The following is a 72,089-nucleotide window of genomic DNA, read 5'->3' on the forward strand; positions in this document are numbered from 1 at the left end:
GGGGAGAGAGAGAAGAGGGAAGGGAGGGGATTAGAAGAAGGGAGAATTCCGGTACAAGCAGTCAGTCTCTTAATTATTCCAATGCACAACAAAGTCACTTCATTTCTGCCTGATAGGATGATGCCCAGAGGGACGCAACAAATATTTTCTGAATATGTTAAAGAGTAATAAGTAATATCAGCAAAATATTTACATGCTGAAGAGAGAGGGAGGTGGTGACTATTGCTTAAGAAACAGAACTTTAGGTTCTTTAATAAACCTAAAGTAAGGAACAAAATTACAACTTCTATCCCTGCCAAATAACCCCCAGGTGATGTTATGAGGACATTTTAAACTGCAGTCATATCAGGGAAAGGCAAGTTGTAGGTAGACATAACCACCGTCATGTTTTGAAAAACAACAGCTCAACTCAGCATTGAATGGAGACAGATGAATTGTAAGAGACATGGGGGTTGACTACAAAATTGAAACTCTCCCATAAAACCTCACCAAAATTATGACCTGAGTTTACAAAACATGTGCACATTTCACAGCACACAGAAACCAGTCTAGGCAGTGGGCAGGGTAAGGAGATGCTGTTTCTTTTTTCCGCCTGAGCTGAGGGTCTGCACATTCCATTGCTGCAAAGGGTGGTGTCTGGTCATCCACACCCTGCTGTTAAACTCAGAGGATGTAGGCCCTGTCCTGTGCCATAAGGGTTATTCCTAAACGTGAGTAGGCTGCTGGCCAGCTGGAACTAATGGGCTCTTTGTTACCAGGAAATAGTGATTCTGTGAGTATCAACACTGCAAGTCACGCCACACGTGGACGGGTGTGAGTGAGTGAAAGCAAGCACCTAAGGCATGGCACATTTCTATGAAGAAAAACTAAATTTCTGGCATCTTTTCTCCCTCTGAGATCAGGGAGATACTTTACTCTTTAAGGCTGGCTTAGGACTATGTTTTAGGAAGACACAATTTGGGGACCACTGTCTTCACACCCCAACACTGACCCCACAGATGGGGATTCTAGTCTGTGGCTAAGGAAGGCAGTGTGGTATCCACTGAGGGACAGTGTTGCTACTGTACCTATCTCTGTGCTTGCACTGAGATCACGTCTGTCATGTTTTCCTAGGGTACACGCTAACTCCTCCAACCATCCCTTTCAGCCCCGGTTCCAATCCCCCTCTCACCCTGAGCACTTCTGGTGCAGCTCCAATGTCAGGTTCACAGCTGACACTTCTTTGTGGAGATCTGCCTGTGGAATAGGCTGGTCAGTATCTGCAACAGTCACCATCCATTTCTTCCTATGATAAGCCTCAGAAAGGGCTACTGTGGTCACTGTTGGTTACCAAAAAGAATACACAGGACTCAGTCACACCGACACACACAAGAAATGCATCCTGGATTTCTCCTCTACACATTGGCAAAATGGTGAAAAGAGCAATTTTTACCCCCTCCCCCATGTGAGACTTGGAGGAGTTATCGTCCTCCTTAAGCCCAGAAGGAATCTCTCTCCTCAACCCTTCTTGATGTTTCTATGCTCTTCCTTCAGCTCTCACTTTCAAATCAAAACTTCCAACTCTAGAGGCTTTAAAACTCACCAATTTGATGGAACTCCAAGCTATGGTTTTAGCTATTTGATCTTTGAGAAATTCAAATTAAATATGTGGACATTTTCCTCAGGGAAAAAAAATGTGCTTATGTATACAATTTGGAGGGCTGGAGATCAATTCAGCCTCGTTAGCTATGTTTACAATGGGACAAGAGAATGCAGCAAGATACTTAAGAGGGAAAAGGCTGTTGCTTCTTAGGAGTGGGGACATGGACAGTATCATTGGTTGAGCCAGACACCAAGTCCAGAATCATACAGCACTAAGTTTGGAATGTGCCCTGGTGTGTAGCAATCTGTGGGAATTAAAAATGAACTTCTCCCAAAGATTCCACAAAAATTCCTTGTACAAAATATAGGGTTGATAGGTAGTACTGAACTTCTCCAAGCTTCTTGGAGATAAATCTGATGGTTTTAGGGATTTGGTTCCCCCTTATCCTCTCCCTGTCCCCTGCCAGAATCCTGGATGCTCCAGCTGCCTTCAAGACAGTTACTTTGAAAGAAAGAAGGTGTCTCTGCTAACCCTTGTGTGCAGCGTGTAAAACCCCAGTTCAAAGTAGACGTGACCTGGCCCCAGCAGCAATATTGGCAATAGCCAGGTGCAGTACATGGCATATACATGTGATGTTATGTGTTTTGGACTTAAAAAAACAAAGAACTGGCACACTACAGCGTGGATGAAAATTAGCTAGTCATGAAACGGCAGCTACTGCCTAGTTCTACTGTTCCAGGCACCCTAGAGTTCACACGCATAGAGGTGGACAGTGAAGAGGTGGCTGCCTGTGGCTGGGACTATTTCAGCTGCTTTACCAAACAATGATGCACTGTAAGCCGGTAATGATGCACTGTAAGCCGGTAATGATGCACTGTAAGCCGGTAATGATGCACTGTAAGCCGGTACTCGAAGCCGGCCCCTCAACAGAACCATCACTGTAAGCTACTTGCCAGTGATTGTCAAGGATTTTTAAAAAATAAAATCCTTGAATGTTTACAAATATTACTTCTTACTATAACTCAAACTTCCAAATTGCTTTGCAGGGAAAAAGAATTAACACAAATTGAAAGAGAAAAATGCTATTTCTATATCTTAAAAAAAAAAACACCATTTACAAAACCATGTTACTCTTTTAGACTATATAGAGAGCTTAAGACTGAAGGATCAACGTGAAGGATTTATGTGATGTAGACTCCAACTCCTATTTAAAATTGGTCTCTTGCTCTGATTTGGAGTGCACGCTGGTCTTAACATGAACCCCCCCAGTGGTACAGGATTCCAGCACTTACCCGCACAGTCACGTAGAAGCCCAGGTGTCTGTCACCCGTCATGCGCCTCAATCGCTCATTTGAAGTAGGTCACAGGCTTATATCTCCATGACGATCAATAGGCTCCAACCTCTCTAATGAGAGAGCAAGGGCACCGTCGTGTCCTCTGTTCCCCAAACTGCAGAAAAGGCAAAGTTAAGTAACCTTCTCTCAAGGGTCATTAATTATCACTCTGGGCTTGGTGTGGGAAGAACAGAGACTAATTCATGAGAAGTAGTCTCAGCTTTTATTCAGTTTGGTGAAGAGAAGGTGGTTGTAAGGCTAAGTGCAGGGATCCTGCACCACTGGGGTTCATTTTAAGACGAGAGTCAACTCTAAATCAAGGCAAGAGACCAGTTTCAAAGACTGGAGTCTACACTCACGTAAATCCTCCAGGCTAGTCATGTGGACTGTTCGGCTTGTCTGTCCTTTAGTTGTTACTACACAACTTTTATGTGACCTTCAAACACATTTCCAGCATTCCAACTGTGCCTGGCCATTTGTGATCTTGCTTTGTGTTTATGTAGCCTTTGCTGTGTTTGATTAAGAAGAAATACTCTCAGGAGATGATTTGCCGTGATCTAAAGAAAATGATTAGCATTTATCAACATCTTTATAGTGGATGCTAAGTGAAAATGTACTGATTAAAAATTTAAGTTTTTTTCAATCTGCAGCCCAGCATACCAGGGAATGAGTTTACCCTTTGTGATGGCTTCCAGATTCCTATGATATTTCTTTAATTAGAATGGAGAAATGAGAAGATAAGACCTGATTTTAGGTGGGAAAGCTGTTCAACTTCTTGAGGAGATTATTCTCTGCTCAAACATTCTTGACTCCATCTAGGAAAGCCAATGGTTGGACAAGTCATTCTCTATAATAATTGCTTTTGGTGTGCTGAGATAAATTCTGTGAGCAACACACTTACAGAATGAAGGGTTTATATGGTTCCTACGGTTCCTACGGTTCCCGGGGGGTGGTTATAGTCTGTGATAGGAGCAAAGGAATCAGGTAGAAGGCAAGGACAGCCAGCTGCGTGTTCAAGGCCCACATCTGGAGACACACTGGGATGCCTGGAGGATTTTGAATTCTCAATTCCACCCACTGTGACATATTTCTGCTAATAAAACTGTACTTGAGACTTATGGGGGCCATCTCACTTAAACCACCACGCTCTCAGAAGGCAATTCCAGGTGAAATGGATCTTAGATGTCAGAGTCTAACAGGCGGTGAATGATTTGTGTCTTAGGCAAGTAGGTCGCTGTTGCTGTGCTTGTGACTCACTTCCTACGGTTGTCTGTCAGGTTCATTTGCTGATATTTAAATGCATCTGATCTGATGCATTTTTGTAGATGCTTCTTAATTATAGAAAAGGGGTTCCTACAGACAACTCTGGAGAATGCTGGGAGAGGACTCTATTAAACTGTACGCTTCTGGATCAGGGAGAGAAGGGAGAAGGGAAAGGTACATGAAAAGGGTTGTGGAGGACTGGAATGGCCTGTGAGAACTTCTGTGCACGAACTCTTGGCACACATTTCTTGGTTTCAGTAGATTTCCATATCATTGGGGAAGATTCTACAATCCCTTCATGGCCCCAAAGCCAGAACCAAGTGGCCAGTTCAGCTGCTCACTTGGGATGGACCCTGAGTCCCCCTGAGTCTCCCTTGAGTCGTGTTTACATCAGCTTTGATGTGTTGTTGCCTTAAAAGGGACAGAAAATTCCTCAGGTCTTTTCCCTTTTCCCCCTAGTGCAGAAAGGAAATTGCGGCAGACGTGTGTAGGTATATAGAGAGAAGCAAGCAAAACAGCGGGGAGTTCTTCAGGGAACTGAGCCCTTTGCCCTCTCCAGCACCTGTTCTGTTTGGGTGGTCCTTTCTTTCCGGCTCGAGGAACATCTTTCCTTAAACTTCAATAAAACACAATATGTTTTCCCAGAAGCCCCTTTTCCTCTTCCAAATAGTTAATTTGCTTGAAATCTGTGCCAAAAAATGTAGCATTTATTTAGTTTTAAACTTTTTAATCATTCTAAACACAAAAATAATTTTATGAACTTAAGGCTTGCCCATTAAGCAAGATTGAGAAGGCCCTTCATAGTTTCTTCCTGGTGTATTGTGCAGCATCTCAAATAGGATGGCATGAGCTGTACAGCAGCACCCCTCATCTCTACAGATTAGACTGTTCATGCAAAAAGGGAGAGAGAGAGAGAGAGACAGAGAGAGAGACAGAGAGAGAGACAGAGAGAGAGAGAGACAGAGAGAGAGAGAGAGAGAGAGAGAGAGAGAGAGAGAGATGACCACAGCTGGGCTTGCCAGATTGTTGATATTCCCTCACAGAAGGAGAGGCAGGGTGTCGCTGGACTCTTGCCTGAGTGTCCAGCCACTCCTCACGGTCATTCTTAACTGATTTTGCTCTAATTGAACATGGCCTTTGGGTCTCTAGGAGAAGGTAGACTACATAGGCTGGAGAGGTCAAAGAACGTGGGAACTCCATCTGCCCGGCTGTGGGAAAGCCACCGTGAGTGCCGGATGCAGACTTTCTAATGGTCACCCACTCTCTGTAAGTAAATCCAATAATCTCATTGGTTCCCCAGGGGGAACTTTGGTTGATAGCAAACGTAAGATGTTTTTATTGGGACCTTAGGAGTGGGTAGACATTGCCCAGAGAGAAAATATTTACAAAAGCATTCAACAACAATCATCGTTTGTTATTAGGAAATAACTAGAATTCTTTCTTTGTCTTTCACAGAAAACTCTTCAGATGTTAGTTATTGATTGACACCACACTGCTTCTTCTGCCCTATGCCCAGTAAGTGAGCAGCTGAAAAGAACATATTGGAAGAAATTGGAAACCACTTAATATGGCTTAATAATTATACTTTTTAAAAAGATTACTTTGCTCAATAAAAGAAATTTAGCAGGTATAGTGGTGCATGCCTTTAATCCCAGCACTAAGGAGGCAGGGGCAAGTGGATCTCTATAAAGTCAAGGCCAGTCTGGTCTTCAAAGTGAGTTCCAGGGAGGCCAGACTGTTTCACAAAGAAACCCTGTCTTGAAAAAAATCAAAATAAAATAAATATAAAAGAAATTTAACAAAATAAAAATGAAATTGGATACTGGAGATCTAGCTCAATAGTAGGCAACTTGCCTCAGACGTACTGGGCATTCAGCTCACTTTGAGTCTGAGAAAGCAAGAAAAACTGGGGGAGACAGGAAGGTGAACAGAAAGAGAAAGCAGAGGGAAAATGAAGGGGAGAAGGAAGGGAGGAAGGGGTGAGGGAGGAAAAAAGGAGGAAAGAAACATTAAATTGACACATTCAATTCAAATGATGAAGAACTCATGTGTTATAAGCTGAAGCCAGTTTCTGAAATGAGTTGAATGAAGAGTAAAATGGGAAGCTACAAATTGTTGGGAAAGATGAAGTAAGTAAAAAATTTTGTTTACGGCCAACATGCTTAAAAGAAACAAGTTCCTTAACTCTTCCCTCTGAGTAGAAGAAACTAAGTGTTATTCTATAGAGAGGGCAATCAAAAGGCTCATGGAGGCAGGAAGACTGAAGAGGGTCGGTTAAAAGATGAAGTAAGAGAAGTGTGACTCCTGGAATCAGAAGCTGTGTCCAAATCCTGACAAACACCCCTGCAGGCTCCATTCTAGCCCCTCTAACTCTCATAGTCACCATGAAACATGGGTGTTCTACCCCTGCCTTAGACACAAGTGAAGCTTCCTAGCGTGTAGATCGCATTGGACATCACCAGGTCAAGAGCAAAGCAGAAAGGGGAGAGTTTATACTTTGAGACGGGAGAGGAAGAAGAGGGCAGTCTCCAAGAAGGGAGGTGATTCCATTTCAGAGATGCTTTGTCCTCAGAATATCAGTATTAGAACGAGCTGAGAAGTTTTAGAAATACCAAATGATTGGAAAATAACAAATGCTTGGATCCCTGCAGAGATCCATTGATCAAAACCTTTGAAGGTGGGCGTGGTCTAAATACTTGTTACCAGTCAACCAGCTATCACAACTGACAGTTTGAGTTGAAAAAAAAAAAAAATGATCAAATGAACTGCGCATTATAGATTTACACATTTTAGAGACTAATGATACCAAATATTGACAAATGTTAAAAACATAATTATGAGCATAAGAAGCCAGAAGCAAAGAAGCTCATATAGTGCGATTCCATCTCAATTCTGTCTCGACGTGGGGTGACACTCAGGGGGGATGATCTGGGATGTTAAAAATGAGCATGTTGATTGTTTCTGGGAAAGGATAGAAGTTGACCAGAAGAAAACTTTCCAGGTTGATATAAATGTCTTATGGCTTGATTATGGTATGAATTACTAGAAAAAGAAGTACAGTTGTCAGTACTCATTGAACCAGGTGCTTAATCTGTGTACTTACTGTATATAATTATACAATGATTAAAAATTAATTAACTCCAAGGAAGACTTGAATTAATTGGTATGGGAAGTGGATGATGAACTGGGATCTCTATAAGCCTTCCAGGCAGGTATATGGAGGTGTAAGAACTGCCAGACTAAATCATCTGCTGAGACTGAGTGAGAAAGGAAACTTGCAAAAACTGATAAAGGTTTGGAAGCAGAAAGTGAGGCTAAATAGGTAGAACTTTGTCTCTTGAGGCATAATTGTGGATTGTAGGCCTCAGAGAACACTATGGTGCTTGCAATAAAAGTCAATTCTTACACTGTCTGCAGACCCACAGAATAAAGTCTAGGGATCTGCATATCAATGATTCTGTCTGTTAGAGAAAATGGCTCGCCTGAGGGTCAAACCCTAGCCTCTCAGCAGAGGGCAGGGGCTCAGTGGTGGGAAATTCACAGACTATGAGGGCAACTATAATTTTGAGCAAAAACAGAAGTTGGGAAATCAGTCACTCACGTGACAACCAGACAGACAAGTGTCCACATCAAGCTGAGGAGAGGATGTACAGCTATAATGTGTAAACAAGTCATCTAGAGAAGTCAAGAGGAAGAGGAAGAAGCCTGGAGTATGAGGCCAATGATGGGTGGATGTGTGCCTTGTGAACAGCCTCCAGTGCTTTTCAAAGGTGATTTTTTGAAGTGGACCAAAAATAGATGGGCAGATTGACAGTTTCCATGGGAAAAATTACCAAACGGTTACACGTCCAAGTGAAACTCAACATGTACTGGAGATGGGCCTTGAGGAGGCTTTAAACAAGGGAAAGTGCATTTAAGGAAGAAATTTTAGTACCAGGTGTGGTGGTACACACCTTTAATCCCAGCACTCAGGAGGCAGAGGCAAGGAAGTGGATCTCTGTGAGTCTGAGGTCATTTTGGCCTATATAATATGTTCCAGGATAGTCAGTGCTATGTAGATAGATAGATAGATAGATAGATAGATAGACAGACAGACAGACAGACAGACAGACAGACAGACAGACAGACAGACAGATTTTGGTACAACATTGGTTTATTCAAATACAAAGAACCTTAAAATTAAGGAAATGCTTTCCTGAAATATTTCAAAATAAAATCTATTTAGGAGACAAGTAAGGATTGGCAAGTTGTAAAAGTACAATGAAAACTTGAAGAGAGACTAATTCTCTTTGATGTCATCCTGGCACTAAGAACCAAACTGTCATGAAACTGACGAGAACTCCCTTCATCCTATCAACAGCTTCGCTGTAGCCTGGTATAACCCAGAGGAGAAGGAAAGTCAGCATGGGGCCCTAGCCCTGGATTCACAGAAACTATGACATCATCAATGTGGCTCTAAAGCCACCAAGATGCTGGTGGCCTGTTCTTTAGCAACAGGAAGTGATTGGCCAGGCATCTGGATCTAGTTACAGAGGCCCTCAAGAGCCCCTGGAAGTGAAGGAGTGGAGAAGTGTAACAGGGCCACTTCAAATGTGCTTAGCACATCACTATTTACTGTAATGTATGTTGAGCGTGTTCTAATTCAAATATTTTATGGGCAATTTCCACTGAGGAACAAGAATGTCCTAGGAAATTACTAAGATCTGCTGTCATCATGAAGATGACTTTTCCATACTTAACACTCTTGCACTTTGAGTCATATAAATTATATGTTGCATTTGGTTATCTGTTAAGTTTATCATTTTTCTGGTGTTCTAGTTAAGTTTTATTCTACTTATTTTCTTTTCAGATGTTTGGAAACATAACACTTTAGACACGAATGATCTGGGTTACTTAAACCTAGTTTAATGGAAAAGGAATGAATTCAAAAGCCAAAATTAATTCAGTCTCCTACCTAGGAAGCTTGGCAAACACTAGCATCTCAGTCGCCCTTTGCCTCTAGACTCCTCCTTTCCACCCATCTACACACCAGACATTGGCCAATGTTCATCTGCCTCTATGTTCTTTCCTTTGCCAAGATACACAGCAAGTAATGTGTGGCTTTTGTGAGCTCGGAAAGACTTCACAAGATGGCGAAGGTGAATCAGAGAAGGCAGTTGTAGCCACTCGCTAGCTTCTGTAGCCCCATTTGTCCTGTCACTATAGCAACGGACCATCAGATACGTTTCTGCTCTGTGTGAAGCTCGAAGCTGCAGATTCTCCGCTTGTAGAATATTATCAGTGTTTGTTTTATTTTCTCAGTAGTCAGTGCCTACTACACAATCTTCACCTAACCCTGAAATAAGAATTGTTGACAGAGATTCCACCTCTGTTTCTACTGCATTGGCCTCTTTGCAGAACGTGGAGTCAATATAGGCTGTTGACATGTACTTATCTGCCCTGCATTCAGTCTCCTTCAGTGACCAATCTGGCATCACCAGTATCACCACCATCACTTACTTTGTTTCCTCACTGTTGGGAGCCATACACCTTGGCATGAACCTTTAGGCCAAACTTGGCAAGCCACAGGGTTATAGAAGTGTCTTTTGATTATAAATGGCTTCTAGAAGCATGAACACCCAGAAGGAACAACATGACCCAGTCGTCAATCCTTTGTTCCAACCACAGACCCACTTACCTAGGCAACCCTCCCTCTCCCCATCACCCATGAACTTTTTACCCTGCCAACATCCTCTTTCCATAGTTTTCTAACATCCTGCTTAAACTAACACCTGGCTCTTGGCCTCTTCTCCCCCTCCCCTTTACCCCATACTACTGACTATATAAGCTAGCTTGGGAAAAATAAAATTCGCCACTTGATCAGAATCTTGTCTTGTGATCATTCTCTTGGGTCTCTCGTCTCCATTCCCCTCCCTGGACTTCTTGCTCTAGGTTGCTGTCCTGCGGGTCGGGACAACTACACCTCATTTCTACATTTGAATTTTTACAAAATGCCTTAGGAACATACAGAACCTGCTTTGTGATTTCTGTGTTACAGAATTTTCACTCTCTTGCCTTTGACCTTCTGTAAGGTTTCCATGATTAATTTTTTTCCCCAGGGCTGTGTTGACATAACAGGATACTATACCAACCTATTAACCTTTGTAAAATCAAAGTTGAAATCTGATTTGAGTAAGAAACCCAAAATAGTTTTCAAATAGCCTGGAGATTATGAAATTAAACTGGGTAGGTCCATCTCCGTGATGGACAGGCTTTGAATGTAGAGGAGCAGATGTAAAAATGAGAAGACTGAACCAGGAAGTCATGTAACTCATATGTAAAGATAACACTGTGTTCAATCTCCAAGCAGTTTTCTGGGGTGTCTTCTTGTAGTAAAAAAATAAAATAAAAGCACAAGTAATTTAATTACAGTAGTTATTCATTGCTTTCCCTGACTTCTCACAGAGTTCTCCAGAGCCTGCCCCTTTCCTGCTTTTTATACTGACATATGATTGTTAATTATAATCGTTAAGCTGTTTATTGCTCCTCCCTCCCTCATTGTATCTGATTGGTATTTCATTAAATCTGAAATTTTTAAAGACATTCTTTTTAATTGTAAATCCTGCTTCGATCCAATTAACCGAATCCAGACATTTGCTAAATTCTCATGACTACGTAGTGATAATTGAAGACACAGTGTATGCTCCATTTGGTTAATCTATGCTCTGAGAACACTGACTCACTCCAATATGCCCCATTTCCAAAGGTGGTTTATTTCTGGCCACTGCAAGCCTTCTTCCCTCACGATTTCTTCCATGTCAGAGCGGACTGGTGACCTGTGGTCTCAGAAGTCCTTCCAGCTTTGGTATCTAGGCTTTCAGTCCTACTTTATTTTTAACTAAGGGCAAATGGATTGCCAAATCTCCAAGTGTTATTCTTTGAAGAAGCAAATCCCTATTTGCTACTGTATTATATACTTCTTTGGAAAAGATTACACTGACACCCTGTTCCCTCTGAGTTGCTTTCAAGCCTGATTCTCTGTAGCCTGAATAGTTATGTCACTGTGATTCTCAGTTGGGAGGCCTGCAGTGGCGTGAGAGTGTGTGGAGGGGGTGTGGCGAGAGTGCCCTCCTGAACACCAACCTCCCAGACCAATTATGAGGAAAGAGAAGCTCCAGGGAAACCATGGGCTTGTGATGTTAGGCACCCTGGGTTTTCAGTCACTCTCCCTTCAAAAGAGCTGAGCTCTGGACAGTGTTCTCTTCTGACATTAAACCTGGAGTGCACGGGGTCTCTTTTTCACCATGGGCTTGCACGCTTACTTAGGCCTTGAGCAAGGTCAGCTCAGTAGATGACTACTGCAAAATGAAATGGTGAGCTCTTAGATTTAAAGATATCAAGAGAGATATGCCTCCACAGAATTAAAACATAAAGCTTCCCCCTCCTTCACAGTCTGTCTCGGTGCTTATCATTGTCTCTCTCCCCCACTTTAGTTTACTTTATGCCATTCTAAATTAAAGAAAAATTAACATTCTAAATTATTAACATTCAATTTACCATCCAGCTTGCTATTGTGCCGTGCTGTCTTTAAATGCAAATATAAGAGCATTTGTTTAATTTACAGGAAGTATTCTCAAAGTTTTATATAAGCCATGCGTCTTTTTGTCTGTGTGTGTGTGTGTGTGTGTGTGTGTCTGTGTGTGTGTGTCTGTGTGTGTGCATGTGTCTGTCTGTGTGTGTGTGTGTGTCTGTGTGTGTCTGTGTCTGTGTGTGTCTGCGTCTGTGTGTGTGTCTGTGTGTGTCTGTGTGTGTGTCTGTGTGTCTGTGTGTGTCTGTGTCTGTGTGTGTCTGTGTCTGTGTGTGTGTGTGTGCGTCTGTGTGTGTGTGTGTGTGTGTGTGTGTGTGTGTGTGTGTTGCATTCCTAAGGGCATCTGCACGTATACATTTATTAGCAGTTGCACATAAATATATGGCTACATATGTGCACACATATGGAAGCCTGACCTCAGACATTGACCCTCATCTGTGCTATGAGCCTCCTTTGACACAGAGTTTCTTGTTGGCCTAATGCTCACCAGTTAGGCTGGACTGCCATTCTAGAGAGCTCCAGGGATCCTCCTGTCTCTACCTCTCCCAGTTCTAGGGAATCTAACTCAGGTCCCTGTGCTTGTCAAGCAAGCATTTAACCAATGGGGCCACCCTGATCCCCGTCACAAGTCTCATTCCAAATCCTATGCATGAAGGTTTCTTTTGTTTTCACCAAAATAATGGGAAAGCTATGCAAAATTAACCCAGACATTTTTCTTTTTTACTTTCCAAATCTGCACCCCCTACTAACGCTATCTTTGGCTTATTGAAGAGAGAAGAAAATCTGAACGCGACATGAGCTGCGGATTGCTCTGCCGTCTCCTTTCCTTTGGCACCACCACTGCCACTGTAACTCAATGGCCCGTCCTGAGAGGCAGCACACGAAGAAGACAGGCTACAGTATGGATCCTTGCTCACAGAGATTTCTTAGAATGACATGAGCATCTTTCTTTATTAGAAGAAAGCCCTGGACCACACAGAAAGCAGAGCTTGTAGGGACCATCAGTATTCCTCTTACCTCATGCATTTACCTAGGAACTTCTTTGGGTCTCCTTGTCCTCCAAAGCATTGTGGCTTCAGAATGCTTAGCTCACTGGGTGCAGTAGCTGCCCCTTGAGAACAGGGCTGCCAAGAAAGGGCACACTGCATATTCGTGGTCTCTCCACCCATGCCACTGCCCCATAGCATCTCACTCACAAACCTAAGATGATGTCATCTAGAATTTCCAGACAACAGTATCAGAACATTAAATCAAGCAAAGAACACTTTCAACAGTAGTGCTATGGGCTCAGGTTGCCCAACCAATAAATTGGCCCTGAGCTTGAGTTAAGAAATCATATGTTTGACTGATTCAGGTTCAATCTGAGTGAATCTATCAAAATAAGCACGTTTTCACAGTGTCAATTAAGGAAAGTATTTATTTCAGTTTCCAAAGTTGTAGACCATAAAAGACATCAAAACTGGTTATCTTTGAGACTGTCTGGATGGCTCTGTCACCTCTGGTTCCCTGACTTATGTGACAGAATGACCCAAAGAACTTTGACCTATTTGGGTGACCACTGGCTTCCAGTACACCTGTATCTCTCAGAGATGATGCACAAACGCTTCAAAAGCCGTCTTATTTCTAACTATGAAGCTGACAGACTATTGTCTACTTCACTGTAGGCCAAAGTCTTGCATGGCTGAAGACTGTTTAGGGGTTATGGCAAATACTTATGCACAAAGCTAAACTTCATTGTAACCGGTGGCTCTCCACTCAAAGAGAGTTAACATAGCTAATTATGACCTGACATATAAAAGCATAACAACTGAGACCTTGAAAAGCCTCCACTGCTGAAGTGGGGTGAGTCTCTGGCAAAGGAGTCTCACAGTCTGTCCATCGCCCCATGTGCATACTTACAGAGACAGGGTCTCACATGATCCAGCCTGCCATTGAGCCCCTCTGTATCAGTGACAGATACGCTGGAGTTCTGAGGCTGCAGGCATGAACCGTCAAGCCCAGCTAGGATTCAAGATTTCTAAAATCTAGACGCCTCAAAACAAGGATGACACATGACTTAACAAATAATTGGTCCTCAGACATAACCAGACAGTCACCAAAGACTCAGCACTTACTGAGTCATTCCATATAAGGTCCCCATGGCATATCAATAGAAATATTCAGGAATAATGTGTGCATGCTTACCCAGCTGCATCTTTCTCCCCAAGTACCACGGACAGCTGGGGGACACAAAACCTCACCCCTGGAAACACCTGTTGCACTTCTCAGAGGCACGGGACAGTAGGGTCCCAAGGTGGAAGTCCTGATGACTGCTTCCTCTCTCGCCCTTGTGCACTGACCCCAACTATGTTTACATGCAAGGTTAAACAGACCAGTTTGGACCTGCTTGCTACCTCTGGCAAGTCTCTCTTTCTGTGAACTATACTTTGCATGTGGCAGGGTACCAAAGGCTCCAGGCCTGAAGCAGAGTGAGTTTGTTCAGTAGGCAGGGCCAAGTCTGTGACAGGATAGAAAGGCACTGTCACAGCACTCTGTCTCCTGAACCCACCTGGGAGAAACTTCCCAGTGTCTCGTCAGATAAAGCGGGTCTCTGATGCTGAAGAGACCCGCTAAAGAGTAGCTGAGAGCAGAGAGCATAGTGACTACAGCCCTGCTGAGTTTGGTTCTGTGTTTTCCTAATGGGATGACCTGATTCCGTCCTGCAAGTTTCTATTTTCTTAAGGAAAATATTTCCTTTCTGCTGTGTAGAGAGATGGAAAAGTTTAACAACCATGACACAGTTTAACACTATGTTAAACACTATGGTCAACACAATGGCACAGCATAAAGACCACTGTAATTGTAATACAAGGTTCTGCCACCACGTGCCCATAACCATGCCAGGCTATAGTGAATCAAAGGATCCTAGATTCCATGCCTACCTAAAATAAACTCACAATTTAGTTGTCCAGACAGACCTAATACCTGACCAAATTTTATTTCTTATCAATATAGCATCTATTGCTAACAACAAGTGCACTTTATACTGTGAAATCGGTATTTCCTCACTCTCGTCTTACATGTGAGGTAATAAGGCACAAAGAACTTGAATAAACATCACACTGGGAAAGAAAAGGGCAGATTCAACCTAGGAAACCCATGAAGACTGAGTCCAGAGCTCAGGCTTCACCTTGGCATCGAGACTTGTCACTAAATGTATGCTCCAGATGACCACCCTCAGACTTACTTCTGAAAAGATCAATATGGAAGTTGATCCTGGCTTCTGTCTGAGTGTGCTCCTCTCAGAGCCTTATTATAGCTGTAGGCTAAGGCACTGTGATAGCCAAACATAGCCTCACTAACACGCTTTAACACGTTCCTCTCTGCATGTTCTCTGCCTCTGTCAGCTTGGTTGCAGTGTGCAGCTCCTTGGCTTGGCCTTCCTTCCTGTAACACTGAAGACAGGGTACCCTGACATCTACTGTAGATGACATCTCTAAGGATGTCCCAAAAGATGTGATATGAACAACAGCAGCTCAGCTATTCTATTCAGGGCTGGTTCTTTCAACTCAGAGTATTAGTAGAATATCTTATAGGGACACTGCTTTATCCTGTGTTCTTACTCAAGCCTTGGTCCATTGCATGGATCCTGTGAAATATAAGATGGACTCACGTGTGAAATAGAAACCAGCAGCCAGGCCTGGAGCAGAGGACTTGATGAGACAATAGGAAAGTCTGAACACAACAGTCACATGATTGGTAACAGATGGCCTGGGACTGGAGAGATGGCTAAGTGTTTCAGAGCGCTTGCTTGCTCATGCAGAGACCAAATCCAGGTCCCCAGCACACACATGGTGTCTCACAACCTCTGCAACTCCAGTGCCACGCAATCCAACACCCTCTTCTAGCCTCTGAGAATGCCAGATACGCATGTCGTGCATATACCTGCTTACAAACAAGTCATTCACACACACAAAATAAAATAAACCTTTAAAAGCAAAGAGAAAGTGCCAGTTGACCTAGTAAGAACACACTTCTGGAGCAGGCTGTGACAAAACTTGTTGTCTTTTGGCGACTTCTCCTAAAATGGACACGATCTTGACATGAGTGCCCCATTTCAGACTCCTCTGATGACTATCTTTATCCCAGCTCAGTCACACTTCGGAATGAATCACCGAGGCAATGTTCTAAGAACTTGCACAGCAATGCTGAAACCCCATAAAACTCCTGATATCAGAAAATAGGACACTTTTCTCCAAATGTCTTCATGAGGTTTGTTGTGAGTTTTCATTTACTGTTGAGATGCTGAAGACAGGCCTGTTCAATCAGGCTCTCAGAACACTTTAATGGGCCCTAACTCATGGGACTTCCCTATACTTGGGTCAATGCCATTCCCTTTCCTCTTAAAGTAGCTTGCCTTTTGGCCAAGTGTTACTTAGAACTGAACATCACAGGCGGGTAACCAAAATCCATCCCTTTCAGAGCATTTAGGTGACTCTCTAAGAGATAGGCAGCAGATGGGTGTTTGGCATCACAGAGGCCAGCATAGGTCAGATATCTTTCTGGAGAATGGTATAGATGCCAGATAGGCTGCGTGCTGGGATTTGGGGTGTTTGTGCCCTGAAAGAATAAGTATGAACTAAAACAGCACCCCCCTTTTTTGTCCCTTACTCTACACCTTACCTCTCCAGTTATATGGGTTGTAGCCTGTTTTTATCAAAGACCTAAATGCTAATATTCACATGTAAGTGAATGAATACCACATGGATCTCCTAGGGCCAGGGCTACCTCACTCAGGATGATTTTTATCCTATAACCTGTGAATTTCATTTTGCTATTTTTTTTATTTTTAATTCTTTAATTACTACTCATATTTACGTATCCATTCCCCCATTGCCTTGCGCTCCCATCCTCCCACGTTCCCCACCAACCCTCCAAACCCATCCCCCAACTCCTCCCCAGAGATAGCAAGGCCTTCCGCCAGGGACCTTCAAAGTCTGTCATATCGTTTGGGGAAGGGCCTAGGCCCTCCTTGCTGTATCTGGGCTGCAATAGGATCCCTCCATGGGGAATGGGCTCCCAAAGTCCATTTGTGCTCTAGGGATAAAGACTGGCTCCACTGTTAGAGGTCCCATAGACTGTCTTGGCCTCCTAACTGGCACCCACATTCAGAGGGCTTGGTTTGGTCCAATGCTGTTTCCCCAGCTTTATGACTAGGGTCTCCATGCTATCAGTAGGTCAGGTCAACTGTTTCTGTGGGTTTCTCCAGCATGGTCTTGGCTCCTTTGTTCATCCCTCCTCCCTCTCCACAACTGGATTCCAGTAGTGTGGTTCAGTGCTTAGCTGTGGGTGCCAGTTTCTGCTTAGAACAGCTACTGGATGAAGGCTCTAGGAACAGTAACCAAGATAGACACCAATCTTATTATTAAAACAGGCCCTTTTTTAGGATCTAGCAAAGAACAAGTGTGGTCCTGGGCGACAAGAAGACCAGCACTTCCATGAATCTCTAAACAAATTAAGATGCAGAAGGAGGGCAAGGAAGACACCCAGGACATAAAGCGCCACACAAGAACAAGGACTCTAGTGTGATCCCCTGAATTCAGGGGATCACAAAGCCAGGCAGGTGGTGATAGCTTGCAATCGCAGACCTTAAGAAGCAGCAAATCACAGATCCCTGGGACTCTCCGCCAAGCCAGTTCAACCTAATCAGGCATCCCAAGGTTCAGGTGATAAACACGTCTCAAAAAAATAGATGGGGGAATCTCCTAAGGAATAACAGCTGAGATAAACTCCTGACCTCTACACACATGCATGACGCATGCACAGCCACACATATGTGCATTTACCCACATAAACATGGAGAGAGAGAGAGAGAGAGAGAGAGAGAGAGAGAGAGAGAGAGAGAGAGAAGGCTGAAAATAGATTTGAATAGGGTGATCTCCTGATATGACCAGTGAGGACTTGTTTGACACACTAGCCTGTGTGTCTTTTCCCAGTGCCCGTTCTAATACTTGACATTCATTAGCCATACAAGGTGGGGTAGTTAACGCAGGGAGTCCAGTGGCACCTTTGGGGCTCAGGCCAGCTGAAGCCTCAACAGAACTCACCCATTGCCTTATAATTTGAGCAGTACCTTGGCAGACTTCTGGCTTTTCCTGCCACCGCTCCTCTCCTTCCGATCAGTTCTTGTGAATTCTGAAGACTTGTGTGCTTAAAGAGAGGTGGCCGCCCTGCAGGTCCACAGCCTCCCAAGGAATGTTTCCTGGAGCAGTGGGCTCCAGTTTACTCTGGCTGTCTCTTAAAATGGGTCCTGGTTTATATTCACTTTCTTATTTTCATTTTAAAACCTACCCTGTTACCATAAATAGCATAAGTTGCCCCGGACAACCCTTAACTTTGTGTGGCTGGAAAGCAATAAAAATTTCCCACACAGACAGGTTAGAGGCAGCAGAAAGTGCTTGCTTGCAGCACTGGAATCCAGTGTTTTGGTATCGGTGCTGTTGATGCTTGTTAGAAAACACTGTGGTATCATATTCCTCTTTATTGAGCGTTCTGTTTTCCCTCCTCAAACTTGATATGTTTCTAAGGATTCAGAAAAGATTAAAGCATTTATGTTCATTTGAATTTCAGTTGGGGGAGTATTAAAAGTGGAACCTCTCATCTGGGTGCATTTATGGGGGTTACACGTTCTCTTTCTCATCTCCAGAAGGAGAATTCCTAAAGAAAGGCAGACATCCGATTTTAGCCCCTTCGGTTTCAACTCTGTGGGAACAGTCAGCATCTGAAGGGACAGCATGCTCCATGCTGTCTTCTGGTGGGTACAGGATGAGCAAAGCACCTGCACTTTCTGATTTAGACTCAGAAGGCCCCCGGGGAGGCACCAGAGCTTAACAGGACATGGAACACAGTGGGAAGGCCCGCACCAAGGAAGCACACCCAGTTGGTCATGCAGGTGACATCAGTTATTTTATCCCCGAGTGCCACATTCCACTCTGGTTTTTACCTCGTTCTGGCCTCTGGCCTCCCTGCCTGCAGCCAGGTATCCCTGCTAATAGTCTTCCATTTTCGCTTTGTGGTATTTAACCATGTGTGACACTCCCAACCTCCCAACAATTCTTACCATGACATTCCCTGCACCTAAAGACTTCTAGAAAATTCCCAACAGACCCACAATCTGGGGGCTTTTCTGGGTGGTGTTCATTACACATTACTTCCTGTGGTTTATAACAAATGAAATATAGCATATTCAAACTCGAGACTTCTCTGGTCTATACCCATTTTAAGAGAGAATTCTATTCACTGTATACTTGCAGTTTATGATATCTGCATGTAGTATGTTTCTTTAAATTAAATTTTAGGAAGGAAAAACTTAAAGACAAACAAACACTGAATAGTACTCAAGAGTCGTGGACTGGGAATTCATTCCTATGCACCTGGGGAAAGTCTCTGCACTGTGTCATGGGACAAAGCACACTGGGAAATGACATGAAGGAAGTCTGCCCTGGTAACTCAGAAGTGCAAAGAGTCAGGTAAATTTAAATGCCTCTTTAGAGCAGTATCCAATTGCTGTGTACAATTTGGCTAATGAAGCAGGAATACTAAGCCCTTTCCAGATGGAGCTTGATCTTCTGAGGGGTGACTACGTGTATTCCCCTGTCTTGTCAATATTAAAGCAATGTCCAAAGAGAACCTGACCACATTCACCAGACAGGCTACAGGGAGGAGGACACTCAGACTGCCTGCATTGTACATGTAAATGGAGACGAGACACACCCAGCTGTCAGCTTGTCCTGGTCAGTACACACAGGGCCTGTGCCTCTGACAATGCCCAAGCTCCCATCCTTCCTATAGATTACTCTTATGTCTTCTGACATAGTGTGGTTGCCTCACCGACTTCTCTTTGCAACTGTGGCTCCTTCTGGGGTCTTTAACTGATGAGAGGGCTCAGTCTTCAGCCCGCTTCTTTGTCAGTGCTCTGCCCCTTTGGCATCTCCCTGTGTGTGAATGCTCATTTCTGCAGAAACTTCCTTAATTGCTGAATGCATAGGGTTAATATATATCATCTCCATTCCATGCGTCAGCATTCACGTCTAACTTCAGATATCTAGAAAGAATATTTTCTACTTTTTCTCCATACCTGTAGAATTTCCTCCAATTCATTGGGAGCATCCATTCAATAGCTCAAAGCCCAAACATAGAAGTTTTTTTATTTTTCCAATCTTTGAACTGCTGCCCGATGCCCATCCAATCCTTCCTAAAACTCCATTGCCTCCAGGTTCACTGTGTTATACAAATCTAATGTCTTGTCCACCTCTACCTCCCTCCTAGGAGCCACCCCACCTGTCTTCTGATAATCTTCCAGAACCTCTTGCCAGTCCTCCCTGCCTTCACCTGGAGGCTGTGAATAACCATTTTACAGATAGCAGCTGGTATTCTCTTAAATAGTGACGGTATCGAGTCACATTTCAGTCACTCTCTGTCACTCAGGATCAAACCAGACATCTGTAGAGAGGCTGGACTGTAGGTAGAGCTCGTTTGTTAACACCAAAAATGGAGCTGACATTGCAACCATTGAACTACTTTCAGAGTTTAAAAAGGAATCTTGGAATATTGGAGGAGTGTTGTTGTGGATACTTGAGAAATTAACAACTCAACTAATATTTCCAGTTGTTAGGAAAATACATCAATAGTTACATATTAGATTACCCAGAAATACAAGTGAGACCTCTGCTTTCGTGTCTGTTAAGTGAATTCCAGGTCTTTATAGAAGAGCAATTTGACCTCAATGGTGTTTAAATGGTTTTTAAATTTATTTTTAAGTTACAGAGACTATTGATATATATCACTGAGACAAAAGATGTCTTCTAGAGAAAATCATATTAATATGATTTGTTATATGGATAAAGCATTTGTTCACCTAACATCATTAACTAAATGTACTGTGGGGGATTAAGGATTTTCCCAGCAATCTTGTGATAATTGTTTCATGTTGACCTTCCCATTTATTTTCTTTTTAAAATAATGTTTTTATTCTTAGGCAGTTTCATACATTGACAGAATGTGACTTGACTTGATCATATCTACAGTACTACACTATTTCACTCCAGCTCCCTTAGCTCCCTCAGTCCCAGCCCCCTCACAACTTCATGTCCTCTCTTTAGTTTTGCTTTCATTATTAATAACTATCTGAGTCCAATTAATGCTGCTCATAAGCACATGACCATCCAATGGGGTGTAATTTGCCTATCAGTGGCCACACCCTCTCACTCAGTACAGCCAGGATTGTGAATAAGTCCTCTGAGGCCCCGCCCCATCCATGCTAGAATTTTAATTGGCTTCATCTTTGTTCCTCATCTAATTTTAATGAGACTAACCCAAGTGAAAGGACTCTTCAGATAGATTACCCAGTTCCAAGTGGTAAGCCCTAAACACATCTACATAAGAACAATAGTAAATGGGCTCAGTAGGTGAGGTGTGTGTGTGTGTGTGTGTGTGTGTGTGTGTGTGTGTGTGTGTGTGCACTTACACAACAATAATTATAGTAGAAGACATCATGACTTGAGATGGAATTTAGGGATGATAAATGAAGAGTTGGAGTGGGAAAAGGAGGAATAGAAATGATATAAAAATAGTGCCCATCCATAAAATGTTCAAAAAAGTAAAATATCCAGTTTTTAAGAACTAGGAATAAATATTGGAACCTTGTATTCTTTGTAACTTTTGACAGACAATACATCATTTTAGAAATACATCAGTGTATTTCTAAATATATGTGGCTGAGGTTGGAGCAGTTGCTTCCCAAGCCTTCAGCTCTAGATTTGGTCCCAGAAACACAGACACAGATGGGCACACATACACACAGTGAAGAGTGCAGTCTCTCACAGCATTGCTTGTGACAATGCCTGTGCCATTGATCCACCCTCCACCTCTGAAATGCTTTGCTCTTGCTCCTTTCCTCTCCGCTCACTTTCTGATCGCTGCATCTAGCTCTCACTAAATCACTCTCTTGCTGCCCTCTGTCTTTTCTCCACCTTAAGCATTATCTGAAGTTGTGTTACTGGTGGCTGTGCTCACGTCCCTTCTTCCATTAAGATGTAAACGTCTGAGGTAAAAGGACCTTTCCCAAGTTGTCCATCCATTTCTCCCTGTCTTCTTGAACTCTCCTTTCTAGTCTAAGACTGGTGATGTAAAAGATTATGGATGGAATGAGTAAATGTTTATAACTTCAAAAACACCTTAATGGATAGTAATAACACACATTATCTTCTATATCAGAAGAATCAGGTCCAAGGACAATCCTATAATAAGAAAATTGTCTGAAGCAGGCAAGGGAGAGCATCTTTTGTGGCCATAGATAGTTTAGGTAGTGTGCCTCTTTCATATCAAAGACCACTTGAAAATTGCCTGTATTGATCCACAAGGGAATTAATAAGAATTCAGTCCAGAAGCCTGCCAAGTATACCTGCTGCTATATATTTGGAAAGGCTGGCTGTGCTAGCACAGTCAGCAAGAGAAGCCTATTGCATATAAGTGAAGTCTTCCAGCTGGGAACTCTCCTGACATCTGCATCTACAGTTCAGTAAGGCACCAGGATAAAACCCGGCTGTGGGCTCAGCGACTGGCTTTGATGGAGTGTTGTAGCTGGCCAGCCCAGTATGAACCAGGCCATCTCCTTCACCTGGATGTATAGGTACAGAATGACGTCAGGCTTTTCCATGTAGTAGCCTTCTATGTGGGTTATAATTTGTATCATTTGTAATTTCTAGCAGAGACTCAAAAGTGTCCATGTGGCACTCTGGAAGGCATACCAATTGTCATTTATAAAAGACGGTGATTATGAGTTCCTTAAAAACTTTCTGAGATACAGCTCTGTATGTTTTGGCCGGAGGCTTCTGGTTATTACAACATCAATTTTCCAGGTGGCTTTTGACTCATTTGTGCTTTCCATTTCAGGTTTTTATTATCAGGTTTGCTGGTAATGTATCTTTGACGTCTAATTTTTCAATTTATGATGATTTAAAACATGCACATATAAAACTTTAGGATCTTGTTACTATTATGGCTATTCTTTTTTAAGTAATCCATCAACATATTTGCATCTACTGCCAGTATCTTATATCTTTTAAATATATTACTAGCATTACTATTACCATTTGTGTGTAGCAGTAGTAGGTAAATGCAGTACCCATGGAGGCCACTAGAAGGTGTCAGATCCCCTAGGGCTGGAGTTGCAACTGCCTGTGAGTTGCCCAAAGTGGGTGGTAGCAATTCAAAAGGAGCAGACATTCTGAACCCTGAAGGCTGCTTCCAGCACCCAGTCTCTCATCTCTCTGTAGGTGTCTTGAGGGCTAGCCAGATGGACAGAGGAACTAGAAGCCTGCATACAGCTAAATATTTTATTCAGTTTTTTAAAAGTTTTCATAAATTAATCTACCTTTATCAGTCATTTAATGTTCTACAAAATTGAGAGGTTTTCTGCTGGATAGAGAAATGATCAGTTTTCAAGGCAGAATTTGCTGCTGATCTCTCTGCAGATATCTGCTTCCTTCTTTGATGGGGAATGTCCTTCTGTGTTTATGTTTCTCTTATTGGTTGATGAATAAAACACTGATTGGCCAGTAGTCAGGCAGACAGCATAGGTAGGCTACCAAACCAGGAGAAGGCGGGGAAGAGGAAGGCAGAGAGAGAGGCCAGGAAGAGATGCCATGTTGCCCAAGGAGTAACATGCATCATGGTAATACACAGATTAATAAAATGGGGTAATAATTAAGACAGAGCTAGCCAATAAGAAGCTTAAGCCATTGGCCAAACATTTTATACTTAGTATAAGTCTTAGTGTGTTTATTTGGGGCAAAGAGGCTGTGGAACCAGGCGTGACAGTAACCTGCATCTTCACTTCTTCCCATTAGAAACAAATGGCAAACTAACAGACTTCAGTATGTTACCACGAAATACTTTGCAAATGAAATCACAACACTTTGTTTTGAAAGTAGACAAAGCAACAAAATCCCTCACAAAACAAAGTCAGTAAAGAACTTAATTCTTTGTTTCCATGGTCTGAAACATTGTAAAGACTGAATTAACTTCAATGTATCAGTTAGTCATTCCGGCATGTCCTCGGAGCTCATTCAGATGTATTGAGTTCTTTTGACAGGGCAAGCATTTTTTGGTAGGCTGCTTCTTTCTGTCCTGAAATCAATTTGATGGCAGGAAGGTACAAAATTGTGTCACTTTCTTCCTTCTTCCATAGCACTTTAATATTTCAGTCTGGTTCTCACCAATGGCCTGAACCATTGCACTCAGCCACAGCAGTGAGTTCTTATAGGCAAAAGCCATGTCATATCCAGAAGACAGTGAGTCACATGACCCTCCAGCTCCCTCCTTCCTCCCATCCTCCCCTCTGTGATGTCCCTGAGGTGTAATGGGCAGGGAGCTGATGAAGACGGTCCATCCACACTGAGCATACAGTTACTATTCACAGCACTTTGACTGGTTATGGGTCTCTGCACCAACCACCACTCTGTATTCAAAAGCTTTTCTAATTGAAGTTGAGAGCAGCACCAACCTATGAATACAAACATAAATATTTATAAGGCAGTTTGACAACATGACCACTTAGCAAAACATCGATAGGTTCTCCCACGGGGTCTATAGCTTCCCTAGAGATGTATTTTGACCATGTTACAATATCAACCATGTGGAGCAGGTCTCTCACCCCACCCTCTTCCCTGTCTTCTTACATAAGCCGTAATATACTCCTCTAAGTTGGTCTTGTCATTCTGGAAGTTCATTTGTCAAAATCACAGGAGCTTCATTCCCTGAAAACTCAGTTTGATTTAAATCTCTGCCCATGAGCAAATTTCCGGGGATTTAGTATGGCCAGCCCACTTAATATGCTTTATCACAATGTCTGCTTGTCATTGGGGATAAATTAAAAAGCTTATCCCTTCCTATTAAATTCCTCAGTGGAAATAATCACATTTATCTCATTGCGTCTATGCTGTTCTTACGGGCTATCCAGGGAGCCTGACACGTGGAAAACCATGTTCATGTCTTTAGCATGCATACGAATGTCCCTGGGCGGCACTGTCAGCTAGCCCCACAGACAGTTCAGCTGGAGTCCATCAAAGCCCATTCCTCTTCTCCACACTCCACACCATGACCGCTGTCACTTCTCCGTTTGCTCCTCGGGGGTCACCTGTCTCAGTGAGGACAGTTTCTTCATGTCCTGCTCCGGGCAGACATCTCGGAGGCCTTGCTCTTTCTTCATCACCACGGCTGCTTGTCTCCAATCATCACACTCAGTAATCTAAACAATCTATTCATTTGCCTACAGCTGTGACTCTGCACTTGTCCTCCTCCCCTGTCTCAGGGACAGCATGTCAGCGTCTTCCGGCCTGCTCCTACTCGGATTTTCTATACTCGGCTCCTCAGTTTCTATTTGTAGGCAAAGTGATCTGTTTTGTCTTGGGATTTTTTTTTCTGCATGTGTATTTATGTGATACGTGCATGCATGTGTATAGGAATGTTTGTATGTGTGTGTGTGTGTGTGTGTGTGTGTGTGTGTGTGTGTTTATATGTGTTTGGTTTGTACATGTGGCATATTCGTGTGTGTGTGTATGCATGTTGTGTGTGTAGTATATGCATGTGTGCATATGTGATGTGTACATGAATGTGTGAATGCATGCTTTGTGTGTGTGTGTGTGAATGTGTGTGAATGAGTGTGAATGTGTGTGAATGAGTGTGAATGTGTGTGAATGAGTGTGAATGTGTGTGTGAATGAGTGTGAATGTGTGTGTGAATGAGTGTGAATGTGTGTGAATGAGTGTGAATGTGTGTGTGAATGAGTGTGAATGTGTGTGGATGTGTGTGAATGAGTGTGTGAATGAGTGTGTGTGTGTGTGTGTGTGTGTGTGTGTGTGTGTGTGTAAGTCAAGGTTGATGCTGGGAATCACCTTTATCACTCTTAGAACTTCTGGATGCCAGAGCTCTCATATATGGCCAGTCTTGCTAGACATCATGCTCTGGGAATCCAAGCCATGCCCATCCAACATTTATGTGTGTTATGAGGGTCCAGACTCTGGACCAAATGCCTACACTGCAACCACTTTAACCACTGAGCAATCTCCCCAGTTCCCAAGGTGAACATTTTGAAAATGGCTTCTGGCCTGGTTAACTCTCTATCTCTTACTGCCTTCCTCTCCCTCTGAACTCTCTCCAGGAAGCCTTCCCTGATGGTTTAGAACTGTATGGTCTGCTTCCATGGTACATTGTATCTACCCTAAATATTCACTAAGAAAGCAACCCTGGAATTCCCTGGCGTGTTGGATTCTTTCCTGTAGGTTACTGCTCTGATGACAGACTTTGCATCTGAACACTGCATGCCCACACTGGGCATCAATATATGTTTGCAGGATGTCAATGCATGGTTCTTTGATATAGTATACACACAGCTTATCAATGAATTATTTACATAAATGCTATGGGGGGAAGCAGAACAAATATTATGATCTATCATATTGCTTAGCACTATCAAGCCTATTATTTGGATTCAAGTGGAAATAGGATTAGCCAGTCGATACTCACTTACATACACAGATAAATGCGCAACATGGCATACATTTGTTCTTAACTCTTTGAATTCTTCTTTATATTGTATGACTTAAAAGGAAACTATATAAATCAACAATTGTATACCCGTTACAATGGGAATACCACATACAAAGATGTAATTTTTCACAACACAGTATCAATGGGAGTAGAGCAATATGGGAGCAAGTTTTGGTACAACACTGAAATTAATTTTGTCTGTGTTCCAGGTGGATCGCCTAGCCTCTGCTCCACTCAGAACTGTGGTTATAAATGTGTGTGACTGTGTGACACCCATCTGGCTATGTATGTAGGTGCTGGGATCCAAACTCTAGTCTTCGTGATTAAATAGTAAACACCTGTAAGTACTGAATCACCTCTCCAGCCTTCATAGAAGAAACTTTCAGTACAAGAAACCATCATATCCAAAGCTGCACTCTCATAGCCAAGATAGCTGGTGTTATAATCCTAATTTCCATCTAAGCACTAAATTGCCCTCAAATATATGAAGTTCTTGTTATCCATGTTTTTCCAATAGATACAGTTTCACTGTGTATCTTTCAGACTTTATATCCAAGATTTCAAAAGCAAAGTCATGTTATATTGGTAACCAGTCACTTTCTATTTCAATTTCAGGCCTGCTTGACAAGACGGAATTCATGCCCAGTACTGTAGACCTGGTGCAAAGCCCATGGATGAGGAGGTCACGATGTACTTAGGGAACCCACTATTGTTACTTTTCTTAAAAACCACGTTGTTAAGCTGCCTTCTTCATATTTATGCCTAAACCAATGGATGATGTTGCTCTCAACCTGTGGGGGAGGAGCTTTTCTTCTTCAGTGGGCAGCCACTCAGCCCTAATGGGCATGTATGCCAGCCCCTACCCTCAAAGCTTGAGAGATATCTCTGGAGAGGAAACAGAAAGACTTAAGAGCCAGCAGATGGGCAGGACTGCTGGGAAACGCTGCAGTGTAGACATGGCATAACTGATACCCTCAGGAACTCAACTGTCTCAATCACTGCTCTACTGCAGTGAAGAGACACCATAGCATCTCACAAAAGAAGGCACTTGATTGACAGCTTGTTCTAGTCCCTCCGTTGTTGATGGTTCCCTTTGCTGCTTAGGCTTCCCTTTAGCTCCTTTTCACAAGTTGAAAACCTAGCTGAGTGGGGTCTTGCTCTGAAGACACTATTCCCTCCATTCCATTTTGAACCAGGTCTCTTTTTAAACTTTTCATATCACTGAGCAGAGGAGTCAGCTCCAACATTAGATTTCCTGGTGCTCTGTTTCTCCTCAAACTGAACATTTTGTGTTTCTCTTTGCCCTGCTTACTCCGTTTTATTGCAGATCTACATAAGAGCAACCACTAGTAACCAGAGCACACCGTCAACGCCAGGCTGCCATGAAATCTCCTCTGTCAATGTCATTAATCTAAACCTCTTCAATTTGGTCTCTGGAAGATTTTTAGAACAAGGGCAAAAAGCAGCCACCTTCTTTGCCAAAATATCACAAAAGCATTCTCTGCACCAGCTGCTAATATTCTCTACCCCTGAAGCCTCTTGAGCCAAGCCTGCATTGTCCACATGGCCCTACATCATCCATGCTGCTACTAGGATGGCCTATCAGGTCCCTCTCGGACTTCAGGTGTTCAATCACTTTTGTATTTTAAAATCCCAAAGTCTTCCAAATTCCTCAAAACAAAAATAAAATAAAATAAAATAAACCAGCATAGTCAGGCCTATCGCAGCAATACCCCAGTTCCTGACACCAACTTCTGTCTTAATTGTTGTTATTCTATTGAGAGGGAACATTACTATGACCGTGGCAACTCTTACAAAGGAAGCATTTAATTGGGGACTTGCTTATGGTTTTAGAGAGTCGGTCCATCATCGTCATCATGGTGGGAAATGGGCAGGCATGGCACTGGAACACACTGATCTGAAGGTGGCAGGCAGAGAGAGAGAGAGAGAGAGAGAGAGAGAGAGAGAGAGAGACAGACAGACAGACAGACAGAGAGAGACAGACAGACAGACAGACAGAGACAGAGACAGACAGACAGACAGACAGACAGACAGACAGACAGAGACACACACACACACAGAGAGAGAGAGAGAGAGAGAGAGAGAGAGAGAGAGAGAGAGAGAGAGTTCCATGCCTGGCATGGGCTTTTGAAACCTCAAATCCCACTCCCAGGGACACACCTCCTCCAACAAGGTCACACCCCCTAATTATTCCCAAACAGTTCCACTCCCTGGTGACTGAGCAATCAAATGACTTTATGGTGGCCATTCTCCTTCAAACTACCCCACTGACAGTAGCTTTCCCAAAATTGCACACGATTAAGACAGAAAAAACTTCAGGCATAGTGGGGAAATAGGGCAGGAGGCCCCACCCCAACTATGGGGCTCTTTGAAGTTTCTGTCTGCAGAACTTTCTGTTTGAAGTTTCCATTGGGGGTGTGGCCACTGGTAGGTTGTTTATGTTCCAGTGGATGTTCCCACACCCGTGTGCATACAGATGGCACCAAGGGGACACAGTGGGGTATTAAAAAGTCAGAGCACTAATGGAAATCAGAACAGGACATGGAGTTAGAAAGGGGGACTTGCTGCATGTTGGTGAGGTCTGCGAGTTGTGAGAGGCAGATGTGACTAAAATACCTCGTACGCATATATGAAATTCTCAAAGATAAATTAGAAATATTTAGGAAGAAAATAAAATCAAGAAAACAGATCTGGCGTCTGGTTAAATAAAATCCAGTATCTGAAAAGAAAGTCAGATTTCCAGGAAACTATTAAATACTTAATGTTGTTGTTTTTTTTTTTTAATGATAAAAACTTTTGCATGTTAGAATTTTCTCTATTTGAACTTTCCTGTGAATCCCAAGAAAAGCAATCAGTTTAGGAAAATCAAGATGATGATAGAAAAACCTTGTCTAGAGAGAAAAGCACATTTCTAGACAATGACTTTAAAAAATAATAAATTTGGAGTACTATAAAATTTATCTTCTAGGGGAAAGAAATTCTAAATGAAATTTCTAAAAGAATAATAGTTTTAAAAGACCAATATGCAAAAGACATACTGGGGATAAGACAACATAAAGAGATTAAAATAAAAGGATAAAAATATATCACATTTTTAACAAAGAGGAAACAGGTAGCATGTAATTCCCGATAAAAAGAATTTGTGGCAAATAGAAAAATGACCCCCCTCCCGAAGATTTTCCTGTACCAATCATGAAGAGCACTGGAATGAGGACCTCTTGTGGCCAGACGGACCACAGCTTTGTCTGCTTACAGATTTGAGAAGAGGATTCTGGGATACCTGTATCAGACTATGTATCTTCACAGAAGGGAAGCATTATCTTCAGAGTACATGACAGGAAAGTGACGAAAGCAAAGCTCTGCTTGCTTAAACCCAACAGTAAAATGCCCCATCAGGAGGATATGCCTCCCGCTCAGGTTTCTGTTCCCCCAACCCCCTCTCCTTCCCCATCGTCTCTCATTGTCCCCTCCCCTCCTTTTGTCCCTCATACACTCTCTGGATCTTCCTGGACTTTCTGTGTGGCCACAAGCCTTGGTATAAACCCTCTAGGACCTATAAATGATAAAAATATTTATGCTCTCTATGGTAAACTGAATGAGAATGGCACCATGGGCTGTTTAGAAGACTTGGTGCCCTGTTAGTGGAACTATTTGGGAAGGATTGGGAAATGTGGCATTGTTGGAGGAGGTGTATCACTGAGGGTGGGTTTTTGAGGTTTGAAAACTCCAGACCACCAGGCCCAGCCCCCCTCTCTCTGCCTGTTGACTGCAGGCTGTAGCCCCCTGCCCTGATAATAATGGACTAACTCTCTGAAGCTTTAAGCAAGCGCCTAATAAAATGTTTTCTTCCATAAGTGGCCTTGGTCATGACATCTCCTCACAGCAACCCAGCAGCTACTAAGACACTCTCGTTAAGAGAGTGATAATGAACATAGCCAATAAATCCTGCGCTGTCTAAAAGCTGAGAAGAGAGGAGGGGTGGAGGGATGGGTCCCCAGAACCAACATGGTGGAATGGAAGAAGAGGCTCCTGAAAGTTGTCCTCTGAACTTCACATGCATGCGTGCCAAGACATGTCCACACACACATACACATATGCACACACGCGCGCGCGCGCGCACACACACACACACACACATGCATATACACACATACACATGCACACGCACTCACACGCACACACACGCATTCACACGCATGAGCACACGCACACACACACACACGCATATACACACACGCACACACATGCGCACACCCACACACATGCACACACAAGTACACATACACACACATATAAAATCACTCCACCTTGTAAAGCCAGCTACATTATTTATGCATGGAACTTTGATGCATTTATGAAAACTATCGTGTGTCCTCACTGGTCACCTTCTCAAGTATGTATCTTCTGAGAGGTTGGGACTTAGGCCTTCTTCATTTCCCGTGGAAATTCCAGTCATAGGTGACATTTCACTGGGTGTTTTGCTCACTGCATAAATAAAAAAAATTGGCCAACAGTCGAGTGTTTTTCACTGAATTACATTCAGCTGCATGCTGTCATTAATCTTTTCTTCTCTTGCTCTTATTTTATGGAGTTGCCTGGTGAGGGGACATTGTTTTGGCCATTGGGGGCTTTGCTATTTTGTTAGCTAAATTTGGGTTTGTTTCTGCTTCATCATCACATCAGTCCTGGTTCCAGAGGCTCTGTTGCAAAATTAGCTTTGCCTGCCCCCTTGTGGCTGCCTGGGGATTCTGGCACAAGTAACTTTGTTAGTTTTCAATTTTTTAAAATTATGTTTTCTCTTTGTTCTTTGAAAAGTTTATACATCTATAAAATGTATTTTGCTAATACTTACACTAGCACCTCTTCTAATTCCACCCAGAGTCTCTCCACACAGTATACTTTGCCCTACTTCATGGCCTCTTCTTTTAAATGGAGGAGGTCCAATTGGTGCTGCCTACATGAGCATGAGCATGAGCCTATGATTGTGGAAGGTAGGCAAATTAGAAGGGGCCTGAATAAAACCTACTGTCACCTAACCCGTAACCCTAACCCTGACCCTGACACTCACCCTAACCCTAACCCCAACCCTAACCCTAACACCAAACCCTAACCCCAACCCTAACCCTAACCCTAACCCCAACCCTAACCCTAACCCTAACCCTAACCCTAGCCCTAACCCCAAACCTAACCCTAGCCCTAACCCCATCCCTAACCCTAACCCTAACCCTAACCCTAACCCTAACCCCCTAACCCTAACCCTAACCCTAACCCCAACCCCAACCCTAACCCTAACCCTAACCCCCTAACCCCCTAATCCTAACCCTAACCCCAACCCCAACCCCAACCCTAACCCTAACCCTAACCCCCTAACCCCCTAATCCTAACCCTAACCCCAACCCCAACCCCAACCCTAACCCTAACCCTAACCCCCTAACCCCCTAATCCTAACCCTAACCCCAACCCCAACCCCAACCCTAACCCTAACCCTAACCCCCTAACCCCCTAATCCTAACCCTAACCCCAACCCCAACCCCAACCCTAACCCTAACCCTAACCCTAACCAAAACCATAACCATAACCCTAACCCCAACCCTAACCCTAGCCAGCAACTGCCAATAAGAGCTCAGCTAAAGTTAGGGCTCATGGCATGGGACCCAGCAAGTCGTTACCCCAACCATGCTTGAATGTTGACTGGCTTGCTCTTGATCAGGTCTTACACAAGCAACCATAGCTGCTGTAGGGTTATTAATTCAATGACCCTGGCATACCAAAACAGCATTGTTTCTTGGCACTTCCCTTGAACCTCTGGCTCTTATGATTTCCCTAGCCCCTCTTCTATGATAACCCACCAACCTTGGGAGGAGGTTAATTTAGAGGTCCCATTTAGCACTGAGGTCCCATTTAGCACTTGATGAAACTATGACAAGATGTGTTTTACTTACCAAGCTCTGACCCAGTTCTTTCATTGTATGTGAAGCATCACATACAATGGGTTATTTTGATTTTATTTTTGTTTGCTTGTTTGTTTTGTGTTAAGGCACACTTGTCTGAAATTTTATACTAAATATTCTCTACCTCTATGATGAGAAACATTTAAATGTCTCTTTAATTTTTTCATTAAAAATAAGAAAACAATTAATTGCAGGCACTGAGCTTTGGGAAAAGCCACTCTCTTCGGGCCACTCCACTGTTGCTGCAAAGAAATTAAAAGCCTTATACTATCTTCAGTGACATGCAGGTGACCTCTTGCTGCAGGTCAAAACCCAGCTGTGGGACTCTAGTGTCTGAAAAGGAAGGCTGGCCTTGAGTCCACTGTAACAAACATAGCAAAGACAAGGATGAAATGGACGTAGCTAGCACCCCTGACGAGCCCCAAAGCATAGTCACCAGGATCACCAGTATGTGTTCACTGCCTCACCTGAGGCCAAGTCAGAGCTCCAAGCTGTACCACATGCTCCTAGGCAGGTGGTCCATGCACTCAGTCACCATTGTAGTTGGCAAGAGCTTATGGGCAACTGAACTGGTTTCCATCACTACTGGCAGAGACCAGTCAGTGAAACTTCATCAAGTACATTTGTTTTGTGCTTGGCTGGGGAGGTACAGTGGGGTCCTGTCTGGAAGGTGGCTCAGAAGTTCAATCTCATGTCTCCTCCAGGCAAAGAAGTGCTTCTGTAGGATGGCAGAGAGAGCTGTACAGTCAAGGTCTGCATTCCACCAGAACAATCTCTGATTCCCACTGCAGGCTCCCTCAACAGTCTGTAGCTTGGGAGTTCAGACAAAGACCACGGATCCAGGTCAGCATTTGGGAAGGCACAGGGGGAGAAAAACAATAAATTAAATCAAAGGGTGAGAAACATCATAGTAGGATAGGTGGAGTCATTCATTCCCAAGTTTCGTCCAAGCCCTGGGCTTGATCCAAAAACTTTGTGGTTGAGGTAGCTCAAAAGACTCTTTTAACAATGACCTTTAGAATGTCCTATAAAATGAGCATTACAACAAGTTCTAAGACAGAAGGTAATAACAGGGCATAACACAGAAGAAACAATGTAGCAGTTTAAATAACTTCTGTATAGTATAGAAATTTGGATATGAGATAATTCTCTCTAAAACTGTCACCCACCTACTTTCTGACACGTAAACCAGATGAAAATTTTAAATCATGTAATATAAAAGAAGCATAAGACATCCCATTTAAAAGGACTCTCAATAGTTTCACCCTGATCTTCTTTTGGTAAAATAAAAATCCAAGGATGCTCTCCCCTCTGTAGAGACTCTAAGCCAATAGCCACAAAGGTTTTCCTGAGAATTTTTCTTTTTTATGTTATACATGACAAGGAATCATTTTCCTCTTATGGAAATGAAAGGAAACACAGAGGGAAAGGTAGGGATACAGGATGAATATTACTAAGAATACTTGAAAAAGCCTTTGGGAATTATATTTTGTTCACTTAAAATTAGATCTATGTCTATGAGTATGTATATTGTATATATAATGTAAATATACTATATATTTATTATATAATTTAATTATTACATCTAATGTATTATGTATTATCAATATATTAATTGATAGATATTATAAATTCTTATGTAATATGAGTATTACATGAATATATAATATAAACATATAACATATTTAATATAAATTACACCACTTGAGGAGCCAATGCTCCCACAAACCATAGACTATCTAACAAAACCCCCCAGATCAAGCATGGAAGACCTGCTTTATGAGTTGTTGGTCAGAGGAGTCCAAGAGACCCCTCAAAACAACATAAACTATTGACGTCACCCTTGATGCCTTCCAGTAAAAGAAGGTAAGACCCCATTGCTAAAGATATGGCATATTTTGGAAACAATACTTGGGAGAATCAATCTGCATCTGAATTAGAAGCACCCTCCCTGACTGATGGAGGAATGTTCTCCTGTATATGTTTTTCTTATTGGTTGGTGAATAAAACACTGATTGGCTAGTAGCCAGGCAGGAAGTATAGGCGGGGCTACCAGACCAGGAGAATTCAGGGGAGAGGAAGGCAGAAAGAAGCCACCAGAGAGACACCATGTAGTTGCTGAAGGAGTAACATGTTGGAACCTCCAGCAAGATAAGATCACGTGGAAATACTTAAATTAATAGAAATGGGTTAATGATTAAGAGGGAGCTAGTCAGTAAGAAGCCTGAGCTATTGATCAAATAGTTTCTAATTAATATTAGCCTCTGGATATTTACTTGGGGCTCAAGGGTTGTGGGACCAGGTGGAAAAGAAACCCCAAGTACACCTGACACCTAGCTGTAGTACCTGAAGGAGACATGTAAGCTGCCATGGAGCTATGTAGATATAATCAATACCTATGAGCAACAACAATGAAAAGAACAGTAAGATATTCTGAAAGGTATAATAGTCGCGCTTACATACTGGGGGAAACGAACACCCACCTAATTGCAAGTAAGGTTTGTTCAGTAGGAGGGAATTCATACCTGACATTGTAAACTCAGCAAACTACCCATGGCGAGTGAGCTCATGCAACCTAGAGAGAACCTACTACTGACATTTTCCTAAACCAGTATAATCCTTTGTATTTAATGGGGAGAGTGCAAACTCCACCACCACAAATTATGTAGTGGAGTAAAATTGCAAGGACCAGTGCACCCCAAGTGCAATGGGTTAGCCTCATCCTGAGAAAACATGATCATGGTGTTTCCCCTGCCAGGTAAGGATGCAAACAAGTTTATATTTATCCTTCTATCTGTAGGAAAGTGTAGCTCTCACCCCTCATATCAATGCTCTAGAGGAACAGAACTGAGTGTGTGTGTGTGTGTGTGTGTGTGTGTGTGTGTGTGTGTGTGTGTGTGTGTGATTTAATTATTAGAAAGACTGTGGTCCAGCAAGTCCAACAATGGCTATCTAACAATAGAAACAGAACATCTAAGAATTCAGAAGTCTTCAGTCCATGAGGCTGGCTGTCTTGGCTGGTCTTCAGTATATACCATAATCCCAAAGAAGTAGGTTCTAATGGCAGTGAAGAAATAGAGAGTCACCAGCTAGAGTGAGGGCAAGCAGGCAAAGGGAGAGAGAGCTTCCTCCTTCTATGTCCTTTATATGGCCGCCACCAGAAGGTGTGGCCCAGATTAAAGGTGGGTCTTCCAACCTTAAAAGATCAGGACTAAAAGTGAGTCTTCAAGTGATTTAATGAAGAAAAAAATCCTCACAGATGTGCCCAGCTTGGGTTTTAGTTAATTCCAGATGCGCTCAAGTTGACAACCAAGAATAACCATCACAAGTCCACCCCTGTTAACTTGACACACAATCAGAACTCCTTATATAATGTTTAACTTCCCAGTGAAAACAATAACCAGGGCATTGCAGGCTCTGCGGGTCTAGCACAGCTCTACCCTAGGTCCTTAGACTTGGGGTGAGAAGAATTCACCCATGAGCCTGCCTGGCACCTCTGGCACCAGGCTGTCTGGCACCCTTATGATCTCATCAGAATCATCTCACCAGCCCAGATTTCCAGATAAAAGACTTTTGTTGGAAGCTCCACACTGTGGCCCAGAAGAGAAGACAGGAGCCTTCACAGCCCCAGGAAGACTGAGCAGGAGACAAAGATCCACATGGCAGTCCTGAGCTGTCTGCCCTGGGCCTGGAAGAGAAAGCACAGACCCACCCAGTGCCTGACCCGCTCTATTACGGTGGGCACATATATAGTGCGGTCTGAGAGAGAAAGAGAGGGGACGGGGCTCACGTCCTGTGGAGAGGCAAATCCAAACAGGTGAAGGCAGTGAGGAGCAGGCTGAGGTGGGAGGCCTTCTTGCCACCTGGAGCCAGGTGCTGCTCGGGTCTGAGCTGATGCCAGGGGGCATGTCTGCACCTGCGGCCCTGTTGAAACTGTGGTCTGTGTTGATGTCCTTGGTTCCCATTACCACTGGACGCAGTGAGGACAGGGCTGCGCAGAGTGGGCTCCAGCCCTCACTGGCTGCAGCACTAGGGAGAGCTGGGCCTAACCATCACTGGCTGCAGCACTAAGAATGCTAGCTGGCAGGTACTGCACCTCACCTGGGCAGCATGACACAGCTGACCCCATTGGCAGGGGAGTGCGCAGGCTGGCCCTAAGGGCACCAGAGTGGGGAGGCTGGTCTTGCTCCCCGGTGTCTGCTATGTTGTGGTGAGATCAAGGGAAAGACGCTCCCCACACACTTGGCAGGTGGGAGAGCTGACCTAGCCCCTCACCAACTGCGTTACTAGGGTTAGCAGGCCCTGCTCCTCACCTGGGCAACTCAGAGCTGACCCTGCTTGTGATGGTGCAGGTGAGCCAACCCCTAGGGCATAAGTGTGGGAGAGCTATCCCCTCCTCATCTGTGGTGGAGCATGGCCAGGGGAGAGATTCCCCCTTGCCCCTCCCTGCCTACAGCACTCACGAGAGCTTTTTCTGCCCACCTTTCCCGGAATCCTTCTCCTCTCCTAGCCCTACCTATCTTCCAATAGGCCAAATAGTGTTTTATTCATCAACCGATAAGAGAAACTTAAACAGAATAGCATCTCCCATCACCAGGGGGTTGGTTGCAAGTTACTTTGGTCATGGTCAGGGAGGAAACTAACGAAGTTAGATTAAGGGATTTATTTCTTTTCCTTTGCTCAATCCTTCTTTCACTTTTATCTAAAAACGGGGAGGGAGGATAAAGGAATGATGGATAAAAGGGTAGATTATTGAATCTACTTTTAGACTAAAAAGCAACTACTAGTCTCAACAATTTTACATCGGTATGGATTTTTGTATATTGATACAAATTCAATGTCATTTTTGTTACAACATCATACTGTAAGGTATTGCACCTATGCAACTCATTTAAAATTGTAATGTAAAGTTCTAGTCCTTGAAAGCTACTATAACAAACTGTTTAGGATAATTAAGATAACAATCAAACTTGTAGTAAGGGTTTAGATGTAGACAGAAATTAGCTCTATTTAACCTCATATTTTAGATAGATGGGTCTTCAAACACTTCAGAGATCTACAGAATATGGCATTTAAGATGTTTTAGCAGCAGAAGGCTTATTATGACAGTGAGATGTGTCTGCTCCTGGCAGCACCAATCTATTTCAAAGAAGTTGATAGCATCCAAGAACCTCCATATGGAGTTTGCAGGGTTTCTATTGTTGGAACAAAACACCATGACCAAAAGGCAAGTGGAAAGGAAAGGGTTTATTTGGCTTACACTTCCACAGCACTGTCCAATATTGAAGGAAGTCAGGACAGGAACTCAGACAGGGGAGGAACCTGGAGTCAGGAACTGATGCAGAGGCCATGGAGGAGTGCTACTTATTGGCTTGTTCCTCGAGGCTTGCACAACCTGCTTTGTTATAGAACCAGGACCACCACCCCAGGGATGGTACCACCCACAATGTGCTGAGACCTCCCCCAAGAATCACCAATTAAGAAAATGCTATAGTGGGAAATTACCAATACGGAGTCAGGTAGAAATATAAGGGTATTTAATAGGGAAAAGCCTTACTTACAGAGCGACCTAGCCAGCCGGCGTGGTAGCGGTCTGTCCAGCAAGCAGCAAAGTGAAACCGAAAGCGCAAACGCAGTCACACTATGTCACTCTGACCACGCCCTCACAAGCCTGGTTAGGCACACCTGTAGCCAGCCCCTAAGAAGGCGTGGCTACAGCTTCCCCTACAATTCCCCTTTTAGTCTAAAAGAGGATTAAAACTTAACAGTTTAAAGTATCCAAAATTAACAATCATAAAGGTAAAATATAAGAAGATACAACAATCTGCTTATGTCACATCCTAACTATCTATTTTAACTAAACCCTAAAGTCATCTGACAGAGGTATCCAAGCCTGAACACCTCCTTCCAATCCCAACCATAAACAATAGGAAGCTATCCCTAACTAGGTATATACACTATCCTAAGTGACAACAATGGGGAAAGGGGGTGTAGCATCCTCCGAGTTACTTCCTGCTGAAATGGGATGATAGTCATGTTGGGGTCCTGTAGGAAGAAAATGTTAGTATAGTGAAAGTCTTGAATGAATTTTATCCAGTCCATGTTAGATGGGATTCACTTGATTGAAGATCTCGCTTGAAATCCTCAACTTGATTGGAGTCAGTATCCAAAGGTTTGGCCAGAGTGTCAGTTGAAATGGAGCAAGTTGGATCCAGGGCAGTCGAGGAGGTGTGGCCCATTTTCTTTCCAGGGTGTCCAGGTATTGCTGTCAGGCAGGTCTTCATTGGCTGTGTGGGACTCAAACATAAACAGCAGAGAAATGTTTGCTTGTGATGTACACATGCTGGGGAATGCAACCATGAGAGCATAACAATTATGAGAGGGTGTACACCTTGAGAGAAAGATCCAAGAAAAGACAAAGACAGTCCCCAAATTCTTCTTTTATTCTGTATTACATCAATTGGCTTCTTGATATAATACAGAAACTCTAAAGTTTAGTTAAACAATGTGCTTGGATTTTAGAGGAGGAAAGCCAAATCCACCTCTAAATCCAGCATTGGTTTAATTGAATAGGGACTAGGAAAGAGAAATAAGAGTTCTCTGAGAGACAGATGTAAAGTTTACCATATGGCACATTCCTTTTGTTTGATGTTATAGCTACCTTCTCTTCTTAAGTATCTACCCATGCAGTGTCCTTTGCCTTCTGAAGATGAGTTTTCCTGTGAAGATAAAAGCAAAACATTTCCCTTTCCTTTGGGAGGTTTCTATTTAGTTTATGAGATATACCTTAGTAGAATACCTGTCATTTGTCCTCGTCGAGAGGTTTTTCCTTTTTCACAAGAATCTTGATCAACTTTGATGGTATCCAAAGTTTTTCTTCTCCTGTGGAAACCAACGCAAAACCCCTACCCCAACGTAACACATGTCCTGGTTTCCATACAGAGGTTAGTACATCTTTGAAGTATACCGGCTGATTGAGTTCAGCATTTTTTTCCGTAGTCCAGTGTCTTTCTGCAGCTGTTTGTCCTTTCTCATTGGCATTAAGAAAGTTTAGTGTTAATAAAGCATTATGCAACCTATGTTTGGGGGGTTTAGTCTTCCAAGCTTGTTTGTTGAGCATCTCCTTTAGTGTCCTATTAGATCTCTCAACCACTGCTTGTCCTGTAGGATTGTGTGGTATACCAGTAACATGCTTTATGTTATAATATTTGAAAAATTGTTCCAATTTTGTAGAGACATATGCTGGAGCATTGTCAGTTTTTATTTGTGCAGGTATACCCATAACTGCCATCACCTCTAGCAGGTGTATAATAACAGAATCAGTTTTTTCAGAGTTAATAGCAGTAGCCCATTGGAACCCTGAGAATGTGTCTATAGTATGGTGCAAATATTTCAAATTTCCAAACTCTGCAAAGTGAAAGACATCCATCTGCCCTTAGGATTACAACCTGCTGGCAATGGAGTTTGATTATAAAAGGAACAAGTAGGACACTTTTTCAGTATTTCAGTATCTCCTTGGCTTGTTGCCAAGTGATAGAGAAGTCCTTTTCAAACCTTTGCTATTTACATGATGTTTCTTATGAAATTCTGAGGCTTCTAGCACACTTCCAATTAATAAACGATCAATCTCATCATTGCCTTGTGCTAGTGGGCCAGGCAGACCCGTATGGGATCTGATATGTGTAATATACATAGGATTACTACTGTTTCTGATAGTTTCCTGTAATTGTAAAAACAGAGAAGTTAACTCTGTATTATCAGGAACAAATTCTGCAGTCTCAATGTGTAACACGACTCTCTCTGTATATTGGGAATCAGGAACTATATTAAGAGGTTCCATAAAATCCATGAGTACCATGAGAATTGCATATAATTCTGCCTTCTGTACAGATGTATATGGACTTTGAACTACTTTATTTACCTCACCTGCTTTATAACCTGCCTTACCTGATGTGTTGGCATCAGTGTAGAAGGTAAGAACTCCAGAAATAGGAGTTTGTCTTACAATACGTGGAAGAATCCAGACTGTCTTTTTTATGAATTTAATTCTGCCAGTTTTGGGATAATTGTTGCTTTGTTCCCAAAAAGTCAGTAAGAGCTATTTGTCAATATTCATTATCCTTCCATGAGGAGGAAATTTCTTTATTAGTTAAAGGTACTATAATTTCTGCTGGATCTTTTCCAGTCAGCTGACGAAGTCTTAATTTACCCTATAAAATCAAATCAGAAATGTTTTCTATATGTCTTTAACTTTTTATTCTGTTTATATGGCAGAAATATCCATTCCAATATAGTGTCTTCCCTTTGCATCAGAATTGCAGAAGGGTATTCTCTGGATGGCAAGATAACCAGAATACAGTCTAAATCAAGGTTTATCCGATCTACATGTGCATCCAATATTCTGTTTTCTACCCATTGTAACTCTTTTTCTGCCTCAGCAGATAATATTCTAGGACTGTTTAGGTCCTTATCACCTTTAAGGGCCATTTTTAAATGCTTTAAGTCATGTCCTTCTACACCAATAATCGTCTGTAATTGAGAAATTTCCCCTAATAATTTCTGAAGAGAATTAAGAGTTTGATAACGATCTCTCCTAATTTGTACCTTTTGAGGTCTGATTCTTTGTAAGTCTATCTTGTAACCTAAATAGTTAATAGAATCTCCTCTTTGTATCTTTTCTGGGGCAACCTGTAACCCCCAACGAGGCAGAACTTCCTTCATCATTTTAAACATACGTTCCAAAGTTTCCTTATTAGAATCTGATAAAAGAATATCATCCATGTAATGATAAACAAGAGATTGTGAAAATTTCTTACGAATTATTTCCAAAGGTTGTTGTACAAAGTGTTGACACAAAGTAGGGCTATTTAGCATTCCTTGTGGCAAAACCCTCCACTGATATCTCCTAACTGGCTTGAATTATTAAGAGTTGGTACAGTAAATGTAAATTTTTCTCTATCATTTTCCTGTAACGGTATTGTGAAGAAACAGTCTTTTAGATCAATGACTATGATAGGCCATCCTTTAGGTATTAAGGAAGGTAATGGCATTCCAGGTTGTAGAGAGCCCATTGGTTGAATTACCTTATTTATAGCTCTCAGGTATGTTAGTATTCTCTACTTACCTGACTTCTTTTTGATGACAAATACAGGAGAATTCCAAGGACTGGTAGATTCCTCTATATGTCCAGAGTCTAGCTGTTCCTGTACTAACTTTTCTAAAGCCTCTAGCTTCTCAGAGGTCATAGGCCATTGTCCTACCCAAACTGGTTTATCTGTAAGCCATTCAATGGCAGGGCCTTTGGCTCCTCTGAAGGTCCATCATTTGTACCTAGTTTCTGTACAGCATGGATGGTTGGTAACCATTTTCCATAGCGTCTTACCAGATCTTTTCTACTATCTAAAGATTGTACATAATTTGTATCTGACAATGGAGGAATATTAATCTGAGTATTCCATTGCTGTAAGAGATCACGACCCCAGAGATTTATAGCTATATCTGTCACGTATGGTTTTAGTATCCCTTTCTGTCCTTCCGGTCCACTGCAGACCATTGAGTTAACATTCTGTCGAACTCTAGATAGAGTTCCAATTCCTAAAAATTGTACATTTGCCTCTCTTAAGAGGCCATTTTTGAGGCCAAGACTTTTGAGTAATAATAGTTACATCCGCCCCAGTGTCCACTAAGCCAGAAATAACTTTATTATTAATTTTCACTTTCAACTGAGGCCTTTTATCATTAATAGAAGCTTGCCAAAATATGTGTTTCTCATTTTGTCCATTTACATTTGATTCTTTATCACTATTCAAACTACCATCTAGAGCAGTATCATTTTTTTACAATAGACAAAGAAATATCTATTGTTCCTGTGAGAGACTGTCTTCCATTGTTATTGGGAATGACCTGACCTTTCTCGATGTGGGGGCCTTCTTGAGTTCCCCCTCGGGGTTTCCCGACCTTAAGGGGTTTCCTTGTATGTCCCTGGTAGATCTACATTCATTGGTCCAGTGTCTGCCCTTACCACATCTTCTACACAATCCAGAAGGCAGTGGCCTTCCGTATGAGGCATTGTTAGAATTCATTTGTCTACAATTTCTCTTAGTATGTCCCATTTTACCACAGTTGAAACATCTAGGTTCCTGGAGCCTTCATGGTCTCCAGGGGAAGGCTCTTCCTACCCAAGGTTCTGGTTCATAGTAGTAGTAACCTCTAGCCTCTTGGTATCTATGTTGACCTCTGTAAGGTGCTTCTCCTTGCCAAGCCCTTACATCCTCACCTCTAGACCTTTTAATTTCCTGTTGCCGTTTTAAACCTTTGGAGATGGCTTCTCCTACCCAAGCTCCAGTATCTTGCACATTATAGTCAATGTTGGCTGCATACAAAACCCATTCTTCTAGCGGAGCTGATCTGATCTTTAAAGGCAAAAGTATTCTTTTGCATATAGGGTTTGCATTTTCATAAGCTATTGTATATATAATTGATTGTCTTGTTTCTGGATCTGTTACCTGTAATTCTACTGCCCTAGTTAACCTTTGTAAGAAATCCTGGAACTGTTCTGTAGGTCCCTGTTCTATTCTGGTATAAGCTTCTAGGCGTTCTCCTGGCTCACGAACCTTATCCCAGGCATTTAATGCTGCTTTCCTGCATAGAGACAGTATATCGTCATCATATTCAGCCTGAACCTGTGGGTCAGCATAAATACCCTGACCAAGAAGCTTATCCAGAGGGGCTTCAAAACCTTCCTTTATGCCCTGACGCTCAAGGAGCTTTGCCTCTTCCCTTACTAATGCCTTCCACTGGATTTGGCATGAATTTTCAAGTACAGCTGCTACCAATCGTTCCCAATCTGTGGGTGTCACCCTGTTAAAGGTTGCCCATGAATGTAATAGCTGTTTTACGTATGGGCTATGGAGACCATGTGAGACAACTGATTCTTTAATATTCTTAAGATCCTTCAGCTGTATAGGTTGCCATTCATAAGCCATCTGTCCATGAGGGTGTTTCTTATAAGCTGGCTTTTCTACCATGGTAGCTGGGTACACTAATGGTGTACGAGTAACAACCTTAGAAGAATAGTCATGATACCTAGGGGGAGTAGGTGCCTGGGATTGGAGTGATTCTGCTTCTGAGGCATCCCAATGATCTTTAAGCCTAGCAATGATATCCTTATGAAAAATTTCAATCTCCTTAATCATAAAAGATTCCAAGCACGTTAGTGAATCTCTAAATTGCTCTAACTGCTCATCTACATGTTTTTCTAGGTCTTTAATACGATCATCCTTAGGCAGCATCTGGATGGCATGGAAACTGACTTCTAGGTATTGGAGTCTAGATTCCAGGTCATGATTTGCTGATTTTGAGTTCTCAGCAATCGACCATATGGACCTATGTAATCTGTCAGCCCTGTACTGTAAATTATCTTCCAAACATTCAAATCTAGACTCAAATTTGTGATCTGCTACCTTGGATGCTTCAATAACTGATTGAATGGCATTGTCCAATTCTTCAACCCTATGCTGGGTATTTTGCACCGTTGCATCTAGTTGGTGAGTAACATTGCCTATCTGAGTTTCTAGCTGGGTACAGATATTCTTTAGCTGGTCATGGTCTTCTGATAGCCTAGCCTCTAAGGCCTCAGACATGGAGGATTTCTCTGTGTTTATCTTATCATAAATACTCTGCATCTCATCAGACAGCTCTGTCTTTAGTGTATTGGACACAGAGCCAAGCTTATCATCCAATTTCTGTTCCACTTGCTGCACAATTGTGGTCTGACCTAATCTGTTCTCCAAAACCTCACTGCGTAAAGCTGTTATTTCCTGTAAATATGTGGTGAGATTATCCTTATCCCTATTCCTGAGTCCTCTGGCTAGTAATACTATTTGTACCAGCAAGCTAACTGCCATTATGGCATATAGGCCAGTAATTGGAACATTAGCATCCTCCTCAAACAGTGAATTTACGTAATAAGCAAAAGTATTACCAATTTTAGCAAATGATAAATATTCCGCCATAATTTTACCTGATTTCTATTCCAGATGCAGTAAATATATTTGACCAGCAGGTAGCACAGGCGTTCAGTTATTCCAAGGTGTTTGGCAGCAGTCGGTCAGCGGTGGAGAGAGGTCACAAAAGCGGCTGCGCTTATCTTAGAGAGTATATGGTCTTGCGGCCGCAACCATTGAAACAGATGCAGCTTTACCGCAGCAGCAGCCAGGGGAAGCCTCTGCTGAAAGCCGAGGCCTACCTCGACTCTAGGCAGCTAGAAACTGTCTCTGAGCTGGGTGGATGGTTCTGAGCAGCTCAGCCGCAGCAGGTCTGCTGCTAGCCGGGAGCACCTGTGGAGAGAGGGCGCTTTCTGGGTCTAGGCCGAGGGCCCGATGGAACCCACAGCCTGTCTCAAATGGGGTGTAGGTTTCCAATATCCCACTTCTGACACCAGGTAAAGTGGGAAATTACCAATACGGAGTCAGGTAGAAATATAAGGGTATTTAACAGGGAAAAGCCTTACTTACAGAGCGACCTAGCCAGCCGGCGTGGTAGTGGTCTGTCCAGCAAGCAGCAAAGTGAAACCGAAAGCGCAAACGCAGTCACACTACATCACTCTGACCACGCCCTCACAAGCGTGGTCAGGCACACCTGTAGTCAGCCCCTAAGTAGGCATGGCTACAGCTTCCCCTACAAAATGCCTTACAGCTGGATCTTATGGAGGCATTTTTTTGTCAACTGAGGTTCCCTCTTTCCTTTAAAATAACTCTAGCTTGTGTCAGGTTGATGTAGAACTATTCAGCAGAGCTTCATAACAGGAATGGAAACCATAGGCACAACTTCTTTATGTAGCTTGATTGGGTCTTTGGGCCAATCACATATATACCACTTCCATTTGACACTAAATTGCCATTATGCATGTCCTACTTTATGATTTGGTGAGTCTGATAACATCCAACTCATGATGGGCAGCTCAGATCACATGGTAATTTGGTGGCCCATTGTTAAAGGTTCAGTTTCCACTAAGGCCCAATAGCAGGCCAAGAACTGTCTCTCAAAGGGAGAATAATTGTCTGCAGATGATGGTTCAGCCTTGCTCCAAAATCCCAAAGGTCTCTTCTGCAATTCACCGATCAGGACTTCCCAAAGTCTCCAAACAGCATCCCTGTCTGCCAGTGCCACCACAAGTACTAAAGGGTCTGTTGGATCGTGTGGTCCAAGTGGTAGAGCAGCCTGACCGGGAGCTGGGATCTATTGAAGAGCCATCTCCTGTTCCAAGCCCCACAAAAAGCAAGCAGCCTCCTGAGTCACTTGGCATACTGAAGGGAGAAACACAACTGGTCAAAATACAGAGGTTATTTGATTATGGATGCTATCCCCAGTTAGTGAATCTGTAACATAACCCTCACACTTAAGACTCAGGGAACAATGTAAAAAAAGGAACAGAGAGATTGTCAAGCCAGAGGACCCTGACACATGCTTAAGATGGTGTCTTCTAATGAAAAAGAGAGAGAGAAACAGAGGTAGAGAGAGAAATAGAGAGAGGTGGGAGTGAGAAGGGAAAATCCTCAGAGCAAGCCAGGTAGCCAGACTAGCTGAGTAGGCCAGCTCTGGATCAAGTGAGAGACCCTGCCTCTGTACGTATGGTGGACAGAGATCAAGGAGCCAACTTCTGGCCTCACACACAACACACACAGAAACACAAGCACAAGCATCAGCACACATACCCACAAACACGCAGGCACAAACACTTGCAAAGAGAATTGTGTTCAGTATTGGTTTCCCTCCCCTGGACTACTCGATTCCCAGCACAACCCAAAGCAATGCATAGCCCTGTGAAGGTGGCTTTAAAGTTCTAGATCATTAGTGAAGACTGCTGCATTCTTGTTGGCTTCAAACGGTATCATTGGGGATTAAAGATGAAATACATATTCATCCTCAGGAATCAAGATTGATCTGCACCTCTGCGTCTCTGACCTCTCTAAGAGGGACAGCTTCTTAGATGTTTATTTAAAATCCTGGTCGTTGAGTGAGACAGGCACCGTCTGCCTGGTGCTTCCTGCTACTCATGCTGCTTCTGTCATCATCTTGGAATGCGTGAGAGATGAGTGGGACACCGCTGATGGTAAATGTTTGTAGAGTTGAACTTTTAAATCTGACTTAGTATTACCTATGCTTCCTAAACAGAAATCTCCTGTGTTATCAGAGAGTTGGCTTTTGAGAAAGTGAAAGTTTCAGATGCTCCAAAACTCTACTGGTCAAAATTAAGCTTTAAAAAAGAATTTAAGGGATGTGTGGCAGTTTGGATGAGAATGTCCCATGTTGACTCAAGCACTAGATGTTTGGTTTCCGGTTGGTTGTGATTATGAAACTTTTAAGACCCAGCGCCTCACTAAAGGAAGTACTTCATTGAAGGCGGGCTTTGCGAGTTGATAGCCTGGCCCCTTCCGGTTCCCTCTCTCTGCTTCTGGCACAAGGTGGAGATGTGTTCTGAGCTGCCTTCTCCAGCTGCCCGGACTTCCCTGGCATTGTGGATATCTAGCACTCAGGAACAAAAATCCAAAATAAATTCTTTAAGTCACCTTTGGTCATGGTGTTTTATCACAACAGAAACACAACTGATGGACCTCACCGCATGAATAGGAAAGGTGAAAGATGATTTTCAAGGCACAAGCTGGAATTTTACTTTTCAAATTACAACAGGTAAAATCACAAATCTTATCCTACAGAAAATTGGGAAAGTTAGAGAGATGAAATCATCAGGAATCATTAAAACCATGTGTGCATATGTGTGTAGATGTACATGCGTGTGTGCAAACGTGTGCACAGATGTGTGAAGTGTGGATTGCAGATCCTCACGCTAAATGTTACAGATTGTGGCCACAAGGTGGTGATACAACATAATCTTTATGTTTCTCATGCTGGTAAAACTAAAAGAAAATAACTCAAGGCAATTCTGTTTCCACACTCCTAAAAGGCTGACCTTTGGTCTTTCTTCGTGCAATACAATGATAACTTTGACCTATATGTAGTAAAGAATATATGCTTTTCAGGAAAAGCATACATTTTATGAAAATTATATTTTTAAAATAATTTATGCAATATAAATGTAAGTTTGCTTCCCAAGTCTAGAGTCCTGGTGTCCCCCATTTTCTAGGGCCCCTGCTATACAGCTGTGCCTGCCTTTGGTCCCCAGTCATCTTCCTCATAGTATAAAATTGAGTCTTTACACCGGGTGATTTTTCAGTCTTCCTCTGTTACTTCTCCTTTCTCTATTTTTATTATTATTGTTTTGCACGTCTCATCTTTTATGCTTGTGTTTAATCTAAGAATTTTGCATAATATTTAAGAAGTATTACATAAGTTGTTTTCTTACCACCATGGCCTTCCAGAGTTACGTTTCTAGACTATATTGACAACATAACATGTTAACACTAATATTTATATGCTGTATCTATGAAATGTCTATATTCAGATAAAACTGCAGTCACATATTTGTAATATATATAAAGTCAATGCTTAAGCACCGACTCAATTTTTCTCCAGGGCTACATCAACAATTCTGACTGATGAACTTATCTATGTATAAGAAATTAAACTGCATTCTCCCACACAGATATGTGGTTACAGGCAGTCGTAAATAAAGGTGTGTGTGTGTATGAAAGGTGATCATTTAGGAATGTATTCACATCATACAACATCTTATTGACAAAGAATTACAGGGAGAAAATTTTAAAAGGAAGAGAAGCTATTGAAAACTCTAGAATCCCAGGACTGAAGGACTAAAGCTTGTAGACTGAAAGAGTTCATTCCACACCCAAACAAGGAGAAACCAAGATCTTACCAGCAATCCATCACTGGATGCTTCAGGACACAAAAATGCATTTTAAAAATATCTGAAAGCTAATAAGAAAAAAAAAAAAACAAAATCAGCAACAACAACAAAAAAATTGAGAAGCATATGGCACTGGACTATTTCCCAACAGCAGAGGCCAGAAGACAATGAAATCCATCCTTCAGTGTCCACAAGGAGTAGGTCCTGTCCTTGAATCTCATGCCATGGATACCTGAAACAAACAAAGATAGGATAAAATACAACAAAAATTATCAGGGTTAAAAAAATAGTTTCTTCATCAGAGTAGTGGAAAAACTATGACGTCCTCCCCATCCTGGAAGGAAAAGAAATGATGCCTGAAAAAAGGGACCTTGTTTTCATAGAGGGCTTATAGAAAGAAGCCACAGAGGAGAGACACAGCCAACTCAGCAGCAAAAGTAAATACACGGCATTTTTTCACCACACAGAAACAAAGAGCTATGTGGACAGAGAACGGCAGAAATTGCACTGTGTGGGTCGGATGGGATAACGCTGAGTGTGACAGAAGGAGCCACCGAACTCAAAGAAAAACACAACACGGCATGTGTGGGCACAAGGGGAGGTGGCAGAACACTAAGTTTGAATCTATCATATTAAGAATGTATAGTTTTCTAAACTTTTTAAACTAAAAAAATAAGAGATTGTTATCCTAGAACACGAAGCTCCTAAAACGAGCTAAATGACTCCAAAGCACAAAATAGCAATGGGAAGGCCAGGCGGTGTGACTGGTCCTTGTCGGTCTCATAGGAGTCATGAGTCCAAAGGGTGTGAGCCTGTTTGACTTGGATGGGGATGGACACATTGAAGCCAGCACACTACCTTCTTCCTGGGTAACAAAGAAACATCACAGATAGTTTAGTTGCAATAGAGGAATTCTCAAAGCAAACAAGGCCAGTTAATGAAGCTGTTCCTATGACCTGTTTTTCTATTTATTTTCAGTTTTTCAGAAAATATTTTTAGCAGTCTGAAACAGGCCTGCTAACTCCTGAGCCACGAAAGCTTTCAAGAGAGAGTCTTCTGCCAGAGGAATGAGCAGTATAAGAAGAATTTATTGGGGAAAAACTCAAGAACTTAGCAGACTGCACAGTCATGCCCTCATTACCACTGTAAAATCATGTGTGGCTGTTCAATAAAAAGAAGAGAAAGTACATTTTGTGACATTTTCCACTCCTGACTTTTTAATAATTTGATAGAAATAATTCTATAGATCATATGAGCCCTCTTTCATAGGGTTCTTAAAAATTAATATCATTACAATATCATGGTCACTTGTATTTTTAAGAATTTAATATTGAGATTGTGACTATGATTAATTTAGTGCTCATATATTTGTATAAAGTGTATTTCTTATGAAGGGCTGAAGCTATGTGTGCTGAATATAAATTTGGCATGAGTAAGCCAAATAATCCTAAATTGGTGGTTTTCAATTTTAATGAGATGGAAAATTCCCTGATAGACTTGCCATCACCATTGCAGACAGATTCTACTCAGAGTCAATCTAGACTGGTTCCTGCTTTCTTCCTCCCTTCTTGGATCCTTCCATCCCCCCTCCCTTTATCCCCATGTAATATCGAATGTTGACTTTGTCAAGACAGTGTGTTCAATAACAGGCTCATGAAAAGAACAGCCACATTGATTTTCTGCAGTAATTACTGCTGTGCTTGGGATGTTGACCACATCCCCAGAGGTCTGCATGTTAAAGATTGGTCCCCAGGGTTATACTAATGGGAGGTGGAACCATTACAAAGAGGGACTGATGGGAAGAGCCTTAGGTCATCAGAAACATAGGCCTTTGAAGACTGTAAAGAACTGTGGGAGTTTGAGGACTCTCTGCCCTTTACTCTGTACTGGTTTGAGATGGTGTAACTGTTTTATAATTACACAATTTTCCACTATGGTGTCCTGACATCAGCTACCTTCACCAGAGGTCAAATCAGGGAGCTTTGCAACACTAGACTGTGAACCACCCAAACGGTGAACTAAAAAATAATCAATTACCTTTACAATTTAAGTGCCTAATTATTTTGTTGTAGTAACAAGATGACTAATGCAATGAACTAAATAAATGGGTTGATGATGATACTAGCATGAGAGTTTAAACGTAATTGGCCACCATAAGCTCATTGGGAATGGCACTATTAAGAGGCGTGGCCTTACTGGAGGAGATATGAAAATGTTGTTTATAAAATGGTCTTGATATATGCCGTTGATTTTCGAAGCTCTACATAGTCCTCTGTGATGAAATTTGAGTTTCATTTCCAGAAATGATTGCTTTAGAAAGTTGTGTGAATGTCATCACTATTTTCCTGGCTTGTCATTGGAACACCAGTCTCTGATGCTTCTAAACTAACTGTGAACCTCAGGATTTCTCTAGCAGATGGCAGAGTTTCACACTTCCTGTTTCTCAGTATTACTGGAGCAGATATCTAGGTAACATATAGCCATAGTTGACTAAAAGGACAGTCACCTTACTGTGTTGATTTTCCTGAGAAATGTAAAAATATAGACAAGTATAAATGATAAGTCAAATAACCATGAAACTATCTGGCACTCAGCATTGAAGTTATTAATATTTTAGCATACTTGATTCAGATATTTTTACAAGGAAGGTCAATAAGTCATTCTGCTTAAAACTGAAAATCCTTCTGCTTATTTTCCCTGATCTAAACTTTATCCTTCCCTCTACAAAGGTAGATTTTGCCAGGAATTTCATGTATATTTTCTAGTATAACAAAAATTTATACATACACATAAATAAAAAGCATATGATCTTTTTAAAAATGTAAGCCATATGCTATTCTGTATGTTTATTTTTATATTCAAAACTTGGAGTATTTTGATATCTCTACATAGGCATATGTAGCATTCCTTCACTGACTATATCATTCTACAATTTGTTTAGTTGTTCACCTATTGGTGAATTCAATTTCCCCCCTCCCTAGTCCCAATATAACATTATATCTTAACTCTGTGACACTCCTTTGTATATGTTATGTGCAACTTAAAATGTGATCCACTACACATTGTTACCAACCACAATCAGATAGAACTCTGTGTAGAATACATTCAATCCTGTCCCAAAGCACAATTTTAGTTCCTCTCTTAGTTTATACAATAAGTCTTCCTCACAGAGGTCACCATTTGTGAGCTGGCATTGTGTCACAGCTCTTGGTCTGGAATGAGTGGATAATACTAACCATGAGTTGAGTAAATCATACACTAAAGTTGTGTTTCTGGGTAGAGGTGTTAAGAGGATTGATGAGACCCTGTGTGTGCTGACCCAATCATTCGTGATGTGCTAACATTAGTGGGAGAAACTTGACAGTGAGGTAGGGCCTAGCTGGAAGAACTAGTCACCAGGATTATGTCCTCAGATGCTATGTCTTGGCCTGGCCCCTTTCCAGATCCTTTTTTCCCTGCCTCTGTCCATCATGAGATGCAAAAACTCCCCCAAAAGCCCTTCCTCCACCAAAATGTTCTGCCTAGCATCAAAGGGTCAGGCTAACCCTTCATCTGAAACTGTGAACCAAAACCAAAGTTTCCCCCTTTTCATTTGTTTTACCAGGTGTTTGGTCACAGTGATGAGGAAAGTAAGAGGACACATGATACATTTTCTGCTCTACAGTGTTTGTCTCAATTTGCATATTCATGGTATCTTACATTTTCATTATTTTTCCATGTCTTTTCCCATTTGGGGATATCTGTTTATCATAGCTTGATTGAGATATAATTCCCAGACTGCGTATACAATGGACTCATTTACCATGTGTGAATTGATGGTGTTTGGGGGGCCCAGAAAAATAATAAGGAGGTCCAATGGACACCAGTATTCCCCAGTGTCTGGTTGATAACCTTGTCACAGCTGACCATTGGCTAGCACTCCTGCCAGCACTGTGGGCGCTGTTCCTGCGGCTTCCCTGTGTCTTCCCTCCACGGTGGAGCTGTACCCTCAGATCATCAGCTTCCTTCCTGAAGCATTTTCTCACAGCAACCTCAACAGCAAAATAACCCAAACATGTTCATCTAGTAATTTGGAGCCAAATGATGTCTTTGAGATTTATTTTCAAATACATGTTTATGGGGAGATGAGGAGTGAGTGTTAAAGGCAGGTGGAGCACTGGAAGTGTATCGTTGACACAGAGACGTCTGGGTCAGGGATGCCAATGCCCCAGACCCAAAGAGCTCAGGGGGATAGCAAAGACCTCCTATGAATGCCAGCAGTGTGTATGTGTTGTGTTTACAAGTGATTGACCAGTGAATGCCAAGCCTAGCAACTGCAGCTTCCTCCTTCCCCATAACCGCAACCTGAGGCTGCTCCAGACAGACTAGCTAGCCACTTTTCCGGGGCTGCACAAAATAAATGCACGGTTTCGTTACTGCATAGTGCGTGCACTCTGATACAGCCCACAGCCCACCAACTTCGGGTTTCTGCACATGTGTCTGTCCTGTCTTTGTTCCCTTGCCACACCTAGTCAGGATTTCAGGGCCGGGGGCACAGGTCACGTCACTCTTTAGCCCATGTGTAAAGTTGGACATTTGGAGCTCTTCATTGTGTCCCTTGACAGGAAGCAAAGCCCTCCTCCTCGGACATACTGGAATTTGCAGTGTTCCACTGTCCATAAGCTGTGAGGTCTGCCCATCTCAGCTCTCCCTTTGTTCCTCCACATGCAAACCCAGCATCCTGCCTCGGTAGGCTCCTGGTGCATCCCTGTGGTTCTCGTTCTATACCTGATTCTCTTCTTCATTGATTCTGGGTGCTTCTCCTCCCCACACCCCTGCCGGCTCACTCTCGGCAGGTGACAGAGCCCTCTTAGTCTCCTCTCCTGCACTGATACCCAGAATGCCCACAACAGAAGCTGTGGCTCTGCCATCCGACCCTCATCGCAGGGCTACAGTCACCTCATTTATTTCATCTGCCTGCCTATTTGGTTCCGACGAAAAGGTCAGCTCGCTCCCAGCTTTATGGTGCTGGGAGCAGAAGTCCTTACATAAAATCCAGATGAGTGGTCACTTTAGAAGCTTATATAGTAATGATTGGAAAGATACAGATGAGATTAGCATGGGCCCTGTGCAATGAAGACATGCAAATTTGTGAAATGTTCCACACTAAAATACCAAACAAAATCCAGATGAATATGCATACTAATGACTGGGATTTGCATGTTAAATGTGCCCTTTCAGCTCATGAGTTTGAACACTTGGTACCCTGTTGCTGGCTTTTATGTTTTTACTCTTTGCTCTTTTGGGGCCCACCACCCAGCTCCCAAATACATCACACATGGAGTTTTATTCTTACTTATGAATGCCTGGCCTTCACTTGGCCTGTTTCTAGCCAGCTTTTCTGAAATTATCCTGTCTACCTTTTCCCTTTGAGTTTTTACTTTTCTCTATTTCTGTACATCTTTACTTTGCTTCTTATCCCATGTCTACCCGTGTAGCTAGGTGACTTGATCTCTCCCCCAATCTCTGTCCTCCTATTTATTTTCTCTGCCTGCCAATCCTACCTGTCCTTTCTCCTTACTTGCTATTGGCCAATCAGCTCATTATTAGACCAAGCAGGTATCATAGAGAGGCAAAGTAACACAGCTTCACAGAGTTAAACAAACACAGCCTGAAAGAAGGCAACACATCTTTGCATCACTAAACAAATGTTCCACAGTGTAAACAATGTAATACATCTTAAAATAGTATTCCACAACAGCACCCAGATGATGGCACTGTTTGGGGACGTTGTGGCACCTTTAAGAGGTAGAGCCTCACTTGAGGAATTGGGTCTCACTTCCTGCTCTCTCTGCTTCTTGAATGGTGACAGGATTTGATCTGGTGGAACACACTCCCGGCCCTGCCTTTCTCTTGCCTCCCCACCACACACCCTGATGGAATTGTTCCCTGAACTGTAAGCTAAATAAACACTTCCTAACTTAAATTCTCTCATCAGCACCAAGAAATATAACAAATACACTAGCCTACATCCAGATCTAGGAGAGAACACTCCTCCTCCCCTGCAGCACCTCCTTGGGATGCTGTGGGTGGAGTTTGTCCTCCCTGGGGAAGTCGCTGCTGGCTCTAGAAGGGGAAACATGGTCAGTGCCTAGAAGGGTCTTGGTGAACCCCAGGCCAGCTGCTGTCTTTGGGGTGGCTGTCATGCCAGCACTCCCAGAAGAAGCTCAGCATCTCCCACCAGAGATGGGTTATTTTTATGTGGTGACCAGCCCAATGTGTACCACAAAATTAATTTTAGTGAAAACCTTGAGGTAAGTAAATTGAACATATTCCACATGCCAGTTAGAACATTGACATCACTCTAAATCAGGGTGTCGTTCATTGAACATTTCTGCCATTTATTTCTTGGCGCTTAAACACAGGAAGTATGAAATCGCTGATGCTGGTGACAGGAATTGTAGTTGGATTATTTTTTCTGTCTCTCCTGGTCCCATTGGACAGGTTTTTCTCCCACTCTCCAGGTCCCCACTGCCTCTTATGAAATAATTATCAGAAGCTACTATTAATATTATAATTGTTTAGCCAATGGTTCAGGCTTCTTATGGGCTGGCTCTACCTGTAAATTAACACATTTTACCAGGAGGCTTGCTACCTCACATCCTGCTTCCCTGGTGGCTGCCTGGGGTCTCTTTGACTCCACCGTCCTTCTCTCTGTATCTTTGTTTGGAATTCCTACCTAGCTATATTCCGCCTGTCCATTGGCTGAAAAGGGTTTATTCCTCAACCAATAAAATTGTCTTCTACCTGAAGCGTACAGAAGGGCACCCCACATCAACTGATTAGACTTTTCCTAACCATGTAAACTTTCCTCTTGAACATTTCCCATGGAGCTGATTACACACACCCTGAGGGCTGACTGCACAACTGAGAGATCTCTGAATTTGCTTCTAATGAAGCAGGGGAGTTACAGAAAGACAAGTAATAAATAGTGTTTTCTAGGCTTGAAGAGGAAAGTGGGGTGCCAGCCAAAGGGCACACATTTCCATCCTGGGTGGGAAAGGTCTCAGCCTTCTGTTGTCTGGGGTGCAGTCTGTAATTAATAAGATACCGTGCTTGCAAATCACCAAGAAAGCAGACCTCTAATGTTTTTGCCAGAAAAAAAGTTACAAATACACGTAGTATGAAATATTAATTAGCTTCAGTCAATCATCCCAGATCATACAGTATAAATATATCAAAACAAAGACATCAAACATTATGTTCCATACCATAAACAAAGACAATTTCCCAATTAGAATAAAGACAAATCAGAATGTAAATAAAGATAGTTTGGGAAATGTTAAACTACACACACAGAAATGATAATCAGGCATGGCAATGTACTGGATGGTGAGCTGGATTCAACTGTTGTGTATATATGCCAAATACTATTTGCCTATCATAAATATAATTTTATACTATGAAGTGTGAAAAATAAATAAATTTGGAAACCATCCACACATATTCAATTAAACTTACAAGTTACTGCATTTTTTCCACAAAACATCATTCTAACCCTGATGTTGCCTAGAACTACAGACACATAAAGATACTATAAGCAGACTAAGGATCAGCTGTTCCTACCATTGATTCTAAAATTGTCCACACAGAACCCTTGTGATTGTGTAGAGTTCCAACATCTACCTCTCTTCCACACTGAAAAACAAAGATACCACAACCACAACTTGAGATATCTGATCCAACATAGCTCCTGCCATCACTGGAAAGTCTCTGGTGGCCATGAATCTCTACTTCCTTCCAGCAGAGGCATCTCAAAGTGTTGAGCTGGGGGGAGCAAACAAGTCCAACTCCACCATGCAAATAGGGTGAAGCTGTCATGCCCAGCTTATTAGGTGATTTAGGTGATGTGTGCTCCCTCACTGCCCCCCTCTCTGTCTCTCTGTCTCTCTCTCTCTCTCTCTCTCTCTCTCTCTCTCTCTGTCTCTCTCTCTCTCTGTCTCTCTCTCTCTCTGTCTCTCTCTCTCTCTCTCTCTCTCTCTCTCTCACACACACACACACACACACACACATACACACTGATGAGATGAGAAATGTCTAGCTAGGCTTCTGGAAACCTTTTACTTACCACGTCTCTTGGCAAAATGATTGATGTCTCTTTATTATAATAAAATGTCACATTTCTATGCCTATGACGCAGTGTTGCATGAGCTGGAATCTCTCTAGATGCTTGTGACTTCCAACAACCTCCAGACAGAAACACAGTCAAAAGGTGTTTTGTCGAAAGGGTATCTTGGTGACTGAAAGGCCAAGGAATGCCAGAAATCACACCGTGCAACAGACCTGATACCGTAGATTTAGTGACTGCTTCTAAGCCAGGATGGAAAAGAGACCAGGCCATGATGGTCTGGGCTTTACAGGGCATGTGGAGCACCGGCATAGGGAAAGTCTGTAGCTGTGGTGATGGTGGAAATGTCATATTGGCTATTAGTGATGGCTGCCACAGACTCTGAGTCACTGGAGGCAGGGTGGGGGATGGGGAGACACCTGGTTCTGAAATGTGGGCAGTTCTCAGTTGACCAACACAGAGGACCTTAAAGTTTGACAGACTGAACCAATAAAATACACTTAGGTGGGGTAATAGTTCACTACTTTTAAAATATAAAAATAACTTTACCTTTTGAAAAAAATTACACAACCCACTTACAAAGAGCCCAATGTATATAAGAGAAGCAGAGATAAAAGTAACACTCTGATATGCCATTGCCTGTGACATCATCAGCAACACATTTGGATTTTCGTGGGAATAGAATCCTGTATTTTCAGTATAAAGTATGGAAAATAATTTTTCTAGAGTCAATGAAAAAATAAACAGAAGTAGAATCTGTGAGATCACTTAACCTTCACATAAATGTTTCTTCCTTCCACGAGATATTTTCCAACCAAAGGCCCCTCTAAAATTAAGGAAAGTTGCTGAATCAAACATTGTGAATAGGGAGTCATTATCTCTGATTAAATGCACAATTGGATTTTAGACAGTGCCAGCCAATTACCTGCAGAGACACATAAATGCATTAGCAAGTTCATTCTTCCTATTTGCATTAATATCCTGTACCCATAATTCCCAATGCCATTTAGCATCTGTTTCCTAAGTAGATCTGCCCAATGCTACAACACGGGGCAGAGTCTTCATTTCTGCATTACTCGTTTGTCCTCTTCTCTGATGTTTTGCTACCGAGTAATTTTCTGCAGAAGGCTGCACCAAGGCTGTGGGCAAGCCTCACTGTTTCCTTTACATTTGGAAGCAGGATCAGCTTCACTACAGTACACCCTGTGTGGCAGTGCAGGGTCTCATACTGAGAAAGATCTCCCACTTGGGTTAATGTTCAAATGTTACTGTCTTGAAATTCTCATTTTTTAACCAACAGCATCTTGTTCTCATTTTTGCTTTGGGTTCCACAAATTATGGGGCTACTTTTGTTTGAGAGATGTTTGGACATAGTAGTTCTCCATCATTCTTTCCATCAGAACACAGTGCAAATACCTTCTGGAATGCCGCATTACCAAGACAGATTGGAAGTCAGCCAGGTCCCCTCTCTGTTTATGTCATTTGAGATTGCTGCCTGATGCCTGCCACAATCCTTTATCATTGAAATACTGCCACTTGACCAGAGCATATTTGTGTCCAGCATTCTATATCATGGGTTTTGAGACCAAATATGTTCCTACCTCAACCTGCAGCTGTATTTCAGAGAGCTTTGTTCCGTAATATACTTAGGAACTTTTGGGTTAGAAGAGAAAGAGGCTGACCAGTTTCCATGTGTTCTCCATTAAGTACTTTCTTCCCTTGGACTTCAAATTTCCATCCTTGGGAGTTCAAAAATCTCTTCCCCCAGAGCAAGCAATGAGATCCCTCAGACAAGCAAAACAGAACCCAGACCCTAAGTCCCTGTCCAGTTAATTTATGGAAGAATTCCTTTAAAGGGCTGTGTGTTGTTGCTGCCCTGGCTATGGAGTGCTGGTGGCTTCCCGCTAGTCCTAATGTCTTGGCTCAGCAATAGCCATCTGTCATTCCAAGACTCATATCACACATGGAACCAATTTCTGTTCTAATCCCCCTCCACTTCTGCATTAAATAACTGGAGCGGGTTCTCTTTCTCTGGCTGCCTCTTGCCTGACACAGCAACCATCTCAGCACTGGCAATTGCTTTGCACATACTGGTTACATGATTTAAATCCTGTGCCTTTTTGGAAGCTTTGACTACCTATCAGTCGCCCAAGAAGAGGCAAGTCTCCCTGCATATCAGCCTGTTATATTCTGTCATCTTAAAACACTTTAATATTTACGAATGTATGGTTGAAAGCTTGAGACTAAAAGAGTTGCGTCTGAACTCCAAGCCCATTGCTACACGGGGAAAGGCAGGATCTTTTCCAGGTTTGAGTGGCCTGAGGCTCCAGAGGAAAGTGTGGTTTGGGTCTCCGCATGTCCTTTCGATGTGGACTGTTTTTCTTTCTCTGGTTTCCCTGCCCGTCTCATCCGTCTGCTTTTTCTCCCAAATAACGTACCACTTTTCTGGTTCTCTGTTTCACCCTTCATCTTCCCAGGAAGGGGCAAGCGTATTCTTTTCCGTGGCGTATGCTTGTGTGTGTGAATGTGTTTGGCATGCATATGCATAGATCTCCATTTCCGTGAAATGTGTAAAGTGACTTTATCGTTTCTCTGTTCCTCTGTCTGTTTTTATACTACAGAACTCTTCTATTTCAGAGCTTTCACTGGCAAAATCATCAGGCTTAGACTTTGGGGAAGTCATTCTCTGATGATGGTTTTTCATCTTTTAAGTTACTGTTCATAATTTTCTACTTCTCTCATTTAATAATTCATCGCTCTATAGAATTGAAACTTTATCAAGATTTTTCAGATTTTCATTGCTGTTATCCCAATTCTGGCTTGCTTTCAAATGTGAAATTCTTTGTGCATTTACTTCATATATGTTTCCACATAAATAAAGAGAACCCATGCTTTGTCAATTTCAATGCTTGTTATACTTGACTAGAAAGAAACATTAAACTTTATAAAGGGCATATTTTTACAATGACCAAATTGCTAAGACATGCTTAAGTTAGCCTCCACACGAAAATGCAATATGCAGAGAGATGATGCCCCTCCACCTCTTTACTCCCCAGACACAAGGCTGTGGACCTGAGGTTGTTGGATTCAAGTCCTCTTCTTATTTGCAGAGACATCAATACACAAATACAGATGGCTATGTTTATGAAAAATGAATACACTCTGCTCACAGTTCTTTAAATTTCAGTTTTCAACAGTAAGGTAACTGAACTTCCCAAGAATATTAATATGCACATTTACTTTATTCTATTTAGAAGCTGCATAGTGCTTTATTAAGTGCATTTGTCAAACATTCTTTTTTTTTTTACTATTGAAGGATCTGAGAATTTCTCTTTTAATATTATAAACAAAATCTGCACAAAGGTTCTCCTGTGTAGTTTTAAATCTATATTACAGAATCCATATAAGAATATTACCAGGAGTCCGCAATTTTCCCATTAATATTTATTACCAAATTACTTAAGTGGCAATTTAAACTTTCTCCAATGGTGTAAAATAATGACCCTTCTCACACATCCCCTTCAGCAGTGACTATCACCAATAATTTTTAATTGGTACCCATCAGGAGCAGAAATGTTATCTCAGTATTTAAATACACATTTATGTAACTACTAATGATACTGACCTTTGTATTTGTAGAACTCCTCGAGTTTCCTCTCTCATAAATGCTTTGGCCACTCTCAGCAGTTCCTCAGTTCATGGGATGGCCTGTGGGTACTAAATATGTTCGGTACAATGAGCATTCTCTCATTTTGCTTTGGATCATGAAGTACCTACCACAGCCCAGGTACTTTGAACATTTGGGGATTCACCCAGAACAAAGCACAAGCTGTGTTCCAAATGTACATTCCAGGGGCAGGAGTCAGGAACACTAATGTTGTGGAACTTCAAACACATCAAGGTCACTGAGAAATATCAAGACATACAGAAACAAAACAGAAATGGCAGGGGTGGAGTATCCCAAATGGGCTGCTCATGCAGAATCATAGAAGAAGAAAAAAATGAAAATATATCCATGTGATATGATGGCAAGTTATGGCAAAATTTAGTGTCTGTATAAGGGACATACAAATATTAAGAAATAAATCAGTATATTTGCAGAACATAAAGAAACTCAATGTGGAGCAGCAGAAACACCAGGAGGTAGGAAAAGGGCCAGCGGGTGGGCAGGATGACTCCCAGGGGAGGACTGGCAAAAAACAAAAGTACTTGCAAAAATGTCAGGACGAAAGCCATTATTTTATATGCTGATTTTAAGAACAATAACAGTGATTATGATAGCAATGAAGAAATTCATTGAGGCTGATACAGTATTGAGAGTTAGGGTGATGAGGATATGGAGAAGTCATGAGGGTCAGGCCACAGGCTTTCCAGGTCCCGGTAAAAAGATCAGATTCCGCTGCATTGAGGCGGGTATGGAGAAGAGAGGCATGGCTTCCTGTTCTGTGTTTTGATTGGGTAGTATGTGGTTCGCACCAAGCAGCAGGTGAGGTGTGAATTGTGGTTTAGTGAGAAGCACATGGCTCATTAAGATATACAAGCAGCAGGGTGTCAGCAGCTGGCCCCTGGGTGCAGCTCATGGGAGAGTATGTGCCTAACACACACACAAGATCACGGATTTGAGCCCTGTGCCTTCAGAAGAAAACACAGAAGAAAGGCCTTGGAGGTAATTATTGATACAAGGTAGAGAAGGATGCCACATGGCTAAGCAGAAATTAGAACTTGGAACACAGCAAAGCCACTTTTCTGGGCTGGACATAGAAGGTTAGTGGTTTTTTTTTTTTTTTTTTTTTTTTTTTTTTTTTTTTTTTTTTTTTTTTCAGCAGTCAGGATAAGTCTTGGGTTTGGGGTTTGGACAAAAGTTTGTGTTAGTTACCAAAATGAGTTTCACTGGTATCGGGTAGACAAGAATGGACACCCAAAGTCTTCCTGAACTTGCTGAGATTGGGGTGTCTACAGGTAGGTGCCAGCTGGTGGTTGGAAGCATAAGTTTGTCTCTCAGGAAACAGCAAAGGTGTAAGTATTCAATTGGAATTGTAGAAGAATGGAAAACATTTGGTGCATGGGATCACAAGAGAACTCCTGGAGACACGGTGGCTGCTAAGAATGAGTTCTCATGCTCTCCAAGCTAGAGAAAGGAGAAAGGTCAGCCAGGGAGATAAGAAAGAGTGTAGGAAACAGTCACTCCCAGAAAGAATCCAAATACTCTGAGCATTTCAAGTATGAAGGTAAGGTGAACTCCAATAATTACAATATTGACTTGAGAGATACCGTCTGGGCTGTTGTTCATATTCTGACTATAAGACTTGTGTTTTTTTTGTTTTTTTGTTTTTTTGTTTTTTGCCATAAACAGAAGAAATTGCAGAATTGAAACGTTTTCACTTCACGATTCTTGAGTTAGCTAATCTGTATGAAGAGTTCTCTCCTAAACAACGCTGTGTAAGTGTGTGCTAACCAGTGCCACACAATTATGTGCAGTTTTCTTCCAGTACTTTTGTTTATTTTGATATCCCAATGTTAAATCTTCACAGCTGTTTCCTGGAGGTTGGCTGTGTCTCTTTTAGATGGTGAGCCCGTTACGACAGCAGCAAGAGCAGACTTTCTTCCTCACAGAATTAAAATGTGCAAGGTACAGCATGAGCTACTGGTGCAGGTGGCTGGAGGGTCAGTGTCAGCAGTGAGTGCTCAACAAAATGCTCTTCAGCGGAGCACCGGTGGGAACAAAGGCGGTGCATTCATCAGCTGACAAATTTGTCATGGAAGCAGAGGCTCATGGGAATCCAAAGTTGTGTTTCCCTAAGGAACAAAGACGTAGTAGTTGTTATTTCATTGTCCACCCCAACTAACATGATAAACCATCACTAATTTTTGTGGATAATAACAATTGACTGTGTGTCAGGAAGGTGAACTTTCTAGGAGCTTTTTCATAGCTAGTTCCACACAGTCTCTCTCTCTCTCTCTCTCTCTCTCTCTCTCTCTCTCTCTCTCTCTCTCTCTCTCTCTCTCTCACACACACACACACACACACACACACACACACACACACACACACCAATTCATAACCAAGTTTATACTTTAATTGCCAGGCCTGGTGTTCTTGTTATGAGTTTTATTGGGGTTACTTACAGGAAAATGGATAAAGGAATTCTTATGGAAGCCAAAACAACACAGAGATCTTTATCCTCACAGGCCACCCCAGAATGGGTGACAGCTCACAAAAGCTGGGAACCTGGCACACTTCACAGCATGCAGGGAGCTCATCAGTTTGGAGAGGGTCCTCTCCATGCGACTCAGTTGGTTTAAACCCCTTCCAGGCAGCAGCTCAGATGGTTTCTCAGAGTCTTCTTTGCAGTTTATCTCTGTCTAGACTCAGGGACTCACAGCTTTGATTGCTTGCTTTGGCTTGGGAGGAGCATAGAGAGTCTGATCAGTTTCAGGAACTTCCTGAAGCTATATTGATTTGTCTACCTTCCTATTCAAGGAGCTTCCCTGCAGGATAGAATATTTCAATCTCAGGGAAACTGCTACACAACAAGAGAAGACAAACTAACATCTAGAGGCAAATATTCAGGAAATAGGGGCTGGAGAGATGGCTCAGAGGTTAAGAGTACTGACTGCTCTTCCTGAGTTCAATTCCCAGCAACCACATGGTGGCTCACAACCATCTATAATGAGATCTGGTGCCCTTTTCCAGCCTGCAAGCTGACATGCAGGCAGAGCATTGTATACATAAAAAATAAAATCTTAAAAACAATATTCTGGAAGTTACTTGAATAGGAGAAAGAATATGCATTTCTATCAATGAAGAAATTCTATCCACTTTGACATGACTGAAGCATTTCCCTTCCAAACTATACAGGATAGCACTTTCTAGAGCTCCATAGCAAGTTTAGGTCCATATAGACTCTACAGAGGTGTGGGACCTAATTGTGTATCCACCCATCTTTTGTACGGACACAGCATTATTTATTACTATTATTACACATGTTCCCTGTGTAATGTTTAAGTTTAAATTTGACCTTATTATTCATGGTTTCCATATACTATGTTACTTATCCCTTTTTATCTCTCAACTCCTCCCACACCCTCCCCCTCCTTATCCACCAACCTTCATGTTCTCTCTCTTTAAAAGCATGGCGTCTGATTTGTTTTGACTATGTACTCCTGGGCTCAGGCCTGCCATGGAATGTGGTTGCTGTACCCAGGGTCACTCCACTGAAGAAAACAGGTTTCCTTTCTCCTACCAAGCATGATCCGTGGGACTTAGTGTTCACTTGTCCTTCTTCACGCTGGCATTTAAAATCCTTATTTCCAGTGAGTCCTTTTAGCAACGAGAAATCCAAGCAGGGTGCTGGGGAGACAATTCAGGGGATAAGATACATGCTTTGGGAGCATGAGACTCTTAACAGGTCCTCAAAACCCATATAAAATCTGTGTCACTTGTTTCTATAACCCTGGTGCTGGAGGACAGAGACAGACAGATCCAAGGGCTAGCCAGACTCTCTTAAAGAGTGGACCCCATATTCAGTAAGAAACCCTGCTCCACAAAACAAGACGGGGATCCACAGAGTCAAGCTCATCACGTATACCTGCACGGTCAGCACAGGTACACACGCACAGTACATGGGCGTGCAAGCACACGCGTGTGCGCACACACACACATACATGAAAACCACAAGTCTAAGTCTATGATAGCACTTTCACTGAAAATAATTTCCCAACATTGTGCACCCCCACTTAGCCTTCATCCTCTCCCCTAATGTCTTAAACCATTCAGCTTGAGTTAACAATGTAAATTCTCTGCCCTCCCTGAAATTCACCTTCTGCTGGGCACTGAGAGAGTCCTGAGGCTCTTGCAGACCATTAGGAAATCATAGAGCCCCTGCTCTCTTGTGACTGCTCCGTTTAGTGAGCTTCTGCCAGGCTCTGCACTGCAATAAATCAGCTGTCTGCTCAGCACCTAACAGTTCCGGGAAAATGTGATCACCACTCTCATTCCTTCTGGTGGCTGTAGAAACATCATGGGTGGGATTTGCCTCCCTGAAGTCAGTTTGCTTTTGGCCCTACAAACCAATCGGGTAAGGGAGGGGACCAGGAAAGACTCTAGTGAGTTCTTTGGGATCTGCCACCCACTGTGTTCCCCTGAGAGTCAGAGCATCCAAAAGACACAAATGCACCCTCTGTTTGCCTGGGATTTTGTGCCTACAACTTTGTTTACAGTTCTGCCTTCAGAGTCCCTACCCAAGCAAACTCCCCAGGATGATCAGGGTGGACTTTGTAACCGTCAGGGCCACATGAACACTGGCTTTTTAAACAGCTCCTGTCCTTCACCTTGATGCTCCTGACCTCTCCTTTGTACTAAGGTCCACACTTAAAGTGGACCTGCTTCCAGGGGAAGAGGCACCAAAGCCCCAGAGAAAGCGACCCACAGTCTAAAAACCAAGGAAAGATTTCCAGCCAGCCAAGGAGTGTGCAGACAAATTACCCTCTGTAAAGTGTGTCACCTCTTCATGCAAATGTCCCCATTCCATTTCAGTGGCTCTGCAAAGCTGCCCTCTGGCCTCCGGCTAATCAGCTTTAAGAAAAGTGGTCTGGGTTAGACACTAATCCAAGGCTGAACTTTCCCTGCAGCAATTAGATGAAGGAAAGGAAGCATACTTTTGAAAGGTAAAAGGAATAGATTCCTGGGGTCCCCCCCCCCATATGAGATCTAAAAGCCTGAAACATTAATCTCTTCCAATGCCACTCCCCCTTTGCCTTAATTGAGCACTTATCTTACGGGCAAACAGTTTAGTGGTGAAATCAAATCACTAAAAGGTGACTCTGGAGAGAAGTAGCTTCGGACAGCAGTGATCCGCTCAACCATTATCCACTTAGAGCACACTTTTCTATTTCGGGCTGCGTTTTCCTTTCCCCTCCCTTCCCATCAGGCTGCCGTAGCTGCCGCCTCTGGAACTCCTGAGCTTGGCTGCCTGTCTTTGCTGATGTCTGTAACTACTGGACTGCTTGTAGGAGAACAAGCTATTGCTCTCCACATAGCTCTTGGTGAGGTGGAAACAGCAAGTGTGTCCATTTGCAATGGACCCCCTAGCCCAGCAGGCAGCTGGAAAGGTAGCATTTGCCAGTAAGGCGTTTGTCATATACACAGGAAAGGGACTTTCAAAACCCCACCCTATTCACAGCCAGCTGCAGGACAAGCAGCCTTCTTCCTGATGGCTGTCCCTGCCAGTAGCCACACACACACACACACACACACACACACACACACACACACACACACACACACACAGAGTCTGCTTTCAGCTTTCAGCTAATGAGCCTTCTGCCCAACCTAGAACCTAGAATGGGGGGATGTGAAATAATTATGAGTTTTGTTTTTTTTTAGACGATTCTTTTTCTCATTTCCCAGCCTTTGGCACTGGAGGGGACACTAGCCCAGAGCATGTGGCTGTGGCAGGCTGTGCCTTTCTTTCCCACTGCCTGCTTCCCTCTGCCTCGCTGAGAACCATTAGGTTACATTCCTAACGCCAGCCACCAAGATCTATTTCCTTATTTGAACACTGCCTCCTCCTGAGGCTGATTACCAAGGTCCAGCTATCAAAATCCCCCTTTGGCTCTCCTAATTAACACATCCAATTTAAATTAAACACCTCATCCAAACATGGGGTTTCCCTTTGTATATGTATGAACTGCCATGTCCATGTCTGTCTCCCCTCCCAAGGCAGTCCTTGGTCCCTCTGGGACAAGCACCCCTTCCCCTTGTCCCTGTCTCCTCTCCCTCACCCCTATCTCCTCTACCATAGCATCCTGGCCCATTGTAACACAGGCCTCCCCTTCTCCTCTTAAAATGACGCCTGCAAGGTCGTTTGCTGCTGTGTTCTGCCTGAGTCAGAAAGCAGCCATTTTAACTTCTCTTCCCTGTCTAGTAAAGGATCTCTCTGTGGAAGCAGGTGTTTGGGTGTGGTTTGTGGTAAATTCGAGGTCCAGGAGGGAGTCCCTGCTATGTGGGGGTCTTCTTCAGCATTCACATCCAAAAAAAGGCCTCTTCTGTCACTGTCGGTGGCCGTTAACTAAGTGCTTGGCATCTGGAAGGCATGCCTGCCTCAGGCCAAGCTTTGACTGCTCACTCTCCAATCCTTACGCATTACCAATCCCGTCATGCATGCCAATCCTATTTACATACAGCACCCAGAGACCATCGAGCCCTTCTAATGAACCTGGGCCCCATGGGTTTGTCTCATCTCCTCCTCCTATGATAAATCACCTGGCTAAGGTAACTTGAGGGCCGAGAGGTCTATTCTGGCTCACAGTTTAAGGGATCACAGTCCGCTTTAGCAGGGAAGCAGCTCTTGGTTATGGTGGTGGGAGCTTACTCACACCTGAGTGGATCAGGAAGGACATCAGAATCGAGGGCTGGCTATAAACCTCACAGCCATTCCCCCCAGCAACCGTAGCTAAGCTCCCTCCTTCAAAAATTCTCCAACCTGCCCAGGTTGGGACCTCAAGCTCACACACATGAGCCTATGGAGGAAATTTCTCCTACATTCCTCAATGCCTGACGTTAGCCCAGGCCAGGCTGCCTGCCCACCAGCCCTCCACTGTCCCAGCACAGACCGCCACGGTCTTACTTTCTCACTCTAAGAAGGTGAGATGTCTGCTGCCTCATGACATCTCCCGCGCCTGACCCCCTCTCCTTCTTGACCCCCCACAGTCCAGGCTCCTCTTTACAGTTTCAAAGTCCCTTCAGCTGCCAAGTCCACGCATTAAGAGCACCGCCCATTGCTCTGCCTTGAAGAAGTCTACTTATCCAAGGAGCAGTGCCCTCCTCCTCCATGGCAAGGCAGTGCTTCTGCCTCCCTGGCCCTGCCTGGAAGGACTCATGGTGACCCACAGCAATGACCGTCCCAACTGCGGGTCATCTGAGTTCCAGAGAAATGCATAGGCTATCATGCTGCCTCTTCCTCTAAGGTGCCAATAGGGGAAGCTGTAGCCACGCCTACTTAGGGGCTGGCTACAGGTGTGCCTGACCACGCTTGCAAGGGTGTGGTCAGGGTGCCGTAGTGTGACTTCGTTTTTCTCTTTTGGTTTCACTTTGGTACTTGCTGGACAGACCGCTGCCATGCCGGCTGGCTAGGTCGCTCTGTAACTAAGGTTTTTCTCTATTAAATACCCTTATATTTCCACTTGGCTCTGTATTGGTAATTTCCCACTATATCTGGTATCAGGAGTGGGATGACTCCATGCCCCAAGGTTCCCAGAGAAAGAGGTAAACCTGCTGCCACAGCCTGCCCTGTCGGGCTGCCGAGTGGCATGGGAGCAGCTTCCATATGCTCTCGCCATCCCGGTGCATATGGGGTTTAGACTCAGCAGTTCTGAGATGATAAAGACAGATCCAGATAAAGAAAAACCTTTAAAGGTTTACACTACATTAAAAAATATATGTAGGCTTGTGAGAGAAAAAGTAACGGGAGGAAATAGAGTAGCTGGGTGTGGTGGTGCACGCTGGTAGGATTTGCTAAAGGAAGCAGAGGCAGGCGGATTTCCACAGAGAATCCCTGTTTTGGGGGAAAAAAGATACAAAAGGAAGAAAAAGTAAAATAATAAAAAAGCCACATAAAGATGAAAAATACACAGAGAATCTGGCTACTAAATGCCATACTGATGTCTTTAAATTGTTTGATTGCTGAGGAAAGAATTACTGCTGCTAAAATACATTTGATTATAAATGCTGCTAAATTAATCCAACTTATACATTTTAAAAATGCTTTGACTTTAAAATTTAAATCTAAGGACAGGCTACTTAGAAATAAAGGTTTTACTTGTATTTCCACAGAAAATCAAAAGCTGTGAATTCCTTCCAGACTAATATGGTTTCATCAAGCAAGACCCCCCTGAAGCTGAGACGATACAGCCTTACAGACTACAAAAACAAGGACTTGGTCAGGTTTCTATGTTTTATCATGATCCCCATGGTATATGAACATCGCTCCCAATCAGCAGGAAGCAGTTTAGAAAGAATGATGCCCATATCCCCAAATATTGTTTATAAATGTTTGTTTTCATTTACATGGGGTTGGTTATAAATGATAATAAACATAGTCAATTTTTTAAAGAAAAAAGGGAAATAGGATATAGGAATAAATACTTTGCATTGGTATAGATATTTATTTATTGATACAACTTTAAGGTCAATTTTATGATAGGTATATGTCTCCTCTTGTTTAGGTATTGTGTTTATACAGATCTTTTAAAATGATATACATAATTAAATAAGGTTATTAGTCACCTATGATAGTCAGAACTTATAATTAGGTTAGTTAGGTTTTCTAGATATAGAGATGTATTTAAGATGGTTAGGTATTCTTCAAACCTTTCAAAGACCTACAGAAATATGGCATTTAAATGGTTTAGGTTTTTCTTGGCAGTGAGACACAACTGCTCCTGGCACACCAATTACATCAGAAAGGAGGATGGGCATCGAAGAAACTTGTTATGGAGTTTGCTTTCAACATGGCAAGATTAGCCATTTGGGCAAGAAACTGCTCTTGCCTGGACTGTTTGTTGCTGTATAAACTGGACATACAGGACCCACAAGAAAGTGACTGCTGAACTTACAAAACAAGACAGTACTGAAGGGTTCCTGTTAAAATGAAAAAGTGTGCTAGACACACTGTGGCCTATGGGCTGAAGATGGATGCCCCAACATTACATAGGAACTTTGGGTGACTGTCCAGGTAGTGAGAAGTCTCTGTCAATTCTAGAGTTTATATATTATCCTTCTGTGGTCTTTGATAGAGTTAAAGACAGATAGCTATGGTTATAGTTTTCTTCAGTTATTATAAAAGATAAGTTATCCTTCTTTTATTTTAGACAGAAAAGAGGAGATGATGGGGGAAGTACTTCTGTGTATGTTTATCTTATTGATTGTTAAATAAAATACTGTTTGGCCAGTGAGACAGCAAGTAGACTGGAGTAGGAGTCAAAGAGGATTCTGGGAAATGTAGTAGAGAAGTGATGATCCAGGCAGGAAGTGACATAGCAAGGAGACTCATATTTAAGCTAAGGAGAAACAGGAAGGGCCTCTTTCCCCTTTGCCTCCTCCAGCAGCAGGATGTGATCCACCAACAAGGAGGGACGCCAATAAGGCGTCCGATAAGATAAGCATTATAAAATGTATAGATGTATGATAATTGAGACTGAGCTAACAGGTGAGAATCCTGGTCATTGGTCAAGCAGCTTTGAAGCTAATACAAGTTTCTGTGAATTCATTTGGACCTAACTTGGGCAGGCGGCTGGCGTAAAGCTCACACATGGCAGTGGGGCTCAGGCAGCTTTTGGAGGAAAGATTTATCATAACAGGTGCCTCTTTCGGACCTCAGTCCAGACGTCATTTTAAGGTCTCCCTTTCCGCGCTCATAGATTTGTCATCAAATATGATCACGAGACTCTCCTGGAAGCCTTTCATCTCCGCTCCCCACCCTTGACTTTATCCCCCCCCCCTTAGAGTTCCCATAGGCCGCTTCTTCTCCACATTGTCTGAGAAGCCCAGGGCCTCATCCACCTCTCTGCACTCTTCCCTCCTGCAGTGCAGGAGGGAGGTGCTGGGGGAGGGGACATGGGCCTATGTGGCCATGCTACCTAGTTCATAACAAAGGCCTTCAGTGTGCTCTCAGGCCACTCAGCTCTCCTTAGCTCAGGCTTCCAGTCCCTTAACTATTCAGCTTTCCTGTCTTCAGACCTCTAACGGATCCATCCTATCCAGTCCCCCAGGAATGAACCATTCTTCCTCTGGGACTCACTCTCCAGTCTCTCCTTGATTCCCTTTGTTTATTATTCTAGCCTTTGGTATCTCTATCCTTTGGTGTGGCTGTGGGTGCTGTCTCTGTCCTTTGCTCTATTCACGTGTGCCTGACAACAACTGTACCCAGTCCTAGGATTTTAAGACATACTATGTGCATACCTTCAGGCTGGACCCCTTTTTAATGAGAGGGTCAGATATGCGCCTGCTTGGATGTCTAATAAGCATTTCAGCCTAACAAGTAAGTCCAAAATTGGATAATCCTTAATCCTTCCACCCTGTGAGGTTGATTTTCCATGATTTTTATTATTATAGGAAATTGTAGTGTCATCCTAATTACACTGGAGAAAAACTCAAGTTCATTCCTGATTCATTAACCCTTCCTTCGTGCTTACATTTTCATCTATTAAAGAAAACTATCTTGTTACAATGAAATATATCCAATATTTGTGCACCGGTTCTCTCTTTTTTTATCCAGTTTGGAATGATACCTGCCATGTTGAAAGGGATCCATAATTTTCTGCTGAACAGTGGGCCATAGTTTATGATGAGAAAGAAAATGATACAGGCATATGTCTAAACAGTTTAAGTAATGAACACTATTAGAACTTTCTTTTTTTACACACTGAAGATTGAACACAGAGCTGTGAACTTTCTAGGCAAGTTCTCTAGCACTGGTTTGCAACCCTCACCCTCATCAGACCTTCTATGACTACTCCGCTTGTAGACCGATGACAGGTGTGTGATGGCTTCAGTTGCTAAGCACCAGAATGCCATTATCTCACAACCCTGCTCAATTGATACTCACATCTCAGCAAAGGAAGAGGATTATACATGTAAAACATTCCATTTCACTCATGCAGAATCTAAACTTTTGTTGTTATTCTGAAAATGTTAACACACACACACACACACACACACACACACACACACACACACACAAATTGGATTGTTCTTCCCTGTCCCCTATCAAATACCATTTACTCTCCACCCAGATTTTACCACAAATTAAGAATTACTGACAAAAATAAAAGCTATAGAAATTTAGACTCTGAAGCCAGGCTTATAAATTTCTCTCATTTTTTTTTTTTTTTACTACCTAAAGTAATGACGAGTATCTAAACACTTATTTCTTTAGCTTTTGTACACTGCTTCCTTCCCGATACTCTGTCCTTTAAATAATTAGTTGAATGTTCCAAATTTTGATACACACACACAAAAAGAACATATGGACATTGTTTCCTAGTAAATGTTTTATTGGTGCATGATGAAGAAAATGCACAGAATTCATAGATACAAAATGCAATGGTTTGTAGAAAATAAACATGCTCGTGTGTGGGAAGCTGTCTTTGTGGGCTACAGTTGGAACCAGCTCAATTTCCTGTTTCATACCTGAGAGGGGGAGTATGGGTTGAGAAAAGGTAGGTAAAGATGTTAAGAGAAAGACGGAGACACAGGATAGAGTCAGGAGGGCAATCCAGTCAATACTGAACACCCCTAGTTTATTCTTCAACATTCTTAAGTACCCAACCAAAAGGGGGACATGATAGAAGACTTTTATTATAACGTATAAGGAGCAAACAGACTTTCTTCCCTTAATCCTCCAAGCATTTGGTAGCCACACCTGTTATCCAGCCTTGAGGGTCAAGAGCAAACACACCTGAGCCCAAGTGTGTTGTTATTTAGATAAGACATCCACTATCAAGGCCTAAACATCCTGCAGTAATCAAGCATTAGACCTTTAGGTCTTTAGACTTACTAAGGACAGTTTTGAACTCTCTGATCTTAAGGCGATATGGAGCAGACCCATCTGTATGACCCCAATGCTTGTGTAACCAACAACCCATCAAAAATGAGACCATCCATAACTCCTGATGACGAAACTTCACTAAGCCCATTCCACAGAGGATAGCTCTTCTAACTCCAAGCATCTAGGTTAGTTTTGTTTATTTTTGGACATCAAATAAATGGACTTAACCTTATTCCATTTGTTTTGTATTATCTTCTGAAAATGTTTTGGAGATTAGCCAAGTGTAGTCACGAGCACTTACCGG

The 72,089-nt window shown here is 42.6% G+C and overlaps 1 long non-coding RNA gene, 1 other non-coding gene and 1 pseudogene across 2 annotated transcripts; 2 read left to right on the forward strand and 1 right to left on the reverse strand.

Moving 5' to 3' along the window:
• Positions 1-34,942: 34,942 nt before the first annotated feature.
• Positions 34,943-35,073, reverse strand: LOC113833279 (annotated as a pseudogene).
• An 11,687-nt stretch (positions 35,074-46,760) lies between these two features.
• On the forward strand, positions 46,761-49,319 carry LOC113833259. The gene is made up of 2 exons (XR_003480836.2): positions 46,761-46,998; positions 49,109-49,319. It is a non-coding gene; the product is annotated as an uncharacterized LOC113833259 (long non-coding RNA).
• Positions 49,320-53,176: 3,857 nt separating this feature from the next.
• LOC113833289 lies at positions 53,177-53,280 on the forward strand. The gene has a single exon (XR_003480903.1). It is a non-coding gene; the product is annotated as a U6 spliceosomal RNA (small nuclear RNA).
• Positions 53,281-72,089: the final 18,809 nt, after the last annotated feature.

The sequence above is a fragment of the Cricetulus griseus genome, assembly GCF_003668045.3.
Source record: "Cricetulus griseus strain 17A/GY chromosome 1 unlocalized genomic scaffold, alternate assembly CriGri-PICRH-1.0 chr1_1, whole genome shotgun sequence".
In the NCBI taxonomy this organism is placed as follows: domain Eukaryota; kingdom Metazoa; phylum Chordata; class Mammalia; order Rodentia; family Cricetidae; genus Cricetulus; species Cricetulus griseus.